Here is a 72,089-nt window from a genome sequence, read left to right as displayed (position 1 = left end):
GGGACTAAAGGTTTAGCATCCGTCTAAGGTTGAAGCTCCTTATATGTTTGCCGGTATGAATCCCACCCAAAGGCCGGAGAGGCCAGGGCCTGACATCTGTAAGTGTTGTGTCAGCAAAAAGTGCTTGCAAGTGTGTGGCTTTCCTCTCCTACTGTATTTTGTGGTACCTGAGCTCCAGCCTGTTCAGGGAGGGACTTCTTGCCTCTATTTGCTGGCCCACTTGTCTCTGGCAACAGTCTCACAGACACAACCAGGAAGGTGCTTCCCTCATTTCCTAGCTTCTCAGTTCAGTTGTGATGACAACCATGATTAACCAGTTCACCCCTGCAGCAAAGAATCCCAGTGTCTATATGGCCTCTAAACTGCTAAATCTCAAAACTGGTCTCCAGCCTCCTGCATCCTGTGCTTTCTGTTTCTTGAGGGCAAAAACCCTACAGTGCATTTTAGGTGGTACTTTACACCAGATATTTTATGTCTGCACATGCGCATTTGTGTGTGTGTGTGTTCATGTGTGTGCATATGCATATGGAGGGCAGAAGAAAACCCCAGCTGTCATTCCTCAGGTACCAATAGCTTTGAGGTCAATAGCAAGTAGGCCAGGCTGACTGACTAACAAGCCCTGCCTCTTTCCACCTCCTTGGCTTTAGGTGTACAAACATGCATCACCATGACTGGCCTTTTTTATGTAGGTTCCAGGACTCAAGCTCATGTTTGCAAGACAGGCACTTTACCCACTGAGCTACAACCCCAGCCTTGTTCCCACCATTTTTAAGTCAGAATGTTGATTGGCATATTTGCTACTAGATCCAATTCACCAAGGGTGAAATTTCTCCCACAAAGTGGATAAGTTGCTTTAATTTTCCCCCCCTCTTGATGACACTGGCTTCTTCCTGGATTCCAAGAGAATTTGGGTTTGAAAAACACAGATGTCTTTTTTTTTTTTTACAATGGCACTATGTCCATCACTTATAGAGAAGGCTTACTGACACACTTTATATAAACCCAAGTCCTCCTGTGCTCAGATTGGCCTATTTGCCTGCAGTACAAATCACCATGGGTGACTGACAGGTCTTACTCTGTTCTAGTGGCCTGACAGGAAGGGGAAAGGCCTCCTTTCCTCAAGACTTAAAATTACCCAGTGTGTTCCCTCTGGGGATGCACTATGCTTCCCGAGCTATAAATATTGGGTCCTACGGGAATTCTTCTCAGAGATGAAGGACAGCTAATGACGTTTTGGTCTTGTGCTGACTTTGACCTAGAAGAAATCAGTTTGAACTTTGAGGCCCATCAAAGTGAGAAGCGTTTCCCTGTCCTGATCATAATGAGGCAGGAGGACTCTCCAAGCAAATCTTCGTGAGTCAAATTTATAGAAGCACGAATAGCTGCTTATGATCACCACAGAAACCCCAAAAGTACCCACCTGTTGTGAGCACCAGAGGAGAGCCCTCCTGCCTTCTTACTCCAACTTCTCCAAAGAGGAGATGCCCTCGAAGCTGTCAGTTTTTATAACCCTGCCCCAGCACTCAAAAGCCATTTGTCCACAGTTTGCCCAACTGGGTTCCTTTGTCACCTCCACTATGGTCATGACCCATTTTCCAGTAATCCTGGTGGCTTCAATGAAGATTTACATTTCTTTTCTAACTCCAAGTCTTGAATGCCAGTTGCCCACTGTCCCCTGCCATAGTCTCAGTAAGCCCCACCCAGAAAGCTTGAAGCCCACAACTATAGTTTTTGCGGCACCTGGCAGACATAACTTCTCAAAGCCCCTCCCTCTCCAAGGCCACTTCTGTGTCTTAGAGCTTTGTTTAAATTTTTCAGATAAATTAAAGGGAAGGGTAGCTGGGTAAAGTGACATGGCTCGTGTCCTTTGGGCCATTGCCTCCTCGGCTTTAATGCCCTTAAAGGCTGCCCTAAAGCTTCATACTCTGCTCAGTCCTCGTGACTGTCTGTCACCATCACACTAATTGAAACAGAATTCCTTAAGGTCATATCTCAAGTGCTTTATCTAACCGCCCTGCCCACATTTTTCTAGAGCACTTGACACATTTGACAACTCCCTCCCACCCTCATGTCATACAGGAACAGTGCCCCCCCCATAACCATTCCCACACTTGTTTGAAATTCTCTCTTCCTGCTTTCTGTAGATCCCTCTGAAACTCTTCTACTACCCCTGTCTTATTCAGCCTAAAATACTCACAACTCTCCTCTTACATATTCTCCAAAGCATGTGCAGAACCACACTGTGGTCCTCCCTTCAGGCCCACCGCTCTGCTCCTTGACTCCCTCCACCACTTCTCATCGAACTAGACTAGGATGCAGGAATCTTTGATTCCTTCCTCTTCTCCACCCACATAGCCAACCAATCTTCAGGAGCCACTGGCCCTTGCTTCAAAATATCCCCCCAGAACTACACCATCACCTTGTGGCCACTCTGTTCTTTCCTTTTTTAGCCCCTTTGCCCATCACTGAAGAATGAACCTCCTTAGCGCACTCCTTGAGCCTCAACAACAGACTCCCACTTCCCAAGAGAAACTAAAGCTCTTGCTCTGTACTTTGAAACCCAAAACAATGCTGGTCCCATCAGCTAGATTTCATCCCATGGAGTGTGAGTTCTTTGCTGCAGTTAAATTCTGTCTGTCGTGTTTCTACCCTAATGGAAGTGAGTGTGTTTTGCACACCTTGACTACCTAAAGGCCGACATGGCTTCCTTCCTCCTTGGAAGCTGCACTCCAACTTCCCACATTCATCCCACAGGGCTCTCATCGAGTTTCCTTTCCTTCCTTGTGGCACTTAGTGACATTTGGCCACCCTTATTTTTCGCTCTAATTCTTCTTGCTTTCATTGCTGGTAGTTCCATCTTTAAACATAGTGCTAGTTATTTTATGTTGGGTATAACTATAAATGCAGTATATACAAAAGAGTTATTTTAACAATATAAGCAAGCTGAGGATTATGCATGCTGGAGTAGGTATTTGGAGACTGATTCTGATGGTCTGTATCAGTGGCAAGCTTGGTGGTAGGAAACAAGTTATAGTATGACAATTCCCCCCGACTACCCTCTGTACTTCTGTTTTGATTTTGTTTTGCATTGATTTTTTTTCTTCGAGACAACATCATACTATGTGGCCCAGATGACCCTCAAACTTGTCATCCTCTTGCCTTAGCCTCCTGCGTGCTGCAACTGTAAGTGTGGACCACAATATCTGGTTCATTCTCCATTCTTTAACATAAAGATTAATGAGATGTACTAATCTAAAGGAGCAGAACAGATAGAATGAACATATATTTATTTACATATTAAAAGTGGATCTATTAAAGTGGCTTAAAGGCTGTGGCTCAACTGAAAGGTAGTTGTTCAGTCCATGAGACTGGATGGCTTAGCAGTCACAATCTGGTGTTGGCATCCAAGAGGATTCCTAGAAAGCAGCTGGTCTCCCATCTACATTGGCATCTGAGAAAAATAGGTTCTAATACCAGTAAAGGAGTGCCTCAGCAACAGTGTAGATGAGCTCACTAGTGAGAACCAGGGTGGCAGGCAAAAAGCAAAGCTTTCCTTCTTCCACGTCCTTTTATATAGGTTGCCATCAGCACTTGTGGTTCAAATTTAGGGCGGGTCTTCCTGCCTCAAATGATATGATAAAAAATAATCCCTTACAGGTATGTCAAGCTGCTTGTGTTTTAGTTGATGCCAGTTGTATGTGTATGATGAATTAATTATTCTGTATATATTAATACAGAAAATTATTACCGCAACAGTTTTCTTTTACCCACTAGTTCGCCAATGATTGATACAGAGAGGCTATGGTTTATTATCAAGCTGTAGGCACTATGCTGGCCAGATTCTGAGCTATTCTAATCCTACTATCCTTAAAGACCATATAAAAGCCAATTGCTTACTTGCTAATCTGATGACTCACAGGTGGCTTCTGGTCCATCAGTTTGTCCTCATGGTGCACTTCCCTTGACCTTGTGCTCCCAGTCGATCCTGTCTGGTCACCAACTCCTGCTATATCTCCTGCCCCTCTCTCTCCTGCCTTTCGATTTCTCAACCCCAAGCCCATGAACCTAAGCCCCGCCTACCTCTCTTCTGCCAAGTCACAGGCTTCGGCATCTTTATTAACCAATCAGGGATAATTGGGGAACATTCTTTATATCATATGGGTACAGGAAATAGTTCAACATTCATAACAATGCCTGTGGCAGGCAGTAACAAATCTGGAACAAAAAGGTAAAATAAATTCATCTTGAAAACTCTCAGATAGATTTTCAATCAGCTCTTAGATCAGGCTTGTGAGAAAAAAAAAAAAAGCAAGCAAATTACAAACCATGTATTACTCAACAAAAACCATCATGAGATGAAACTAAGGTGGTACTCAGAAATCAATGGACAACAACACAAAAGTCTACCAACACACACACACACACACACACACACACACACACACACACAGAAGTTAAATAAGCTGAACTCTCAAATGAGAGAATAAAATAATCCAAATAAAGTAGAAAAAAGAAGTACCATTTTTACAAATAAATTATAATTAATAAAATAAAAGCCCATCCTTTGTGAAGAAGCACATTTGGCAAATTTCACTAAGGAAGAAATCAGCCGAACACATGGTTACTCAGAAAAGCAGACGGCTAAAATTTCAGAGCCTGAACTTCAGCTGCAAAGCAAGTAACTATATAGTCTTGGCAAGTTTCTTAAACTCTCTCAGCGCAGGCTTGCCATGTGCAAAATGCAGACAATGTCTCACAAGCTGCTCATGATACTCAAAGGATGCAGCACAGTGCCTGCCTCACAGAATAAATAATAAACAACTGCCATTGTAACATCACTTTAATGCCATGTGCTTAAGCAGGTCTACCTTCAGCCTGGTGTTTGCATTGGATTAAGTGTGGTGGTTTTAAGAATTCTTTTGGTTGACTGTTTTCATTCTAAGGGCCAGTCTGGATTTCCCATCAGAGAAGTCGGTTTTTGTAGATCTCTGAACTAAAGCATTAATGCAACCATGCTTTGCAGATGCATCTAAGTTTCATGTTATCTGACTCTGCAACTTCCCTACATTGTTTTTTGATGTGTGCCTACGCAAGGATTAAGGCTTTTCCAATGTCTCACACTGAAAAACTTTTCAACATTTTCTTTCCTTTTCCCTTTCTTATTTCTTAGTATTAGGAGTCCGTACTCAACAGTTAAAGGAATGAAAGATTTTAAGTTTCCGTGCCCCACGACAAGCAACAAGGAGCACTGCCCTTGGCATGGGACAAAGATGTGATGAGCACACTTTACTTAAGAGATGCCTTCAGGGGAAGGGGTGGGAATATGAGAAGTGACAGAACCAACAAACTATTTCAATAATGGGGTTGTGGAAACATGGAGCTCATGGCGCACTCGAGGGTGGAGGGTGGGGTGCAGAATATACCTCACAGTTGTGCTACTGACACATGAGGAGGCGAGGTCCTTCACCACAGCTCCCTTCCTGCCTGGGTTGAGGAGGACTCTTCAGAGAAAGTTCTCAGTCACACTTGCCTACAGCAGGGAGCTGTTGATATGTAGGCGACCAAGTGTGCCAGGAGGGTATGAATTCCACTGTAAAAGACAAGGGTGTCAACCTAGCACTCACACTTTGAGTCACGTGTCCGTGCTTCCAGGATTAAAATGAGTGAGCGGTGAAGTGTCATACTTGGAAAATTCTTTCTCTTATCTGTTCTATTGTAGATTGCTTTTTAATTATATATATAGTTAAATTCTATTATACATATAACTAAATATTATTCAATATATTTTGATCATAATTTCCCTCAACTACTCCCAGATCCTCCCCACTACCCTAACAACTCAAGTTCACGTTTTTTCTCTCCTGAAAAATAAAAAGTAAAAACAATAGTAACAACAAGACTCTGAAAGAAAACAAAAACAAAACAAAACAAAACAGACCAACTAAGCAAGAGAAAATCAATGAAATAAAAACCAAACACACAAAATCCAAAACCAAAAGTGTACCTCCCTACACAGAGATAGGTTCCATTTTGAGTTGGCCAAATCCTCTTCTTGGGGCATGGAGCCTACCCTGGAGTGTACTTGATTTACCCAGTGTCATCCCACTGAAGAAAACTGATTTTCTTCCCAGCAGGTATCAATTATAAATCTCTTCTTGATTGGGGATGGTAGTTTTTCATCAGTTCCCTTCTCAAAGCTGGGATTTTGTCTGTTTTGATCCTGAGCAGATCTTGTGTGTGCTGTCGCAGTCTCTGTGAGCTCCTATGCGCATCTGTCCTGCTGTGTCTGGAAGATATGGTTTCTTTGGGATCATTCACAACCTCTGGCTCTTAGGCTAATTCTTTGTAGATTTGAGCTGCAGGATAGGGGTTTGTTAAAAACACCCCATTTATCACTCTCTTCACATTGTTCAGTGCTTGTTCTGTGTGTTAATTCCCATCTAATGCAAGAAGAGGCTTGTCTGATTAGGTTGAATGATGTGCTAATCTATGGGCATGGCAATGCCGTTAGGAGTCACTTGACTGCTACGTTCCTTAAGCAGAATAATAGTAGTAGGTTTTCCCCTAGGCCTATGTTCTATCTAATCTTGGGTTCTTGGCTACTAAATGGTATCATAGGTGGCTTACCTCTCATAAAGTAGGTCTTGAATCTAATTTTTAAAAGTAGTGCCACTATTGCACTAATATATCTTATAGGCAGGTCTCTGTAGTAGGTCACAGGGTTTGTGGCTAGGTGAAATCGGTAATTAATTCCTCCTCTGGTTGTGTGCAAAGCATCTCCCAGCACTGTAAATGCTAGTTAGTAGGGATGAAGCTTCTAGTTGGACACCGATTCAACTTCTCCATGTTTGGTGATGTAAGTAACTTGTGTCTTCAGCAATAAGGCAGATTATGGAAAGTAAACAGCAGCCTGTGATACTTGGTCACTGACTCAAAAAGATACCACCCTAAGTGTGCTGGATCTCATCTAGGATGCTTTTAATTCAGAGACCTTAATCCTTATGAAGGTCTTGATAAAAAATGAAACTATTGGTGGTTTTAAGTAAAAGGAATTGAAATTTCATACAGTGCGTTTCATAGTATAGATTTTGCTAGTTGTCCCTTCTCTGGATTTCTCCATACCAAAACCTGCCTTTGCTTCTCTTGATGACCGGATGTATATGACTGGCGAGAGCCCAGACTCAGGATGCTATCACACATAACTGACACACTATAATGTAGAAATCCCGCTCTCTGAGGTCTTCAAAACCATTTGTTGCCTACTTAAATTATGATTTTTATACAACTGTGATGGCTATTCTTGGCTGCTCACTTAACTATATCTGTGACAAACTAAAGCCCAAATGGCTCGGCACACCTGTGAGGGATTTTTTTTTTCTTAATTCAACCATTTGAAGTGGAAAGACCAACTTCTAATTTGGATCTCTAAGATGGGAAGACACATCTTTAATACAGATCTTTTGAGGTGGGAAGATACACCTTTACTCTGAACCACACCTTCTACTGGCATCCTACACAAAGGGCATGGAAGAAGAAAGCTCTCCCCTCCTCCTGCCTTGCCCGCTTGACTGCTCTTGCTCTCATTAGCAAGTCTGTTCTTTCCCTTGCATTAGAGCTATTTCTTCAAAGATTCAGTGTATGCTGAAGTCCAGCTGAGACATCCAGCCTCGTGGACTGAATCTCTTGGACCTTCTATTGGTAGACAGCTATTGTTGAAGTACTTGGACCATGGCCTGTAAGTCATTCTAATAAATCTTCTTTAGATAGATGATAAATAGATGGTGGTGATGATTATGATGATGATGATGATGATGAAGAAGATAGATGATAAATAGATAGATGATTGATAGATGATAACAGATAGATAGGTGATAGATAGATAGATAGATAGATAGATAGATAGATAGATAGATAGATAGATAGAATGATGATTGCAGACAGGTAGATGACAGATAGAGAGATGATAGATGATACATAGATAAATTTATTCTATAAGTTCTGTTCTTCTAGAGAATCTTAACTAACACAACTTCTAACAACAGAAATAACACAGAATTATCTCATCAACTTCATTCTATAGTTTCTTGGCAAGAGAAACAAAATATAGATGCCATCATTTTCAGATTCAAACACTGATGTATAGAGAAGGAAAATAAAACATAAGAGGTGGCAAAAGTGCTCTTCATAATCACCCCCCAATGTGATCAGACTACCGTTTCCCTTGATTAACAGTAGAGTGTAGGTCAGACTACAATGTCAAACCCCACAGTTCACAAAAGGGACAGGAGACTTTCTAATCATCACTCAAGAGATTCAAGATTATTATCATTATTATTATTATTATTATTATTATTATTATTATTATTATTATTATTTAAATAAAGGCACAAAAACTTCCATTTCCCAATGAGATTTTCCATCATCTCAAACTGGAAGTTTTTATTTGTTTAACCCACTCACCATGAGACATGCCTTCATGGTCAGAATGAAAGCTGTTCGTCACGTAGTGAACATTCATCTTGCAAAGAGCACGAACAAGTTCATCATGAAGCAACAGTGTGAATGAATGTCTCAGCTGTGCTCATGGTGTGTATGTGTGTGTGCATGTGTGCGCATGTGCCAGCGTGTGCTTGCATGCATGTATGCACGCGTGAGTACACTCACATGCATCTGTGTGTGCAGCTTCACGCACATGTGCGTGCAGGCAAAAAGATAACCTCAAATGTTGTGCCTCGGGTGTCACAGAGCTTGTTTTATAGACAGGGTATCTTCACTGGCATGGAGCTAGGCTGAATAAGCCAGGCTGCCTGGCCAAGAATCTCAAGAATCTGCCTGTTTCTAGTTCTTCAGCTCTGGGATTACAAGTGTATGCCACCACACCCACATTTTTTTACACAAGTTCCAGGGATCAAATTCAGATTCTCCCTGAACAAAGAGCTCTCAAAAAAAAAAAAAAGTGAGGGAGGGCAAGAAATATCTCAAAAATGTTCATCATCCGGAACAATTAGAGAAACGCAAATCAAAACAACCTTAAGATTTTTCTCTTGCCTGGGTGGAATGGCAGAGACCAACACAACAACCAATACAAACGCTGGGAGGGATTTGGGGGAAGGAATTTCTCATTCACCGTCGGTAGGATTGCAAACTGATCCACCCACTGTGGAGAATTCTCAAAAGAGCAAACATAAATCTACTATATGATTCAGCTGCACAGCTCCTTTGCACTCTGCAGATACTTGGGCAACCATATTCACTGCTATTCTGTTCACAAAGGCTAAGAAACGGAAACAACTTAATGTCCTTCAGCTGACTGACGGATAATGAAACTGCAGTACGTAGACACGTATGGAATGCTATTCGGCCGTAAAGAAAAATGAAGTCATGAAATTTGCATGTAAATGGATGGAACTAGAAAAGATCAAAGGCAAACACTGAATTTTTCTCTCTCATCTTAGGTTCCTCGCTCCAAATCTCCAGATATCCTGAAATAAGCGCTGAAACCGGCAAAGTGAAAAATGGAATATTGCTGACATTGGGGGAGCAACACATAGGGGAGTAACAGGGTACAAGTGATCTAATGGGGAAACAGGAAAGTTGGGGAATGCTAATTATGGAGGGCGAGGGAGTTTTTTTTTAAAGGAGGGAGGAGGGTAAAATAACAGTAAGGATGTCTGAAAAATGTCACAAGAAACAGTACTATTAACTTTCTGCAGAAAGATAACTATAATTCACATAAGTGGCTGTATAAATATACACATACAGTCTAAATGAAAACTTCCCAACTGGGTTCACAATGCTCCCTCCAAGGTTCACCTAACAATAACCCCAGCACCAGAGGAGAAGCCCTCTTCTGAGCTATTGGTCAAGATTGTCTAAGAGACTCCCAAAATATTACACTGATCACCTATAGCTCTTCATGGATGGGTGGAGCCTCATCAACCTTTCCTCACCCATGTTACCCTGTCACCTGTTGGTGTCACTATGCAGGTCCTGTTTGGGTAGCTGTATTGCTGTGATTTTATAGATGCAGCTTGCTTGTCACATGTACAAGAAACTATCTATAGATGTGCCCATTAGGGATGGGCAATGCACACTTTTTCTCTGAAGTTTAAACAATTGTGTATATCTATAATGGTCGCTGTCTGCTGAAAAAAAAAGCTTCTTTGATGAGAGGTGAAAGCTATGTTTATCTGTGGGTGTAATGATTATTATATAGAATTCAGTTGGAACTTGTAATGGTTTAGGAAATTGGCAGTAGTAGATTCTCCTTTAAGGTCTATGGCCTCTCTCTAGCAACATGTATTTGGCTGGGTTTACAGTACCAGGCACAAATGCCCTCCCACTGACAACATGCAGTTGGCTGGGTTTACACTACCAGGTGTGAACTCATTCCCATTGATAATATGTAGTTGGCTGGATTTACAGTACCAGCTATGAATTCCCTCCCATTGACAACAGGCAGTTGGCTGGGTTTACACTACCAGGCATGAATTCTCTCCTATTGATAATATGTAGTTGGCTGGATTTACAGTACCAAGATTGAATTCCCTCCCGCTGAGTGGAGCTTACGTAAATTTAGGCAGCTGGTAGTTACTCCCAAGATGCCACAATTGCACTGCTGGGCATATCCTCTGAGGCTGGTTGTTTTGTGGTTCATGAGCATTACAGCCGGGTAGGACTGCTGACTACTTTTATTTCTTGGCGGCTTGTATAGAACCTTTGGATGGAAGCTAGTCTTCATGAAGAAGGCTGCCAGTTCACTTCCAGCTCAGTTCTCCTAAGCCAGCAGCTCTGAACCTATGGGTCATGGCCCCTTTGGGGTTCACATGACCCTTCCACAGGGGTTGCCTAAGACCATCAGAAAGCACAAATATTTGCATAACAATTCATAACAGTAGCAAACATGGTAAACAGTTATGAAACAGTAACGAAAATAATTTCATGGAATGGGGGGGCGGGCTCACCACAACATGAGGAGCTGTATTAAAGGGTCGCAGATTTAGGGAGGTTGAGAACCATGGTTCTAAGGCATGCATCTGAAGTGCTAGGGTCTTATCTCCAAGTTCCAGGAAGCAACTAAGGCCAATGGTGCTGTCTTATATTCTCTTCGGAGCCTCTTGGACTCCCTGGACAAACAGAGCTTCCCCATGCATAACACTGGGCTTTTGTTAGATAATTTACAGCTTTTGGGCAAAGCATTACCACCCCATGTGATGTGTGATGTAACTCGTGTGTGTGTGTGTGTGTGTGTGTGTGTGTGTGTGTGTGTGTAAATTTATATGTATATGAGTTATAAAATAATATGTTTCCTGTGGCTGTTTCAAACATCCTTAGTGTTGTTTATCTCCCCTGCCTCCCCTTTCCTCTGTATTACCCTCCCCACTAGACCTTCCTCGAGTTTTCCTCCTTCTCACTTTGCAGCCCCTGTGTCCTACCCCTCCACTACAGGCTCCCATCCTACCCTTCTATCCACGGTTCTGGCTTCTGTGGCCACTGAAGGTTATATGTTCAAATCTACAGATCCGGATCTAGGACCCACAAATGAGAGAGCTTGAGCATGCTGCGTCAGTGTATTTGGGTCTGGTTTGCTCACGCAGTATAATATTTTCAAGTTTCATCCACTTACCTGCACATTTAGTTGTTTCACTTTCTATTGCAGTTAAGGAGAATTTATTATGTATGCATGCCATATTTTCATAAACCCGTTCCTCGGTTGAGGGACATTTGGATTGTTTCTGTTTCCTAGCTATTGTGCATATGGCTGAGCAAGTGTCAGTGGTGCTATAGCCGGTTTGTATGCAAGATTCACACTCAGCTCTTCTCCCCATTGATGGCCATAGAGGCTGCACCACTTTGCAATCCCAATAGTGAAGGAGGGCTCCCCTTTCCCCACATCCATACTGGTATTTGCTGCCAGCTGTTTTCTTGAACTTAGCCATTCTGACTGGGGAAAGATAAAAATCCCAATGTAGTTTTAATTTGCACTTCTCTAATTATTAAGAGTTCTGAGCACATTCTAAGATAGCCGTTTTGTTTCTTTTTTTATTCTAAATTTTAACTTTTTTGTGTACATATCTGATCATTATTCTTTCTCCTCCCCTAGTCCTCTCCCAGATCCTCTTCACCTTCCCCCACCAAAGTTCTCTCTGTCTCTGTCTGTCTGTCTGTCTGTCTCTGTTTGTCTGTCTGTCTGTCTCTGTTTGTCTGTCTGTCTGTCTGTATGTCTGTCTCTCTCTCTCTCTCTCTCTCTCTCTCTCTCTCTCTCTCTCTCTCTCTCTCTCACACACACACACACACACACACAAACACATACGTACATACACACACACTCTCTCTCTTTTGCTCTCTCTCTCTCCAGGATTGGATCAGCAACCCTGGATTTGCCTGTGACCAGCAAGTTGAGGTTGGTCGGAGAGGATAAGTGACTGAGACACTGTCATTCCACTGGCCAGGCAGAGCCAGGACTCCTAATCCAATCTCAGTCCCTTCCTACATAACTGATGCCCCTCCCCACCTCTGTGACCTACATGCTCCACTGGTCTGGGCAGGAAAGGGCTAACCAGTAGCCACCTTTGAAACAGCCAGCCTGTGCTCCCCTTCCAGAAGGACTCCTGCTCTTGGGTTCATGAACAAGCCAACCCCAGTTCTTCCACTTGGATCAAGCAATTTGGGACGTGTGACCTTTGATTGAACAAAGGTGTGGTCCACAGGACCTGCAGCAGCATCAGAGCCCAACACTGATGCTCATGACCTCCTCATCATCTGAGAGCAAGCTGGCAGTGTGGGAGTCAGCAGGCAGACAAGAAAATGGAGCAGGGTAGGGAGGAGAGGGGAGAAGGCATTAATAGTTTCTATTTTTTACTATGAAAAGAGATTTTTTTGACACATTAAGTAAAAGAATTTTAATACATTAGCACACACGGGGAGAGGGGAACACAGCTTTCCTAAAGTTACTCTTCACTGCTCCAAGGTGCTTTTCAGTAAGATAAATGGTTCAGTCTTCATCCTGGCTTTTCGCCCCCTGAGCATCTCAAAAGCAGATTTCTTTTTTTCTATCCAAACAACTGAAATGTGGCTCAAGGGGATTTCAAGCTACACAATGAATGTAGATGTACACCACACACACACACACACACACACACACACACACACACACACACACACAACTACATATCCCTACCCACAATGCTGTCCAGAATGCACTGCTTTTGACACTTTGGAGCACACTGAAAACAAACATATCTTCTCTGCCACTGTGTAAGTATACAAAATAAGATGTTTTACCACCTTTTGTCATGTGAAAACTGGATCTGGACCTAAACGATATGTATGTATGTATGTATGTATGTATGTATTTATTTATTTATTTATTCATTCATTCATTCATTCATTCATTCCTCTCTTATATATAGTACATCCAGATCACAGTTTCCTCTCGATTTTCTCCTCCTCTCTCTCTCTCTCTCTCTCTCTCTTCTCTCTCTCTCTCTCTCTCTCTCTCTCTCTCTCTCTCTCACATACACACACACACATTCACACACACACACACTTTCCCTCTCCCCAAGATTCACTCTCTTTCACTTCCCTTCAGAAAAGAGCAGGCCTTCCAGGGACATCAACCAAACACAGCATAACAAGTTAAGGTAAAACAAGGCACAAACCACAATATCAAAGCTGGACAAGAAGGATGAAAAGAGTCCCAAGAGCAAGCAAAAAAGCCAAAGACACCCAGCTGAGTGGTGGTGGCTCATGCCCTTAAATCCCAGCACTTGAGAGGCAGGGGCAGGTGGATCTCCGACTCAGAGGCCACCCTAGTCTACAGAGAGAGTTCTGAAAGTCTTTTTTAAAGAACTGATTGGATCAAACCTTTAGAAATTTATTAACTACTTAAATTCTTCTTCCCATCTCATCTTTGTCTTGTGTGCATCCACTTATAAAAATCAACCTGAATAAACTTAAAAGCAGCGGGAATGATTACCTTGAAGAAAAATGCTGTGACCTTTCTGATCAAAGCTATCACTCTACTTTATAAAGCTGTGTTAGCTTTCACCAAGTAATTCTACTCCATGAATAGACTTTCAGGAACTAGTCATTTAAGTGTGCAAATGCTTAAATACAGGGAACTTATAGTAGCAAAACAAAAACAAGCAGAAAAAGATGTAATAACAAGTAGTTATTGGTATAGTTTTCTGAGCAATGATACTTCTATAAAAAGTTAATATGAAGCCAGTGAAAGTGATGACGTTAACATAGAAGAAGGTCAAGTGACAACTAGCTGCTGTGTGAGAGAGACACACGTATCATAGAATGCATATGTCAGCATCTGGAAAAGTCTATCAAGGTACATGAAAATATCCACAGTGGGTTATTGCTCACTCATGGTAATATATGTGACATAAATTCCAGTTGCTTTATCTGTCTTATCTAAATATTTTCCATTAACCAAATTATTGGTGCCTCAAAAATCACGAAAAAATATTTATAAAACTAAACTTACTTTTCCATCCTTAGATCACTTGGACCATTGTTCTGCCCCCTCCCTGCTATGGCAGAGCCACTCACTGGCAAATCAGCTGCTTCTGCATTAGGAAGAGCTGCTTGAATGGGAAGGCAGCGTGCTGTTCCCACTAGAGATGCCTACTGCGGGGCCTAAGCTCCCACAACCCTTGGTATGAACGTTTACATTTGCTGGCATGGTTATTGGACCTATTTCACTCTACTGTTCCACCTTTCCTGGGTAATGAAAGAGGAAGATAAGAGCCCTAGAAGAAGAGTCGTTTTTTTTGTTTTGCGCGCGTGTGTGTGTGTGTGTGTGTGTGTGTGTGTGTGTGTAAATTTCTAGAAGCATAGGCGTAGAAAGAACAAAGAATAATTTTTGGTCAGCACGTCACCTGATGCACCAGTTCTTTGAGAGTGTCCAAGAGCAGCTTCAGCCCCAGTAAACCGGACAACAGCAGGCCAGAAAGTATGACTTACCAGCCAGGAGGCTCAGACCTGGGGCTCCCCCTCAGCAAAGGCTGAGTGGTGCTCTTTGAGAAAGGTTGCAAGACTCATCCGTTTGATCAGAAAGCTCCCCCGGGGGATGGTCGGAGTTTGCTGTGGATCATTCCCGCCTCTCAAATCGATCCCTAAGTATTGACTGAATGCTGACTGTTTGCTGGGCTTCGTGCTGGGCATTTTGGGAGATGTGCAATGAACATTCTGTCCTCCTCAATTACTGCCACGAGAACCGTGGGTAGCAAAGTGAGAGCCTTCTGCACGTAACTATGCAAGGTAAAGAAATGTAGAGGCAGGACATCCTGAGTGCAGTGAGGCCAGGAAGGCTTCAGAAATGAGTTAGACATAAAGCAGAATCAAGAACAGAAAATATTGCTCCATGAGAAACCAGGAGCGTTCTAGGAGATACACCCACAAACGCCAGCACCTCTATATCGTAGGTGTGTTTCCAGCTGACAAGCACTACTTCTGGGGGTTGTGGTCCCCTCTTCATGCAGTTGTTTAGGGTCACTGCTGCCAAGGGTTCCACTATCTCTCATATATCTTCTTCAAGGGCACCTGGGGCCTCAACGTAAAGCCAGCAAATAGAGGAATGGTGGCCTAGGATCTTAGAAGAATGTTCATGTCATCCAAGCATGGCGGCAGCTCACATCCCTTTTCACACATGCTGTTGGCCTAAAGTGAGCACATGGCCCCTCCTGGATAAATAAGAGAGCCAATGGTACCCAACAAACCAGTCATTTTCCTATAACAGTTCTTTTCATGTGGCTTTTAAGGTTGCTGGAAGGCCAGCCTTAGTAAACAAAGGCCTATCCATGGTAGGATGCAAAGCTACAGGAAGACGAATGACCAGAGTCCAATACAGACGAAAAAAGATTCAGATTGGGGCAGAGGGAAAGGGGTATGAACACCAAGTGTGAGAGGAACAAGGCTCCAACCAAGCTTCTAATCCTTCACACGCAACACAAGGCCTGCTTTGGGGCCTGGGATCCCCCATGGACAATCATTCACTGTATCTGCTGTAAGACCTCACACCAATCCATGTTGTAAGCTTCATCAAGAAGTTCAAAGAGTGTGTGACCCCTCCCTAGCATCACTCGGACCTTAGAGGATCTTCATGCGCTTCATACAAATCAAGAAAAGAGTGAGAGGAGCCAGTTATAACAGAGGCTCCAGGGGAGCCCTCTATGGGCTTTCATCTTTTAAAAACCTACTTGATTTGGGATTCTCTAATGCCTCTACCTCCCTTCCAAGCCACATACCCTAGAGAGGAGAGAAAGGAGGTGAACAGGGATGGGAGAGATAGACCTTCTTACACTTGGGCCGATTCCCCTCTTCATCCTCAGGATTCGAGCAGACCTGTGAAACAACCGTAACCCAGCAAAAGCGACAGCAATGGCAGCAGCAGGAGCTTCAAAGGGTTCTCTGGAGTGTTTCTCTCTAGGAGCATCTCAAAGTGGACCGATGAGCCCGCCAAGTGATGCAAAAAAGCGAATGATCTTTGATTTTATGCCCCGGCATGAGAGAGTTCCCTTTCTAGTGGGCAAGCATCACACCCCCTCTCACAAGTCTGTTTCCAGTGGACGAGCATCACCCGCCCTCACACGAGGCAGTTTCACATCCCACACTTGGGATCAAAACAAAAACATGTTTGCACCCACCTTGTGAGAGCCCACAGAAAGAATTCTAGGGATGCATGGAGCTTCCTTCTCTGAGGCCGTGGGAGCTGCCTGCTGATACTAACTCCAAGTCTCACTGTACCCTAAAGCAAGAGCTCTAATGGGGTGCTCTCTTATAGGTTTCTCTAGAGAGGGGTTTATCTTTTGATTCGTGTCTCTGTTTTACAGTACAGGAGATAGAACCCAAGGGCCTCACGCATTGTTTTATGCTGGTAGCACATGAGCATAGCCCTTGGCAAGTCCCTGGAGCATCCAGGCTTCTGCTTCCTATAAACCAAGTCCACTTAACACCACGGTCCCCAAGCCCCTTTCCAGATGTGGCATCTTGTGAGGATGCATTCTTTCCCTTCAGGATGTTTACATATTGTTTAACAGGATCACAGCAACTTTTATGATTCAAAAGCAGAAATGAAACAAGAAGAACAAGAGGAGTAAAAGACCTTAGACACGGTGATGCTAATACTTCCCAAAGTGTGTTTCAGGAAATCAGTTCTATAGTCTCTTAATCGGTCATGTGTATGTGTCTGAATCTGTATGTGTGCATGCCTGGGCGTGTGTAATAAATCTCATCACTATATATTACTATTTATTGCTTTGGGAACTGACATCCACATGGTATGCCAATAGGTGATGATGTCAGCCTTTATGTACTGTATACAATAAAAATCGATATTTGTACAATATGTCAGTATGCTAACCTCTGCGTAAAGACCTGTCTGTGCTTTGTCTCTTTATCTTCCCCATGCCCATTTCACGCCTGAGGAAACTGATGCTTAAAGAGTCTGGGCACCTGCCCGTGGACACACTGACTGTGGACGGAAGTGAAGATGAGCCCAGCTAGGCCTGACAAAGCTCTACTTTTAGCCTCCATAGCCCCCAGCTTCCCGAGGGCCCTTTGCTCACAATTGTAGGCTCAATTTTTTTAACCAATATATTTTATTACAACTTATTAACCAAGCATATGTCACTTATAACCCAAACAATAGGAAAAGAGGATTAAAGAACACTATAACAAAACCATAAGGATATCAGTTCTGAGGAACGATTTTCCTGGTGTAATCAACAGGATTTCTTCTGCTGGAACCTGGAGTAACCAGGACCCGGAACCTCAGCACGAGCCTGGAGCCCCAAAGCCTTCTCTCCAGCGGTTCTCTCTAGGAGCATCTCGAAGTGCTGCGATGAACAGCCAAAACTATCTGACGAAGTCTCCAAAAGCCCCACCTACAGTTCTGGGCTTATTTATATATCTCCTCCCAGAGTCTGTTCGCTGGATCTTTCCAGCTGGCAACAATCAAGGTGGTTGGTCTTCTAGTGGATTAACCTCACCTGTTCTCTCACAAGACGTTCAGATCCCACACTTGAGATCACAAAAAAACAGGTTTATCTCTCCTTCACACAGTGGCTTGGGAATAGCTGGTTGTTTGATGCAAAACTCCCCAGAGCCCAGCATCCCTACCACATATATGCAAACAGAATGGCCCAATGATCAAGAGCTCAGGTTCTGATGCAAGGTTGCCAGGCCTTAAACCTCAGCTTCTTTTCTCACTAGCTGAGTAGTCTTGGGCCCATCACTTCACCTCTTAAAAAAAAAAAAAAAAAAATATATATATATATATATATATATATATATATATATATATATATTTCCTTTTGCTATCTGATACCAGAACAGACAGCTCTGCCAACTAGATAGACCCGGAGTCACAAATTGATGGCACATCCTTCCCACTTAATGATGAGAAAGCATGCGCTGCACTGCAGCCCCACATTGCCTCCACACAGGCTGCTAATGAGAAAGCCAGCCCAGCTGGAAGTCAAGGCCCAAGACACCTAGCTTGTGCCAACCCACGGGTCTACCTCGCCTTTCTCTACAGACTCAAACATTCTTCCGAAAATCTAGTTGCAGAATTCTAAATTATGAAAAGTCTCACAACTGTAGATATCTCCCCCCCCCCTTAAACAACCATTCAGTGCTCAATACATGGATTTGGGTTTCACCAGAAGCAAAGAAACTGGGTTGAAAAATGTCGGCAATGCCCTTGTCTTCCCAGAGGGGAATCCGTCTAACAACCCTTTGAACTGCTTTCAGCAAAGGGACATTGTTGGTTGACCAGGCATGCTGGGCACTTACAGCCAGGAGATACTGGCAACCTAGAGCTGAGGCGATCACCTCTATCCTCACAAATCTAGGAGCTGTAGAAAACTAGACAACTAGACAAAAAAAAAAATCATCCATCTTGGGATCCTGGGCAGTGGTGCTTCAGAAAACAAGATAAAATGTGACAAAACCCTTGCACATTAAGGGCAAAACTAGGGAGGGAGATAACTCAGTCTTCTCAAGCCTGAAGACCTGTGTGATTCCCAGAACCCATAGAAAGATGCTGGGTGTAGCAGTGTGCACTAGTAATCTCAGCAGAAAGAGATGGATCTCCAGAGCTCACTGGCCAGCTACTCCAGCCTAATTTATAAGCTCTACACACACACACACACACACACACACACACAATTAGCAAAGACTTGGTGAAAGTGAGCCTTTTAGGATGCTGTTACTGTAATCTGTATGATTTGTTCTGCATATCTTACTGCTCAGGTTTGCATAATAGGAAGTGAGGATAGAAGAGTCTGGAGGCAAGAAGAACTCCACAGAACCCTCAGACCACGACTGTGACTCTTTTTTGGGCCAAGGTGTTGTCTTACCACTCCAAATAGTCTTATGCCTGTCTGTACGGAAATACTCACTGCAGCCCCCTACTTGCAACCCTCTTTTCATCCTGACTATACAAGAGAGACCTCACTTCAGATAGCAGCCTTCATGTTGTGCTGAAGCTGTGATAAGCCTTCAACCACAGGCCTTTGGTTACTAGTTATTGGTATCCAAGTGCTACATATCCTGAGTATCTTCCTGGAGCAAAGGCTCAAATGGGCACCATTTCTTCTGCAAGGCAGAAGATTCTGTGTGCTCATTAACTGCCAATGAACACAGGAATGGTCTGGAGACACTGTTATTTTGTTTTGTTTTTAGGAAAACAAAATCCCAGTAAGTGGACTTAATGAAGTCAGCTAGACTGCTTTAGCTGTTCAGCTGTTCTTTCCATCCTGGATAGGACACACACTTGGTAGAAGTATGCCAATATATATATATATTTGCATCCAATGGCAATCACTTAACTAGTATGACTAGCTAAGCATTGGCTGGGACCCATCTCTGGAATCTAAATAAAGTAGTCTTATTTATTAAGCAAGAAGAGACACTAGGTATGCATATTCTATTACTGCTTTTCCCTTTTCCCGTATACTAAGGAGCCTGAATTAAGTGATTTTACTGTGATCTATCTTCTTATTATCTTATGCTATAAATAGATTCAGGCAAAGTATATATATACAAGGTCTAGGAATAAAATACTTGAAAAAGTATCCAGAACCCTCTGGCTTTCTCAGGGCAACTCAGTCCATTTATGATTCTTCTTATTCCTCATTGCTCTCAGAGAGATGGTTGAGGAGCAACAGCACCTATCTCACAGGGAGTCATAGAGAAACTAGTTGAGGGTGCCCATTACTCATTAAGTATTCATCAAGTACTTAGTACACATTAGACACTGAAGACCCAGCTGTGGGGAATATAGCCCAGTCTATGCTTCTGAGATTGTCCACCAAAGGTCTCCTTTGACTCTTTTAGTCATGGATACTGATACCCAGAGAGGGGATATGTGGCCAGCAGCCACCTCACCCTACTGAAATATAGACCTGCTAGCAACAGGCTAGGCTTATACCATGGCATGCTGCTCTCCAGCTCCCCTCTCTGGGCTTTTCCTGCAGCTATGGCATTGGCTAGCTCCTAACAATGGAGACACAGGGATGCTCACATTGGAGAACTGTGATGCTCCTGCAGCAAAGCTGTGGCTTTGCTTGCTGTGTGCACATGCAAAGAAGATCTCCAAATACTTTTGGGCTTTCAGTGACTCATAGGAATATTCAGAGGCAACAGTGATCTCCAAATGTTTATAGAAATTGCTTAAGAAAAATCCTTTTTCTAACATAAGACTATATTCTAACATAAGAATATATAATTAAGTATAGATTTATATCATAGCTAGCCTACAAAAAAATCTGAGAAGGAAGCAGATCAAGCAACCCCTGACTTGTATCATAGAGAACGAATGAATACAATAGAGGCCAGAAGCTTCACCTGGACAAAATAAAGGTTTTACTAACAATTCATTTATAAGCAATGATAAAAGTTTTTCTTCTTGCCAACATAGGTTGCAAATAAGCCCCATAGGAATTAAAACAATCAGCTAGTGATGGCTACTACTTAAATGAATTATGGTCTCACTTCTAAAGGTGGTGTTGTTTCTTAAGATTTTATTTTTTAAAATAATGTTTTTAATTTTTGAAATTGTAATACAATTACATTATTCCTCCTTCTCTTTCCTCCCTCCAACTCCTTTCGTGCAGCATTCTTTGCTGTCTTTCAAACTTAGTTCCTATTTTTCTTTAGTTGTTGTTAATATAGATAGATTATTCATATATATAAAAGCCCCCAGGGATGGCCACTTTGTATTAGATAACCAATAGGCAAGGGAACTTCTCTGAGGAAGTTCACTGCTTTGTCTACAGTTGAGGCACCAGAAGCTTTCTCTCCTCCCTGTTAGCAAGTCCGCTGATATCATCATTATCCGAGCCTTGCTTAGTTAGCCATGTGGGTGAGCCTTCATGGGAGTAGCCTCTCTGACTTTTCTACAGTCTCACGGCAAATGCCCAGTTCCTCTGGATCTTACCATCCAGTCCCCTCCTCCCCTTACAGAATGATCACTGAGGCTTAAGTGCAAGATTTGTGTTTATGGCACTCAGAGGAAGAATAGCAGGCTACCAAGAAGAGACTTAACACCCTATGAGCATATACAGGGGGAGGAGGTCCCCCTCAGTCACAGTCATAGCGGAGGGGAGTAAGGGGAAATCAGGGGGAAGGGAGGAATGGGAGGATACAAGGGATGGGATAACAATTGAGATGTAATATGAATAAATTAATTAAAAAAGAAAAAAACAAAAAAAAAGAATTGTGTTTATGTATCAGCTGAGATTGAGTAACATGACCTCTTGTCTTCTGCATTTTGACTAGTTGTGGTTTCCTAACAGTCTCCATCTGCTGCAAAGAGAAGTTTCCTTGATAAAGGGCAAGAGCAACACTTATCTGTGAATATAGTAACAAATATTTAGCATGTTGTTAGTAGTTGTGATGGTTTAGTGAAGTGGAAGTTGTAGGTTTTCCTCCAAGATCCATGATTTCACCATCAACTAGTTAGCTAGGTCTCCAGAACCAGGCATGGGTTCTAGCTTATTGAGCTGACCCTAAGACCAATCAGAGAGGTTGGTTATGGCCAAGGTGTCTATGCCACTACTACACTTGCTGGTTGTTGTGGTGGTTCCTTGGCGTCACATCTGGGTAGGATTGCTGTTTGTCTCCCTTCTTTGGAAGTGTGTACGGTACTATAAAAATCAGTATTTATCAGTTCCAGGTTTCTGGGATCTGTACCTGAAGTGCATGGTGTCTTAAGCAATAGGGACATAACTTCCCCAGCTGAGTAGTAATAACAGCAGGTCATATATTTGAGGAATGGCTTGGACAACCCTAACAAACAACTCAAAAGAGGGCTTCTCATGCCTGATGCTGGGGTTTTTGTTAGACAGCCTATGACTTTTGGGGGGACAATTGTCAGCCCAGCTAGGAAGATTTCATTTAAATTGTATATGTATGTACAGGCTTATATGGATTATGTGTAGTCTTAGATAGAAAGAAAACAATATACTTCTTTACGGCTTTTTCTGACGTCATTACTGCTATTCTACCCTCCTTCGGTGTTTATTACCTTTCCTTCCCTATTTTTCCATTTCCCCTTTCAAATCACTTGCCACTCCCCTCTTTGCTGATCCCTATATGGCACACTTACACTGCCTCTCAGATTTTTCTAGACTTCCAGTTTTAGATTCCAAGGATCTTGCAGAGGAGTGAGGGATGAATTAACCTGAGGTGAGGGCTAGGGGATAGCTCTTAGCGGAGAAACTGCTCCAAGTCAATTGTTAGCCTCTAGACACTCATAATTTTTTGAAATTGAGACTTAGAAGATAGAAAACCAGAGGCAGGTGTCGTGCACATGCCTGTAACTCCAGCACTCCATGGGCCAATACAAGTGGATTCCAAGTACTAGGCCATCCTGAGCTTTAGAATAAGACCCCATAATTTAAAAAAAAAAAAAAAAAGGAAAGAAGATTTAAAAGCAAGCAAACAGTAGAGAACAAACTAAGTAAACCACATGTAAAGAATAAGCAATGACACTGGCCAGTGTCTGTTATTCCCTTCCTCCCTAGAGATCCGGTGCATCCACATGGCAGTAAACCCATTACCAGCCTATGCGTGGGCGTTATCACCTCCCTTTGCAAGTTACTCAGTCAGTGAGTGGCATTTGGCTCCACACCAAAGTCCATCTGATGCTAATGAGCTTTGCTTGTCCAGCATATAGCAATAAATGACAGAGTGTTTCTGGAACGCAGTGATGGGAATAAAGAAGGGGCCAAGGTTGAAGCGAGGGGAAAGAAGAAGGATGGGTGGAAATAAACCAATGTTTTATGAGCATGAGCCACACATGAGGCATCCTGGCAGGTGTCTGCTATGAGGACGCCCAGCGCATTCATTCTCCTGGCACCCCTGAGCAGGATGTGGGTTCAGCAGTTACAAGGAACTGGCACAACCTATTTCTTGTCCCTCTCCTTTCATTGCCAGTGACTCCCGCGTGTTTTGTCCTGCATGCCGTCTGATGATAGTCAGCTGTCTACTTCATACATGCCTACATACATACATTTATATACTGTGTCTAAATCATTTAGTATGGCTCCTGATACATAGCAAATTATCAGCCATTGATAGCTGTCATTATAGATCTGCTTTGCCAGAACATTGAAGTGAAAGTGAAATTGTCAGTGGAGTCTTCAAAGAATTAAATCGAATAGTGGTGGGTTTGTGACCAGCTGGTCTACTATCTTGCCCCACCTACTGTGCGATTTCAGGTTTCTGCATTTTTTCATGCCAAATTCCATTATCTTCTGTATCCAAGTTTATAGGTACTTACTTCAAGAGCTAAATTTAACAAGTTTTCTTGGATTATATCTCATGATAGAACAAGACTATACAGTAGAAATATAATATGATCCATATATGTAATTTTAGATATTTTCACTCCACTATATTCCAAACATTATCATCCCAGCATGTAATTGATATAAAATTAATAATGGTGTGCTTTGTTTTCATTTGTCCCACCAAACCTTTAATATCTGGTGGTTTTTATTGTACACTCACAGTCCACCTGAATTTGGATTACCTGTAATTTTAGTAATACAAACAGCCACATGAGGCCAGTGGCCAGTGTTTTAGACATTTCACCTTTAAAATAAGCTGATACTACTCCTTTAAAAAGCAAAACATCCCTGAAATTAATTGTGGAGGGAGGGGTGGATCATTAGAGTGGCAGGTGGTCCCATGGTCTCTTTGCCCCCAGGGAGTCTGGGAAGAAAGAGTCTGTTTCTGCCCAAAGAGGAACCCATCTAAGGCTGCGCTGATAATACATTCATAGAGTTTCACACCCCAGCACACAAACAGGCTCTGGATAAACAGGTTTTAGAGAAAATATCTTCAAGGTCTGTAGTCACCCACCACCACCACCCACATCCTGTTCACAGTTCACAAACTCAGTCACATCCCCGCACTCCCTTGTAAATGAGCAACAAAGCACACGCTTCCCCTGGTAATGACATCGATCTGAAATAATTTATTCATTTTTTTTTTCAAGTTTCATGAACATCCACCAGGTTCTAAGATAAAGGGTGACTCCTGGCCATCTTCAAGGAGGGCCTAGAAGTATTAGACAAGACTTTTACTGGTCCTTTCTGGGATTTGAATCGGAATCATCACGAATATCTTCCATAATGGGAATACTGGCAACTACCCATGTCAGGAACTGCCTTTGTGCCTATTTTGGTTGCATTTGTTGACTTTATGTACATCCTCTCCCTGTTCAGGTACCCATTAGTAACCTGCATCCCCACAGAGGCCAAGGCGAGGGAAACACGTGTGACAATCACACAACTGCTTATCAGTCAATCAAGGGCAAGCTATGTGATCACAGCCTGGTTTCTTTCCAAGGCAAGACAAAGAAGGGAAGGGTTGCTGTTGCCATATTTGAGTCATCTTCTTTTATGAGGCCATGAGGAAGGAAGCCCTCCACCTCACTTTACTTAGTGACAGAATTTTATCATTGTACCATATACTGCAAGGACCAAGTATAGATTTTTGCAGGGAAACACACACACACACACACACACACACACACACACACACACACACACACCATGGTTATTAGAGACTGAAGGAAAACTAGTGAAATAATTAAATTGTCTTCCTTCACCCAACAACACTTCCAGATGCTCACCAGATGAGGAGTGGCCTCAAACTTGCTGTACCACATCATACCACCAAGAAGACATGGCCTGTGGGGAGGGACACAGAGAGCTCACACAAGTAGAACAGCATGTTGAGGGACATATTGGGCAATAGCATGCTGTGGTGGTGTGAACAAGAGTGGCCCTCATAGACTTATGTGTTTGAATGCTTGTCCCATAGGGAGTGGCACTGTGTTAGGAGGTGGGGCCTCGTTGGAGTAGGCGTGGCCTTGCTGTATCACTGTGGAGGCAGGCTTTGAAGTCTTATATGTTCAAGCTAGCTCTAGTGTGCTAGCAGGCTCCTGCTGCCGCCTTTGGATCATGATGTAGAACTCTCAGCTCCCTCTCCAGCACCATTTCGGCTTGCGTACCGCCATGCTTCCCATCATGATGATAATGGACTAAACCTCTGAGACTGTAAGCCAGCCCCAATGAAATGTTTTTCTTTACAAGAGTGGCCTTGCTCATGGTGCCTCTTCATGGCAATAAAACCTTAACTAAGACACACTCTTACTACAGTCTGGGCACTTTCTACTCCCCATAGCCCTTTGGCACGACCATTACCACCTTCCTTTTATAGTTAAGTAACAAGGTAGAGAGCAAACCTGATTCCTAACCTGGGAAGAGAAGGGGAGCTTAGTCACTTGCTTCTTGTCACAAATGGCAGATTGAGGACCCTTCTGTTCTATTTATATGAAAATCACAAATAAGCAAGGAACCACTCCCTTGTACCAGAGGGTTGCCAGCCGGGCTTATGAACCCAGAGGCCAATGGCCCCAGGTGCTGCATTCGTTCTCAGCCCTTTGTCGCTTGCCTCTACCCCCTCTCTGAAATAGCTCAGCTACTTTCTTACATCTGCTGGGTAGATATGGAGCTAAAATCCCCAGGAGCTCTTCTGATCTTTGTTCAACCAGATCATCCCATTCGATCCATGATAAGGACCACAAGCAGGCAATGCACACTCATACACACACAAATACTTCTGAGAAATATGTACTTGAGCTTGATGTTCCAAGACCAGGGCGTAGTATCCAATTCGCTCAACAGGAGTAAGAAGTTACCCTGTCGGCAGAACTACAAAGGGAGCAGGACTTGCTTGGACTCCTGCTGCAATGCTACCAGTTGCATATAGACTTTTGAACACATGGTGCCCATTTCCACTATTCATAAGCCTTACATATGCAAAAACCATAAGCCTTGTTTGCACCAATCACCGGTCTTTGCTTAGTCACTGGGCAAAAAATGGATAATGCCTCAAGGCAGTAATTGCCAAGGGGTAAGAAGGGAACCCTGTATTGATCTGCAGGCATTCTAAGGGTGTGGCTGGGGCAGGAGTTACTGAAAGAGAGAAGAGATCAGTTTAGAAAGTGGGAACAGAGAGTCTGTGTGTCTCTTTTGAGATAGCCAGTAGTAAAGGAAATGAGAAATGCAATAGCTTGCTGCCCATGAGGCAAAGGAAAACTTATTCAAATGCCCAAGTCCTGAGGAGGAGCACAGAAGTAAAAAATAAGTGAGAACAGAGCATGCAAACCCTTCCTCAGGGAGTTGGGCCAGAGTTCAGTACTGAAGAGAACGTTGATTTCACAGATAGGAATGGCTGCAGTGGTCAGGGCCACCTAGAGTTCCTCAGAGCTCAACATGGCTGTCTTCTAAAGACAGTGCTAAGGAGCTGGAGGGGTCGTAATTGGAGTGAGGACTCTGACGAGGTCATGGCTTCAGCAGCATCCAAGTTGTGACCTATCCCAAGTCCTGGCAACTGGAATTTTGTAAGGGTGATGGTGGAGGGTTCAAAACAGCCGAGCTGTGGGTCAGACCTTCTAGCCCCTTGCCAGGTACTTCCAATAAGGGTTCATCATGGTGGCGAATGGCTCAATGTCTGAACTAATGTCCTCTCACTACATAAAGCTCGTCCCTTGAGACATCAGCCATAGCACTGTCACCCTGCATGGCAGTCACTCTCCTGCAGCCTGAGACATGAGCAGCCATCTCCACTGACTCCTGTGTTTCTATCTGAACTTGCCCTTGCCCTGGAGTCTTGGGGAAGCTCTTGGGTACAGACCCAAACTCCAGAGTTGATAGGGGTTTTTTTTAAGTCCTACTTCTAGTTTTTGGTTAATCTACCTGTATTCTTGAGACCTCTGGATATCTTTCCTTTCTTTTTTCCCTTTATATGGAAAGGTTATTCTACTATTTTGCAAGCAAGTTGGGCTGATTCCAGAAACGCAAATGCAGTTTCTTTCTAAAAGAAATAAAATCTGCTTAATTATCCACATTTGCAAAATAAAAGACACATAATCTGTGTGATTCGGTAGGAAGTGAACATGGTTGATACATTGCAGCATAAATGGTCTAAGGCTGCCGTGTGCTGTATTGTAGACCACTTACCTAGTATGGGCAAGATCCTGGGCTCCATGACTTTCAATAAGAACAACAAAAAGAATTAAAAATCTTAGCAACCTAAACACGGAAGAAAACCACTAACCTGGCATGAAGGTTGGCTTATCACAGGAAAAGACTGGCAGGGCCTGTGCTCCAGTGACTGCCATGAGATCTAGTCCTCTCTTAAGTCAGTTGTGTGCCTAGACTGATAGGCTTGGTGTCCTGGCTCACAGCCTGTTGCTGGGTCAGAGCTGGGCCCATGGTTATCAGACCTTCCCCAGGTAGCCCCATCCTGGTATGCTGTCACATGACTCTGGTAAGAGTGAGAAGGATGACCCTTTATTCCTAGAGCTTAAATAGCTCAAGGGTCTTATGTATGCAAATGTGTCACCTCAAGAAAAGAATCCATAAGTTATCCTGACCTCTAACCACGCAATCTAATCTAACATCCCAAGTTAACTCTTCACCCTTTTGCCCACTCCTCTCAAGAATGGGAGCCAGGATAGGCAACCAAGTCCAAGACATCCAAAACCTGGACAGTGATGTCTCAGGCCAGGTGAGACACTGGAATCTCAGCGCTGAGCTTCTGGAATAAGAAAGGCTGGACATCTATATTGTTTCTGTTTTATTATTCCTTGTATTTTTTTTTGAGATTATAACATCATCCCATCATTTCTCACTTCCCTTCCCTCCCTCTAAACCCTCCCGTATGTCCCTCCTTTATCTCTTTCACATCTATGGCCTCTTTTTTCATATGTATTCCTAAATACACAAATACAACCTGCTCAGTCTGTATAATGTTACTTATGTGTGTGTTTTAAGGGCTGGCCTTTTGCTATTGGTTAACAAGTCTTCCCTCTTCAGGGGATGCTACCTTATAGCTGGGATGGCAATCCCCTAGTTTGGGACACAAGGAGTTTGGTGAGAGGGAGAAATATTCAAGAAAGAAAGAATACAAAGCAAAAGAAGACACGGGAAGTAAAGAGAGAAAAAAACCTTTCCCCACACAAAGGGTTTGCCAGTATTGGCCCTGTTGTGAGCCCCCTTAAGAGGCACTAAATCTTTTCCCTTCATATTCCCACTTCCCTCCCCCAAGTTCAAAGCAGCCTACTAGAAAGGAAGAAACAGTAGTCTAAACCAATTTTCCTTGTTAAAAGTGCTCTATAAGGATTGTTTTATTGCTTTATTTGGAGTTTGATTTTTTTTTTCAGCACACCAAGCAGAAATGAGCATTAGCATTCCACACACCCGCAGAGGTGACCTTTGGTATTCTAGGAAAATAGCATAACAGACTGCTCACATTGGCATTGTGTTTGATGCTATTTCTCTCCCTAATAACGATTCCATAATTCAGATCATTACATGGAAGCATTAGAAGGTTCTTCCTTCAAGGCCATCCATCCAGCCCGGCACCCCATGAGAGATCAACAGGGCTTCATCCAAGGAACACAAGCTTGCCACCCCATGAACCTAAGTCTCTCCCTGTACATATAACATACATAGCCCCTTTCTAACAATTGTCCTTATTCTACCCGTCCTTACGATGGAAACCTCCATAGTATCACAGAATTGAGAAGGATACGTGGATCAACAATAAATAGCACTTCTCTTTATTAGAGTTTAAAATCCTATATGTTGACATTTGGTTTTTAAGACATTACTACACACAAAGGCGTTTTATGCTTCACCACTAATAACTGACATGTTCTTTGGCATCCGTTTCATTTGGAGACAGACTCAGGGGCCACCTTGGCAGGAGTTCTCATGTGTCAAAATATTTTCTCCTAGCAGTTTGCCAGAGTGCCGGGAAGTCATTATTGATATCCATTAAGGAGAAAGCAGTATGATAAATTGGAAGGGGACCTGTGCTGGCTACTTTTATGTCAACTTGACCCAAGCTAGAGTCATTTTGCAAAAGCGAACCTCAATTGGAGAAAAAGTGCCCCCAATAGATTGGCATGCGGGCAAGCCCGAGGTGCATTTTCTTGATTGGTAATCAGTGTGAAAGAGCCCAGCTTCCTGTAGATGGTGCCACCCATCAGCAGGTGGTCTTGGGTACTATAAAAAAAAAAAAGCAGTCTGAGCAAGCCATGAGAAGCGAGGCAATAATCAGCCTTCTTCGGTGGCCTCTGCATCAGTTTCTGCAGCCAGGTTCCCATCGTGAATTCTTGCAATAAACCCTTTCCTCCCCGGGTTCTTTCTGTCGTGGTGTTTTATCACAGCAATAAAAACTGTAATTAAGACAGAAATTGATGCCAAGTGCTGGGGTATTGCTGGGACACGTACAGCCATATGTTTTGGAGATGAATATGGAGGTGTTTGGGACTCGGGGGTTGGAAAAAAGAGCTCAGTGGGCTTTTCTATGAGAGCTTGGAAAATAAGCGCACTGAGAGCCATGTAGGTGATGGGTGACTGGCTTGGAGGGTTTCAGAGAGAATATTTGGAAGTTTCCTAAAGACTCTCTGAGGGCCGCTGATATGTTTAATTACGAATCACCAAAGTGAAAACTCTGCTTTTCTGGAACAATGGCTGCTAATCAACTGTGGCTGAAGAATCGGTTGTAACCAAAAAGAAAGCAGCGTCACTGAGGCAAAGTCTTCTGGGAAGTATCTCCTCGGCATCGTCACTCAGAAACTGTAGTCCTGAGTGGGGCGGGGCTGCATCTCATGCCAGCAGCCAAACTTGGTAAGGTAAGAGTCACTCAAGCGGTACTGGTTTTGAAGGCATCAAGGGGTCATGGAAAGCAGCCGAAGCTTAGCACTATGTGGCAGAACTATTGTCCCCTAAGAGAGGCCAATTGAGGCCATTGCTGAAGGCACAGCCTCAGTTGCAGTAGAAGGCCTAGGAGTAAAGGGGGCATGGACAGAAGCTGAGGCTTAGCATCATGTGGCAAGGTTAGTGATCCTGAAGAGAGCCCTGGAGTGGCTATTGTTATAAGTGCAACACAACTGTAGTAAGAGGTCCGGTGTTTCAGAGGTGCCAAGACTATGGGAAGACCAGTAAGGACAGCAACACTGAAATGGAGCCATCCTGAGCCTACGAGGCAAGCTGCGTGCTGCTGAGGGCAAACTGGAGAAATAGAACCAGCTGTTCAGGCCTTTGAATACTGGAAGATCATGAGTAGGTACCAGATATCAAACACTGAACTTGCTGTGCTGTTGAATTTTTATTTTGTTATTGCCTGATTATGACTATGCCCTGGTTCTTCCCTCTTGGAATAAGAAAGTGTGTAACTTATTCTTTTGTTTTACTGGAGTTGACAGTTGAGAGAATTTGGAGTTTCAGAGAGTCTTTGCAATTTTAGAGAGACTTTGGATATTTTAAAGAGATGTTAAACATTTGAACTGTTAAAGACTGCAGAACTTTGGAATATGTTTTATATTTTGATATTGATATTAATATGGCATATTGGGGAAACAAGAAAGGAAAAGTTATGGATGAACAGGATGTGTTTGTATGTCAAATCGACAAGGAGTCAATTGTGCTAGTTTTATGTCAACTTGACACAAGCTAGAGTCGTTTTACAAGAGGGAATCTCAATTGAGAGGAGGCTTCCACTAGACTGGCCTTCGCACAAGCCTGTGATGCATTTTCCTGATTGATAATTGATGTGGGAGGGCCTAGCCTACTGTAGGCAGTGCCACACCTGGGCTGGTGGCTCTGGGCGCTATAAGAAAACCGACTGGGCAAGCCATGAGAAGTAATCCAGTAAGACTTGTCCTCCCATTGCCTCTGCTTCAGCCTCTGCCTTCAGGTTCCTGCCTTGTATTCCTGTCCTGAGTTCCCTTTCATGATGGACTGTGATTAGGACATGTGAGATGAAATAAACCCTCCCTTCTCCAGGTTGCTTTTGGTGCTCATCACAGCAACAGGATAACAGTCATTCTGTCTACATAGGTATTCCAAGAGTCAAATGAAATTGCCTACGGTTGGAGTTCTTAATTAGCCACTGTGCTCTACACAAACACTTGGCAATGCCTGGAGCTACCTTTTAGCATGTTGTAAATACATACCTTCGTGTTTGCAATGTGTGTGTACACACTCCTGTGTATGTATGCCTGTTGTGGATCCAGGCACATGAGTCGTGACAATAGGACAACCTTGGGTGTCAGTCCTGACCTCTCACCTTGTTTAAGGCACTGTTCTTGTTGCCCACCACTGTGTGAGACAGACTAGCAGGCCCATGGACTTCTGAGGACTATACTAGCTCTACTTCCCACCTCACCATAGATGTTCTGGGATTGCAGACGCACGCTACCACATCTGGTTTTTAGATCATTTCTGGGTATCTGAACTCTGGTCCTTAGTTTGTGCAGGAAGTGTTTATATCCCGTGAGCTGTCCTCTTAGCCCCAAAGATACTTTTGATAGTCACAATGAATATGTAAAAGAAAGAAATACTGTCAAATAGTATACAAAGCACAAAACAGCCTCCCACATCAAAGAATTATTTCACCTGAAGTATCAGTAGTCCCACAATTAAGAGAGGGATTGCAACCTGGAAGGGCTCCAACATCATTCCTAAAATACAGGTCGTTGAGAAAAGGGCACCAGGGTGTTTCAGATGCATTGCCATCTTTCTTCCAATGGTTTCTCAGTCCTTCTCCCAACATGACAGGGAAGCACACAGCTCTCCAAAGCCTTGATAGAGGAAAACTCACAGAACAAGGTGGTTAGCCACCATGGTCTCCCACAGCCACTGAGTACTTGGAAGATACTCCCCAAAGAGAAAAGGTTAATAAGCATACAGAAATTGCCCAAGCATCTCCAGCCCAACCTGACTAGCTGGGATTGATGCTACCATGCCCCTGATTTCGCCCTCACTGTAGTTTCCAGGTTAAGTTGATTTGTTTCCATTAACACCTGCTCTTCCTGCAGATTGCCGATCCCACTATGCAGTCATTGCTTTCTTGGGAAATTACTTTCTGGCCTCTTTAACTAGCTGGTTCCATTTTCTTATTTGTTCATTTTGTCCTCGATTCTTCACAGCACCTCCCACACTAGTTGTTTCCCTTAAAAAAACAAAAAACCGAACAAACAACAACAATAACAGCAAAACACTCAGGACAAAATTCATCTCCTGCATTTACGATGCCATCCCATCTGATTTGATGCTCACCGTTATATTCATCACATAAAGCACAGTACTTGGCACGTATAGAACTTGACAGGTGACTGCTGAATGGTGAATATGGTGCCCAAAGGTAAGTTAAAATGCACCATTAAAGCAAACAAGCAAGAGCAAAGCAAAGAAGTCAGAGGTAGATGGAGAAGGACGAAAGCTTCCTACTACATTGGGAGCCTTCTCTGTGCCAAGACTAGATTTGGTGCAGTGGTATCTTTCTGGTGCAACGCCTGACTGCTTCCCTGCTCCTCTGAACATGCACCAGTGTCTGTTGCAATGAGAGATTATCAGGGGATCTGTTCACCAGAACCAAGGCCAACTTCCTCAAGTTTGGCCCCACGGCTACTGATAATGCCACTGGTAACATTTCTCTAATTTAGAGCACACCTCCCCCTCTTTCTGCCCCCAGACCTCAAGAGGGCAGCTTCAGGCTACAGCAACCCTCCATCACAGCTGCCAGGTTTGTCAAGGTAGCACACCTCTTGTCAAGGAACTCTTGAAAATTACAGGGCCGAACTCAGCTTTCACGGGCTGTGAAATCCGTATCCAGCAATGTGACAGGGCCGGGCTTTGCTTCTCAGGTCGGGTGAAGCTGACCTGCAGATAAGGAAGTGAACCCCCTGCTTTCCTCTGCCATGTGCACTGGACTCCTGGGAGGCCCTGAGGGGAGTACAGGGTTTCTTGGCATCATACTACAGTGACGACTTCTGGGACATGGCAACCTCAAGTAATATTTTGTTGTTGTTGTTGTTTTCTAGAAAAATTCTGAGCTTTCATTCAAATGAGATTCAAGCCTACTTGAAAGGTGAAACATGCTGTTCTTTCTTTCTTTCCCTAAAGTCATGTCTGTCACAGCCTGTGAAAACAGGTTTCCATATACTGTAATATCGACTTTTATTTTGAAGTGGGGGGTGGGAGGCATTGAGCGGAGGACAAGAGGGGAGAAGGAAACACAGGAAGCAAAAAGAAGAGGCTGAGAAAGAGGAACAGTGAGGAGAAAGGGTGCTCATTTGGAGCATTTATTATTATTATTATTATTATTATTATTATTATTATTATTATTATTATTATTAAGTTCCAACACCAGGAAGCTCTGTGTACCCGGCTGCCCATCCTCTCTTGCTGAAGCCTGAAAGCAAACCGAGATGCTGTGTCAATTACAAAGAAAAAATCAATGAAGATGCTGTTTGCAGGTCCTTTTCACCATTCTGCACGGATGGCGTCCTTCACTCTCTCGTACTGATTCATTTACTTTCATCCTCTCCAGAGGCGGCTGACATATTGCTGCTGTGAGGAATCTGAGGTGAAACCACCTTTGTTTCTTACCTTGACTTATTCCTCTGAGCTTTGCTAAAGGAACATCACATGACCTGGTTGGGACCATAGGTCAGAAGGGTGGGAGCTTACTAGGCCAGCCTCAGGCACTTCCTTCTGCCAGCCTGGCCTCTGCCTACCCTAGGTACCCCGGCACATGAGGCCTTTAGAGCAGAGAATCTCCATGAATTTCCACACTTGCTCTTCTCCACCTTGTATCCATCCAACCCTAGACTAGTGCCTGTTCCAGGCCTAGTCTCTTCCTAACTCAATGTCTTTAAGAACAAAACTTTCCAACAAGATAAACCCAGCTCCTACACAGGCCCTGCCATGCCAAAACTCAAGGAAAATGAATGCAAAAGGAGACAGTTAATACCCACTCAGCAGCAGGAAGACGAAATTACACACAACTGAAATAATGTGAATAACAGGGGGGGGAAATGATTTCTGTACTCGTTCCCCAAGACCATGAAATAAATAATGTTTGTTAAAGATACTACAAGATCACTGAATTAAAGACTGAAGCCACCTGCTTGTGTGGCTGGAACTCTTCCACTGTGAATTTTAAATATGAAATATAAAATATGAAAAGTGCACACACAATAGATATGGAGAAGTTTATTATATGACCATGGGGGGAGAAGGAAGGGGAGGTACCATAGAGAGAGGGAGGGAGAGAGACTGAAAGACAGAGGAAGAGAGAGAGAGAGACAAGTAAGAGAGCAAGAGAAGAGAGAAACGAGAGAGAGAGAGAGAGAGAGAGAGAGAGAGAGAGAGAGAGAGAGAGAGAGAGAGAGAGAGGGTTGTCCTTTTTTAATCCTGGGTAGGGCTACTCCTAGTGGCAGGTAGGTAATGACATCATCAGTTGCTAGGCAGATTGGGGCAGATGCTAACAATGAAGCTGTGTATTTGAATAAGTGATGGCCTTCTCCTTTGGTCCCATGTACAAATGCAAGTATTTCTAAGAAGGTAAAACCTTCAGCCCCGGGGCTAGTTTCTAATCAGCAAATTGGCAATTTGACGCTCTTGTAGTTCCAGGGAGTCAGACGTCTAGATGGGTCAACAGGACTGAATTATTTCTAGTATCTTTGTAAAGGGATCTTTTTCTAGATGGGTCAAGAGGACTGAATTCTTTCTAGTATTTTTGTAAAGGGATCTTTTTCCTTGCTTTTTCTCTTTCTAGGAGCTGCCAGCATCTTCTGTTTTGAAGACGCACAGGACAACTCCTGGCCCCATCTTCACCCATCCTTCTCAACTCTCCCTTTGATTTTCGGACCCTTTCTTCTGTCTCATCCCCCATCTCCGCCCCTGACCCCACCCCTCTCCCCACTCAACCCCTCATGAGGAGCTGACAGTTGCACTGGGCTCCCCTGGTCTCCCTACTTCCAAAGACTTCAACTACACCTGTAAACTCATCCTTTTTGCATCTAAGGAAACAGCGCCACTGGTTGAAAGGTTCAGGACCTGGATACACAGGAGAAGGCATTTTCTTGTCCATCACATTCCTTAGCTTTGTAGTAACATGAGTGACATAATCAGATTTTTCCTGGCTATATGGCTGGAAGAAAAGTGGGAAACTATTAAAAACTGGGTAAGAGGAAATTATGGTGTGAAACGGATAAAAATGTGGAGCTGAAAGGCAGAACGGACAAGGTGTTGATTCCTAAGACTTACTCCCTGACCTCCTGAGAAACCTGGCAAGGTTTTAGTTATGACAGTGCTTTGAAGATTCCTACCACCCCCTGACTTCCATAATTTCTACGGTTTTGCCAGGGCCTCTGCCGAGAAGCTCAGATATGAGAAAGCCGGATGAAGTAGGCTTAGCTCAACAAATGCCCCCTAAGCTCAGGGGTTTGTCCTGAGATATGACTAATGATACTGTGGTCTGCCAAGTTCAGATAGGTTTTCCTTCAGGCAAACTACCAGAAAGAGCATGCGTTGTGGTTGCTATTAAACCACTACCACATTCTGGAGGGTAAAAGAAGCCATTTTACTTTGATCTTTGATTCAGCAACTTAGGCATTCAGATAGACATTTGCAAGGATGTGAGGACCTCAGCCTGGAGCAGCTCACTGGCTATATCAACCTCACTGCTTCTTCATTCACACATCTGAAGACTCATACTGCCTACACTGGAAAATGGGTTCGATTAGTTCAATGTATATTTCTACACTGAAACACTACTCAACTTTAAAGAAGGAATTTACTACTAGTACATGTAATAAAATAAATTTATCTCAAAAACATTTTTGAGTAAAGGAGATAAGACAAAGTATATCTGGAATAGTCCTGCTTATAGGGCGCTGAAGAACTAGGGGACGGCCATGGGAAAAAAATAGGAAGAATTATCTGTGTGGAAAAGGCGTGGCCTTTTCTTAATAGAAACAGAGGAAGAGTCTATGGGGTGTGGTGGAGGGGAGGTGGGAGGGCGACTGGGAGGAGAAAGGAGAAACTACAGTCACGATGTTTAAAAAAATAATTAAATAACTAAGAAAAAAACCTTATGTGCACATGTAGTCAGATTTCTCAACTAAGGGAACTGATGGGAAAGCAATACTCAAAGAGAAAATGGCTAAGAATTGATGAGAGATGACAAGTTCTGCTAGAAAGCATGCACCAAGTGCCAAGAAGAATAAACAAAGATGAATCTCCATTTAGACATTACATAGTGACACTGCAAAATATTACAGATAAAATCATAAAAGCTATGAGAGGGACAGAGAAAAAAATTGCCCACAAAGAAATTTTCACTATACTAGGCTCAATCTTTCCATCAGCAAAATCGTATATTCATGGATGCCACAAGACAATTGAACAATATCTTCAAATTGTTGAAAGAAAAGTTAATAATATGTATAAATATTATGCATATATGTGTATACACACATATCTTGGTAACTGATTTCTCAAGAATAAGGACCACATAAAACATTTTAAATATATTTTACAAAAATCACCTGTTTGTATACTTTTCCACAGATTCTCCACCTATGCACAGAAAAGCAAAAAGGCCACACTACCCACAGGGAGTGAGTGCTCCAATAAACCCAGAAACTAGGGGACAGCTTAGTAATTTTTCTAGCTAGTAGCTATAGTCAGCCAAAAAGAACTTTCATTTTGCTTTAAAAGATAAAATAGCATTGGATCTGAGGAGACAGTTCAGTTGATCAAGTATTTACTGGACAAAAATAAGGACCTGAGTCTAATCTCCAGTATTCAGATAAAAATGCTGTGCGTAGAAGTGTACGCCTGTATTCCTAGCACTAGAGAACCTTGTGGGGGGGCTTGCTGACCAGGCAAGCCCAGCCAAATCAGTGAGTTCCAGGTTTAGTAAGAGACCCTGTCTGTAAATTAAATAAATAAATAAATAAATAAATAAATAAATAAATAAGGTGTAGACTGATTGATAAAGACGCCCTATAGTGACCTCTGGATTCCTCACCAGCTCCTTCTCTCTCTCTCTCTCTCTCTCTCTCTCTCTCTCTCTCTCTCTCTCTCTCTCTCTCTCTCTCTCAAAGGAATATAGGCTGAATAGTCCTAATTCTAAAGCTCAAATTCCAAAATGCTTCAAAGTCAGAAACTTTTGGAGTACAGATATGAACTTGTCAGGAATCCTCGTTGCTAAAGTAGCAGCCCACCATGACCAGAAAGCCTTGAGCTCGATGCAAAATGGAGGACTTCCTGGGTCAGCAAGGCTTCCTCTTCTCTGCCCTGGGAGCTCAGATTCCCACACCTTCTACCTGAGGAATGTCAAGATAGTCCTTAGGGAAATTACAGGTCCAACTCCACCTGCTCAGCAGCCAGGGCATGGTGGTGCACACCTGTAATTCCAGCACTTAGGGAGGCAGAGGCAGGTGGATAGCTGTGAGTTCGACAGCCTGGTCTACAAAGCAAGTCCAGAACAGCCAAGGCTACACAGAGAAACCTTGTCTCCTTAAAAAAAAAAAAAAAAAAACCAAAACCAAACAAACAAGTAACACATGTCCAGCAAGCACCTAGGATTGCTAGATCACCTCTCCATGCAAATAAGGCCCCAGCCAATGATCTATACCCACCCCTGATATCCCTACTCCTTCCCCAAAGTTCTACATAACCCTTGTTGACCCCAATAAAATTGAACTGCCTCGCTGAAGACGGTCCCGGAAGTCTGTCATTTCTGTTTGTGCTCATGGACCATCTGAATGCCCAGCTCATCTCTTCTGCTCCCTTTGCTCTGGTCAACCCAATATTGGCTGATGATCCCTGGGAAGGGAGGGTCACAGAAGCTACAAATGAAAATTTCTACATCTGACCTCACATGATAGATTATAATCAAAACACAGTCACATTTAAAAATTGTATAAAATTCCAATCAAGTTATGTGTATTAGGAATATGTGAAAGACAAATAAAATTTGCATTTAGACTAGGGTCTCCTTCCATATATGATATATATGATGTGTGTGTGTGTGTGTGTGTGTGTGTGTGTGTGTGTGTGTGCAATGTTCCAAAACTGAAAAAATACAAAATCTAAAACACTTAAGGTTCAGAGCATTTTGATAAGAGGTATTTAATGAATATAATGACTGATCAGGGTAGACAACTTGAAAATCACAGAAACCAATAAAGGAAATATTGAGACTGTTCAGAACTGAGCACCCACAGATCACACTGCTGTCTCCACTGACTCTGTATCCATCATGGCTACCCCATATGGTTGCATATTTCTTTCTAGATGAAATTATATGCAATTTTTGTATGGATATAGCCCAGCTCTACTTTTTGAGCCCTTTCTGCATTTACTACTTTCCATAAATTTGTTATAAATATCTTTGTGCATTCTTCTTTGTAAGAGTCATGATTTTGTTGAGGCAGACCTTTGCAAGTGCTAGACTCAGGTCGTCAGAGTCTATTCCTGGCAGCCCGAATGACAGAGTCCAGAGTCGATGCAAAAGCAAAGGAATTTTATTAAGCCGATGCGCCGAGGTCCACCAAGCTCCAAGGAGATGGGATACCCTGTTCTGTAAAAGCGGAGGGTTTAAATACCCTTTACAGAAGCAGAACTCAGTAGCATGTTTAGTTACCAAGTGATAGGCTATCAACAGGTGACCTCTTAGGTGAATGGGGGCCTGAGGTAGTAATTTTCAAGTAGGGTGGGATGGGAGCAGTAAATTCCAAGGGCAGGGTGGAGATGGAGGCAAGGGGAAATTTTTTAATTTCAGCCTGCAATTCTTAACTTGCTTAACAATGCTATTTTTATATTATTATTATTATTATTATTATTATTATTATTATTATATTAATTTATTCATATTACATCTCAATTGTTATCCCATCCCTTGTATCCTCCCATTTCTCCCTCCCTCCCATTTTCCTCTTACTCCCCTCACCTAAGACTGTGACTGAGGGGTACCTCCTCCCCCTGTATGTGCTCATAGGGTATCAAGTCTCTTCTTGGTAGCCTGCTATCCTTCCTCTGAGTGCCACCAGGCCTCCCTATCCAGGGGATGTGGTCAAATATGGGGCACCAAAGTTCGTGTGAAATTCAGACCCCACTCTCCACTTGATTGTGAAGAACGTCCTATCCATTGGCTAGATCTGTGTAGGGGTTCGAAGTGTACTGCGTGTAAACAATGCTATTTTTATGATGACTAAGCCAAGACACCTGGAATCTCACGTTGCTTAGCTAACAATGTTACTGTTATAGTGGCTGAGTTCAGGCCACCTGGAATCTTACAGAACATTTGGATCATTGTCACAAAATCTGACCCTTTGGGCCAGATGGACCATTACAATACCCTTGAGACATCTAAGGAGTGCAAATAGTACTGAGTTGGAAGGCTAAGATGGTATCTAACTGATGCTAGCCCACTTACATCATATACAGCCTCCGGACCTATCCTGAGTGGCACATCCTGGGCTCCAATTCAGGTAAGTTCACCTGATCTTATCCCACCTGTACCCTCCCACATCCTGGAAAATAGCCCAGTCTAGTGAACTCTGACTATGCCAGTCCCAACCTCCAGGCCTGGCACTAGTCAAATGTCCTGGGTACCAGCCCAGTCTGCTGAACTGGCTTGACCCAAGCACACCTTCAACTCATATCCAAACTCAAAGTCTAACCTGGGGCCACACACCCTATGTGGCTCAGTCTGGTGAATCCACGTATACTAGTCTGCCTTGCCACCCCCAACCACTAGGCTTGCCCTAGATGTTCTGCCACTCAGCTTAGTCTGTCTGGCCTTTGCCCACCCATACCATATTCAACTTCCATGCTTAGCTCAGGTTGCACACCTTGTGTTCTGGTCCAGACTGTTAAATCCCAGAACCCTTGTTCTCCTGCACTGCATCCAATCTCCAGACTTAAGCTGATATGTACATTTGCATCTTGGACCAGCCTGGTGAGTCCCTGGAACCTCTCCTGACCCTATCACCCTTAGTTGAACTACCTGTATGACATCTTAGCTGTCTGAGTGCCCATAATGCTAGCCCACATGTGCCATCCTCATATTTGCAAGAATTGCTTGCATGGTACAATTTGTATGCAAGCCTATGCAGATCCACCCACTACCCCAATTGCATGCTTTCTTGCTTACTGCTGAATTGGATTTACCACTATTCCTCCAATGATAAGTCAACACCAAGCCTCTAAAGGTACACTCCAGCAACTCCTGATACCTGATCTCCAATCAAACAAGCTTAGACAACAACAAAACAAAATTCATACTCAAAAAGGCATCTTTGAATCTTACATCAGATACAGGACTAATAAAAGAAGTCCACATGCCCAGGTATTATCATAAATACACAAAATATGAAAGGCCAAGACAGTAAGTATGCCTTACCAAATTCTACTAGCCCTATAGAAATGTTTTGCAATGACAATTACCTAGATGAATACCAGGCCACAGAACTTTAAAAACAAAAATGTAAACTTCATCAAAGTGCTCAAATAGCTTAAAGAAGACACCAAAAAAACAGCTCAAGGAACTTAAAGAGAATCACAGCAAATGACTGAATGAGTCCCAAGAAAGCACATAATATATTTGAATGAAAATATAAAGAATGGTTAAAAATTTAAAAACAAAATTCAATAAAGAGACAGAAATATTGAAGTGCTCTTAAGCTGCAAATAAAGTTACAATTGAAAAAAATGCATTAATCCAACTAGAAAACTCAGGAGAAAGCATTACCAATAGAATGGATCATGTAGAAAATAGAATGTTAAGTATTTAAGATAAAACAGAAGAATTGGGCCACACATCAAATAATATGGAAAAAATATAAATGGAGAGTTTGGGAACTGTAGGATACCATGAAAGACCAATTCTGTGTATTATAGGCATGGATAGAGAAGACTGCCCCCAAGTCAATGGCACAGAGCAGATCTTCAAGAGGATCCTTGAAGAAAATGTCCCCAAACAAAGAAAAGACATCAGTACATATATTAGAAGCACACAGAACACTAAATAGACAAAACCAAAGGAGAAACTCCCCATGGCGTATTACAGTTAATACATGAGCTTTATTTCATTTCCTGGGATTTTCATTTCAAGTTTTATTTCAGTTTGGTTTTTCCTTAGGGATTCTATTTATTTCTTAAATTATATTTTCATGTGGTAATTTATTTTCTTTATTTCTTTCAACCTTTTATTTGTATATTCACAGACTTTACTACAGAATTTTTGCATACCTTTTTTTGAGTTCCTTGAACATATATATATATAACTGTTATTTTGAAATCATTGTCCTGTGTATCAACTGCGTTGTTTCCCTCAGAGAAAATTACCATAGGTACGTACTAGTTTCTGGGACATATTGTCTTGTTACTCATGTTGTGTTTTTTGCAGTGTAACCTAGGAAGCAGGGGTTAGTGTTTTGGTGTGGATAACAGCCTCACCTATGATGAGAGGGTGTTAGGATCTTTGTTTTCTGTTATCTCAACTTTTCAGGCTATGGTCCTGCTGAATATCACTTGGGGTTCAGTCTTGGGACAATGGTATGCTTATATTCAGAGGTGGTCTCAGCCCTGCTAGGGATAGATACAAAATCTGAGCTCAGGAGCAACACTTTTGTAGCTAGAATGTTCTCACTGCTGATTTTCAGAAGTCTGTGGAGAGCTCATCAACTTCTATAGGTGGCCCTTGAATGGCAAGGGTTGAGGTTACAATGAGAGTGGTTGGTGATTCTTGGAGATGTGGGGCTCAGGATGCTACACCATCTTCCTGTAAGAGGTTCATATTTTGGAAGCCAATCAGAGGGTGTCTACCTAGGGTGGTGAAGTGAAGGTGTGGGGCACTATAAAACCCTATGAGCATATACAAGGGGAGGTAATCCCCCTCAGGAACAGTCATAGGGGAGGGGAATAAGGGGAAAATTGGAGGGAGAGAAGAATGGGAGGATACAAGAGATGGGATAACCATTGAGATGTAACAAGAATAAATTAATAAAAAAAGGAAAAAATTATATGATGAAAATTAAAAAAAAAAATCCACCGTGTCCTGGTGGGTGGGGTGGTAGATGGGCAGACAGGTAGGAAGACTGGCTTTGCAGGTCCCTACCAGGGGGGTAGGGGCTCACAGGATGTCATGTTGTTTGCAGGAAGGAGTGCAGTGGGTAGACTGGAGCTTTTTGTCTGTCTGTGTATCTGTCTGTTTGTCTGTTTTAATGGTTGTATTTTGGGAATGTTACGATTCAGAAACCCTGTCCTTCCTGAATTAACTATATCTCCAAGTAACTTAATGATTTGGTGAAAGACTGTAACACATAAAAAGGAATATTCCAGATAAGAAAATAAGAAATATTACCATCTTGTAACACTTGGAGCAATCAAGGGACCAGGGCCATGGTTAGCAATGGCTGCTCCATCACAGCCAAAAAAAAAAAAAAAAAAATTACCAGAGGGCTCCAGACACAATGCCAACTATGAAGTGCTCCTGACAACCATAAAAAACAAACAAGCAAACAAAAACAAGAGTGACAATGAAGAAGCCCTAAGGCTTCTACAACTCTTCTGCAAAGTCTAGTTTGCAAGAACCAAAGAAAGGTGCATCACAAAGAGATGGACGCTCTCCGATGCTAGAACTACAGGCATGAATGGCTTTGTGTGTGGTTCTGGAAATTAAAGCTTAGGTCCTCACTGTTGCAGAACAAGTGTTTTTGCACACTAAGCCATCACTGTAGCCCAAGAGTACCCGACGTTTTTGAGAAGTTCTGCTATAAAGGGAACAAAAAAGCAGACTGGCAATTTGAGGAACATACAGAGCCAAAAAGAATTTCTCTTTTTCTTTCTTTCTTTTTTATTAATATTTTTATTATATATACATTTATATTATTACACATTTATAAGATAAACTACATACAGCAAGAAGAACCACAAAACAACCAGGAATTATTTTAATGCTACATTCATAGTGTTTTGGCTATTTGTATTTATGAACCTTGAAGAAAACATTTTCCTATCTTGGTGAGTCTAAAATTCTGAATGTAAATCAATATCTATCTTATCTCATCATTAAAAACTTAAAACATCTATCTAGACCTAAACACATCTTAACCACTAAACAACTAAGCTTAATTGTGAAACTAAACTATCTGGCCTTCAATCCCATCAGAAGCTTGAGAAGGAATGAAATTAATTATCTGAGTAAACAGGAAGTGCAGGTTAGCAGCTTCCAAAATGAAAAAAAAAAATGACAAAGACAGTTTTCTGCCTGAACAGTCACCTAAAACTCTATACCATTGGAGCATCATCTTCACCCTTCTGGCTCAGTATATCTGACATACATATTTGTGAGGCGGGAACTATTGAGGGCTTGTTTACCCTGTCTTGGCAGAGGTTGGTCGTCAACTCTGCCTGCATCCAAGCTTGCCTATTTTTAGGCAGAATTCTGTCGGTGGCTGAAGTGAGGACATTTTGCCCAGTGGCTTGTTTGCCACATTTGACGCCATCTCCTTAAGGAGGTTCTTCGATGTTCATCATCTTCTTTAAGGTTGGCTGCTAGAACGTGCAGAGAGCAATGATACAACACTGTAGGGCGGAAGGACTATTCAAGCAAGACGTCAGAGAGCAAGAGTAGGCGGAGTTTCTGCACAAATACGGAGCCGACAACATCCCTGGCTCCAGAAGAGACAGTAGCTGGAATCATGCTGACACATGCATCATGTGACGAAACATTGGTGGCCATGGACAAGCCACTCAACACGCTTCTGGTTTTTTTTTTTCCTGTGGAGTCATAAACTGGGAACAGGAATCAGGTACAACAGCCCAGAAGATAAGATAAGAGTACGCAAGTCATCCACATGAGTGGAACAAGAAGTGGGTGTAACGTTAAGTGGAGCCTGGGGACTGACTTTCACACCATCTCTGGTGCCCCATATTTGGTCATGTCCCCTTGTTGGGGAGGCCCAATGGCACTCGGAGGAAGGATAGCAGACTACCAAGAAGAGACTTGATACCCTAGCATCATATTCAGAGGGAGGAGGTCTGCCCCAGTCACAGTCATAAGGAAGGGAAATGGGGTGAAAGTGGGAGGGAGGGAGGAATGGGAGGATGCATGGGATGGGATAGCAAATGAGATGTAATATGAATTATTTTATTTTTTATTAAAAAATGTGTTTAAAAAAATAAATATCGACCCATTAAAAAAAAAGTAGCTGTAACAAAAGAACACAAGTGGGATCTCGGGGTCATGTCTCTCCACCTCCTTTTTTAATGTTGCAATAAGTATTCGGGCTGGTAACACCTAGAAAGCACTTAAGTGAGTGCTCGATAAAATGAGGGCACAACGAACATATATTTGGATGCCTTTCACTTTCTTAAACTCCATTAATCTCCAAGCATTGTGGCTTATTCTACCATCACAACTTTGAGTGACTCCCTTACATGCCTCCTGAAATGAAGCCCAGGAAACAACTCCTTTATTTCACAACCATCAGAGACTTCACCTGCCAAGACCATCTTGCACACACCCTGGGAAGAGCCATCCGTGGCAAGCATCCTCTGCTGGCAGCAGGCCTGAGCCCGACAGGAGGACGCCGTGTCCTGTTGAAAGGGGAGCCCTCTTAAATAGGTAGCTTTTTGTTACAACCGCCTGGGGATTTTTCATCAGGGCCTGCTTTGGACATCGAGAACCCACTTCTGAACGTTTTACAGTGGGAGTGCATGTGCTACGAAGAAGAGATAGATAACAAGCTGCCACCTGTGTGTAGATTCAGGGAACTCTGTGCAGGCCTCCCTTATGATGAAGTGTTGGCTGTGACGGTGAAGGCGGGACTTGAGATGTAGCTCAGTGGCTAGAAGGTTTGTCTAGTATGCATGATGCTCTGAGTCCAGTGCTGTATAAACTAGACGTGGAGGTTTCTATAATCTAGGCATTTGGGAGGTGGAGGTAGGAGGTTCAAAGTTCAAGATTATTCTCGGCTACCTATGGAATTTGAGATCAGCCTGGAATACACGAGGACCCTGTCTGAAAAAAATAAAGAGCAAGATAAAGATGAATCACACGTACAGATGAGAAATCGGACGGCTGGGGAGGTATTGGGGATACTAGTGCAAAGTGCTGAGAGGTGCCTAATGTGATTCTTGTTCTCCCACAATGCACCAAGGGACCCTGAACTTCTTAGATGCCTTTTGTGTACATGAGTATAGTGAAAACGATGCTGGCAATGCTGATGATGTTGATGCTGATGGTCGGGGGAGGGAGTGAGGGCTGGAGAGTTGTCTCAGTGGTTAGGAACACTGGCTGCTCTTTCAGAGAACCCAGGTTTGGTTCTTAGAACCTACATGGCAGCTCACACTTTTCTGTGACCCCAGTCACAGAGGATCTGGTGAGCATAATGTCTCAGGGCAAGAACCTGGGCTTTAGCATCGCAGACCTCCATTTAAGCTCCTCTCCTTTTCCTAGAGTTCACGGGAGGGTGTTTATGCTGCTCACAGAGGCCCCTGAGGATCCAGATCTCATAGGCAAAGCATAGCATCTTGTCTGTGCTCTGTGGGACTAGGGAGTTTGGGGAAGAACCACATCAATTTAAGGCAGGGACCCTTGCAGGTCTCCTGACACAAGCCTGGCCACCATTGCCTCACTGGATGGTAGTCTATACTCAGTGAACTTTGCTCTTTCTTTATCAGCCCTTACCTTACCTACAACTCTCACTTCCTAGGTGTGAAGCCTCATTTCCTTCTCTCTGTCTCTGTCTCTGTCCCTGTCTGTCTCTCTGTCCCTGTCTGTCTCTCTGTCTCTGTCTCTGTCTCTGTCTCTGTCTCTGTCTCTGTCTCTGTCCCTGTCTGTCTCTCTGTCTATCTCTCTGTCTCTGTCTCTCTCTGTCTCTGTCCCTGTCTGTCTCTCTGTCTCTGTCTCTGTCTCTGCCTCTGCCTCTGTCTCTGTCTCTGTCTCTGTCTCTCTCTCTCTCTCTCTCTCTCTCTCTCTCTCTCTCTCTCTCTCCTTCTCTAGAGAGCTTTAGTGTACTGATCTCTAAAATGTTGAAAGCGGTAGAGAAACAGGGTAGGATGGTGAAGAACTGATCCCACTGCCCCCCGCTATCACTCTTAGAAAAGTCTCTCCTCAAGACATCCCCAAAAGATGGACCTTTCCCTCCCTGTGTTACTTTTGGCCATGGTGTTTCATCACAGCAGTGGTGAAAAGCTAACAAGAAAAAACAATCTATAGATTCAGTGTAATTTCTATCCCAGAACTTGAAAAATAATCATAAATTTCATATGGAAAAAAAACCAGATAAATTGGCCAAAATAATCGTTAATAGCAACGCAAAACAAAGAAAACTCCTACAGATTTCAAGTTACACCACGGAACTATAGTAGTGAAAACAGCATGGTACTGGCACATAGAATTAACCAATCATGTGGAGAAAATGCCCCTACTAGATACTACAGGTTACCAAATAAAAACACCAGTGCCAGGAATGGAACACTTCTTTTGGAGTCATAAGCAAATAATGTCACGCAGACACGCCCCCCCCAAACATTATAAGCTACTGACAATGCACTTGGTTGCCCTTCACAGTTTAGCTGAAGACACCACATGCTTGAGTCATAGAATGTGGCAATAGCATGTGGGTACTCCCCTTAAATCTTCATCCCAACTGGATAGCTTTCATAGATCTGGAAGGTGTTATGCAAGCTACTAGAGTAGAGAAATAATCACAGTTCCTACTCAGCTGCGAGCCCTGAGAGCTATAGCAATGACTGGCCTGGCAAGACATGTCCAATGGTACAATAGTGCCATGAATGTTATGGGAGTAACCAAACACATTCTGGTTTGTTTTAAGACTTGCACCACATGATGGAAGCAATACCTGGCACTTTTATTGGGACCAACATCCTACAGCTAGACAGGCCATAGGGAAGAGCCTATTACCATTAGTCTTCTACATGGAAGTAGTATTAAACCAGCTTCTAATGACTTATAGCTATAACCATAAAGTAATGCATCTCTCTACCTTCATTAGAGAAGTTTCTATTTGCAGTGGATGATGATTGACACAGAGACCCACACTGCCCAAGATGCAAAAATGGAGACTGTGGAATGTCCAGCCCTAAATGAAGCATGGACACACCCGCCTTCCAAGGCATCAGCTCAGAAAAGAGAATGGAGAGAGTTTTAAGGCAAAGGTAGTGGCTGACTACAAGGAAAGAGCATCTTCTGGGCACATCAGGGCAGCTGCATATAGGAACTCACAGATGTGACACATGCACAATGCTTGTGCAAGCCCACGTCAGACCAAATCAGCACAAAGAGGCAAGATAGGCAGGAAGTCCCACCCCTACCTGAGGAATTACTGGCTAAGAGAGAAAGAGTCAGTTTTCTCTAAGAGTAAAGCCCCTTGTAAATCAACCATGCTCACATATCTTAAATATTTGGGCAGCACAAATTTGTCTTGATGGATTTAATCTTTTTAAGGGACACAAATTTTAGTGGGCAGACAAGGGAGTGGACCAGAAAATAGTAGAGGGGGTAGATATTATCAAAATACATTGTACAAAATTCTCAGAGATCTGATAAAATATTTTTAAATAATATGGAATTATCATAGTGGGGCCAATGTGTTAAAAGTTGCTGGAGGAGGAGATGCGTGTTATAGGGAGTCTGCCAACAGTGCCTATCATGGGTGCCAGTCAGGAGCACTGGTCTGTTCTAAGGTATTAGCTGCAAGTTTAAAAAGGATCTAGACAACCAAATTTCAATATAATGATACAGTTGTGTAGTGGATGTAAACATTGTTTTTGTTTTGATCCCAAGTGTGGCATGTGAAACAGACTTGTGTAAGGGTGTGCAGTGTTTGTCTGCTGGAAACAGACTTGTGAGAGAACAAGTGATGTTTGTCTACTAGAAGAGGGAGCCACCTCTTTTGGGGGCATAGTCTCTGCCCAATGATAAACATCCTAGTACGGACTCTGAGAAGATATATATATATATGTATATTAACCCAAAGCAAGAAGCTTAGCTTTTTGGACTTGGCATTACTTCCTATCATTTGGCTGTTCGTCACTCCATTTTCAGATGCACCTAGAGAGAAATGTTCATGAGAACGCTTCAAGGTTCTGGCTGCTGCTCCAGATTCTGGCTGCTGTGGTTGCAGTCACCTTTGCTGAGTTGCTGGTTTGCTGTTTAACGGGTCTGCTGTAACCCTAACAACAAAGAGTGGAATCGCTCCCAGAAACTGAGACTAAAAAGGTCTGCTTCTCCTGTTCCCATTAACCTCTTTTCTTTTATATCTAGGGCAGGTGGGTTGGAAGGGAGATGTAAGTATTTTTTTAAAAACCCCAAATAAAGTAGGTTTGAAAAAGTTCAAAGCCTACACAGCTGTGGAACTTATAACGCAACAGTGCTTAACCTTAAGTCATAAGTATTGGGAAGGTACACAAGTGATGGAGACAGAGAGGGCAGTGGATATCGGGAGCAGAGGGAGGTAGTTGCTTAGAGATAGCAGTAATGAAATGTGGATCAAAATGAGCACTTAAACACGCACAGTGGTGAGCATTTTGCAGACATTCGCCCACTAAATCTGTTCAGTTACCTTTGAGAGTTACTGCTACTTCTCTTGTAAAGCTGAAGAGGCAGGCATGGAAAGGTCAGGGAGGTTTTTCTACTTAGTCATCACTGTGGTCACTCACTGGGCCTCAGTAAAATTGACCCCAGACACAACTTGATAATTTAATCTATGTGCCATTCTTAATCTTAAAGAAAAAAATTTCAAAAAGACAGACCAAGGTTCCCTGTGTTAAACGTATAGGAAATTCAAACAGAAAAGGCAACAAATAAGATGGAGCTTAAGGGGGATAAGAATAATCAAATACATATGCTAGAAAGTCACTACATGATTTTAGCCTTGTCACTAGGAATCTGGTTAGATGGTACAATAAAAAAAGGAGGAAACACTGGGTGTAATGGCATATGCTTTAATCAGGAGGCAGATGCAGTTGGATCTGTGAGTTAGAGGTCAGCCTGGTCAGGACAGCCATGACTACACAGAGATCCTGTCTCAAAAAGGGGAAGGAGGAGGAAGAGAAAAGATGGAAGCCAGGCATGTTAGTGCACAGTAAAGCAGGAGAGTTACCAGGTCAAGGCCAAACTGGACTAGAGAGATCCCCTATCTCAACAGGAAGAGGGAGGGCGTATGGGGACAGTCACAGAGAAAGAAGCAGATGAAAATAATATTTTTAAGACAGGAAATATCAGCACTATTAACATTGATATGAGTATGGATAGACAGGATCTCATGTCCAAGACATTAGGAAAAATTTAGTTTCTCTAAAGGATTTACAGGGCCTGAAAGTATGATTCTAGTGCCAAAACAAGCTAGTTCAGCAGATCGTGCTATATAGCTACCAACTAATACTCTCCTAGACTTCCCTCCATGTTTCAAAGTGATGTGAAAGCTTAAAGCAACAACTGGCCAATAGGTGTGTGAACACACCCTGACCTAGCCACTGCCCATAATACAGCCTACCACTGTGTCAGGGGTCCCATGCATTGCAGGGTTGGGTAAGTGGAAAGGTCCCAATTTAAAAAGGAGCATAGAAAAGGAGCATTAACCCCGATAAAGCTGAGGTTCACAGAGGTAGATACTTGGATGCCAACATGTGAAAGAGCTCTGTGGGACTGGAGACATTGGCTCAGTGTTTAAGAGTGTTGCCAGATCTTCCAGAGGACTGAGGTTCAGCTCCCAGCACTCTCATGGCAGCTCACAACCCTCTGCAACTCCAATCCTAGAAGATTCGATACCCTCTTCTGATTTCCATGGGCACTGCACACACGTGGTACACAGACATACATGCAGACAAAACACTCATATACATCAAATTAACTTAAAATAATTTAGAAATAAAAGAATTATTCTGTAGGTGGAAAGAAACTGGTGTGATCAGTTTTAAGTGGCCTGGGTTTAAGATGATGTCTAACCAGAAGATGGTGTTGGGCAGGAATATTTGAAATACAGGTCATGACAAAAGTGAGAGTCACTGAAATGCCACCATCCACATATTGAACATGTTCCTGTTACAGTGTGTCTTAGTTAGGGTTTCCATTACTGTAAAGAGACAGTATGACCATACCTTATAAAGAAAAACATTTCATTAGGGCTGGATTATAGTTCAGAGGTTTAGTCCATTGCCATCATGGCAAGAAGCATGGAAGCATCTAGGCAGACACGGTGCTGAAGAAGTTGCTGAGAGTTCTACATCAGAGTCCAAAAGAAACAAGAGGAGAGAGTCACACTAGGCCTGACTTGAGCTTCTGAGACCTCAAAGCCCACACTCCAGTGACACACTTCCTCCAACAAGGCCACACCCCAAATCATGCCAGTCCCTATGAGACTACTGGGACCATTTTCACTCAAACCACCACACTGTGACAGCCCCTGGGGATGTAGCCTATGCTCGGCACAGCTTACACTCCACAGCCCAAGCCCTTGGAATTAAATGAGCCCTTTCACAACCACCTCACTAACACCCTCTTCTTTGTGTGACTGTTTAATGCAAAAAGCAAGGGTGAAAGGCTGGGGATGTAGCTTGTTCAGTAGAGCATTTGCCTACTAGAGGGTCAGCTTCAGCATAGAATAATACTGGGAACTTGGTGCTTACTTGTAATCCTAGCGCTCAGGAAGTAGAGCCAGGAGGTTCAGGTCTGCCAGGCCATCCTTGGCTACAAAGTGAATCTGAAGCCAAACTGGAAGACATAAGACCCTGCCTCAAAAACATTAAAACCAATTAAAACATAATGAACAAAGAATAAGGATGAGTTGGGCGGAAAATAAACCAAGAAGCCACCTGTGGTGGTGCATGCCTTTAATCCCAGGAAGAGGCAGGAGGATCTCTGTAAGTTTGAGGCTAGCCTGATCTACATAGCAAGCTCCAGGACAGCCAGGACTACATAAAAAGATTCTGTCTGAGAAAAAAAAACTCAAGAGGTAAACAAGAAGATAAGACAGGAAAATGTCATCAGATAATCAGCTGCTTGATTTCCTAGAAGCCAAAAGAAGAGAAATTTTAACAAAGCTTTAATGTCAAATCACTCTAGGCTATTACCTGAGGAAAAGTCATTGACTTTACCATTAGGCCTTCCATCGCTGAGCTTCTAACAGGGTTTCTATCTCCGCTGAGCACTTGAATCACCAAAAGCACAAGATACCTAGGAAATGCCCCCATCATCCGACACCATTGACTTGGTGCTGAGATATAAGCGTAGGGACTATTTTTCCCTGTCCCAGGTTCTGTGCAGGTGGAGTTAAGGTACTTTAAAGAAAAATGAATGAAACATCTGTTTGGTAGACCAGTTAGCTATTCCACGGTGTGTGCAAATTTCAAAATATCATGGCATACAGAATAAATGCGTGCCAGCTTTATTCATCAACACAAAAATCAATCAAAGGAAGTTTAACATATTTGTTAAAAGCCAGCAATTCTGAAAGAATAGTAGAGAATAGAGAAGAAACAGGGGAGTGCTTTTCAGAAGAGACACTAGCAGGTTTAACATCAGGCATGGCTGTTTAGCCTGTCTCCTGTCTTACTGTGTGATTTAACCTTTGTGTGTCTTATCTGTGAAATCAGGATGAAAATACGTGCTGTGTCCAACTCACAGTTTCCTTAGGAGGTCAAGATGGGATAATAGATGTGAGAGCACTTTGAAAAAAAAAGGATTGGAGTGCTATAAAAATGTAAGATTTATATGTCTGTCAGTTTCTTTTCCCCATAGATAGCCCTAAAGATAGTGATTATCAACTGTAAAGACCTGTGAGGAACCAGCATCCCCTTCCACACTGAGCTCACAAAGACAGTATCCTTTGATAAGTGCTCACTGCTACTATTTGAAGGTCTAATGCTGTTTGCAACTCTTGCTTTTTCACAGCTAGCCTTGCACCCAATCTATAATAGATGCGGTTTCCAAAGTCCTGCAAATTCTGCTTAAAATTGCTAAGTAGACCAACCACCTAACATGAAACTAAAAAGAGCAAAGATGTTACTTCTGTAAAAGTTTAAAAGCCAAGTTTAATGTTATGTGGTTCCCACTTAGTTGTCAATGCTGTGCTGATAGGGAATGGAGAAGGCTGAGGACTGAGACACAGCGGTGAGAGCAGGCAACGCTACAAGTCATAGAGTCTGATTCCCAGGCAGAAAATAAAGGAGTCTCCCAGATCTGAGCCAAAAGCACCATCAGAATTCAATAATTGCCTTGAGGTCTCTCTGAGTACCCAGGTATGCCCACCCCCATAACAGATGCCACGTTGGATCTAAAATAACCAGAACAGAGGCCCTCTCAGTTACCTGCTCCGAGTGAACAGTAACACCTTCTGTGGTGGTTGCTGAGGCCCCGCGGAGAGCTTTTCTTTAATGATAGATGACTATAGATGTTCGGAGTTGGATTACATCTTACTGTGGGTTTCATGTTGTCCTCAGAGTATTTATATATAAATATGCAAATATATTTTATATATGCAAACAGAGTTCTTTATCAAAGATACAGCATACCTAATACTTGAATTTGGGGTTTTTTTCCCCACTAATCTGAATTCAGAAATTAAAGCAAGATGGTGGATTAAGTCTCTACTAGGAGTTAAGACAGGTGTCTGGTAACCAGTGTGAGCATCTGAGGGAAGATCAGTTACCCACCCACACCTGGCTGCTAATGCTGGCTGCATCTGCCCTACTCTGATTACTATCCTGGATCTGCCCACACTTTCCCTGCCTTTCTCAAAGAGAAGTACAGAGCCCCGGAGCCAGCCACTCCTTCCTCCTATACCACCTCCACAAGACTGTAAAGCAATAGAATTTTGAAACAAAGCTATAGTAAATACTTCTCAGATTTTCATGGGCATTCTCATTCACACAGGGATCACTTGTCCTGTTCATGGATCCTTGGGGAGAGTTTGCTATGAAGAAAGTGGCCAGAGTTGTCTCTAGGCACTCCATCCTCGGCTCCCTAACCTAATGAAAAACGTCCACACTGAAGAAGCACCTTTCACATCCCAGTATATGCAGTTCCAGCTTCTCGTGTGGGAGTTAACCAAGATTGGTGCAAAAGGAGTAATTTCTGTAGTCTCTCTAGCACTTAGGAGGTAGAGGAAGGAGGCTAAGATGTTCAAGGTCATCCTTAGCTATATAGAGACTTCATGACTACATGAGATTCCGTCTCAAAAATGAGTACAAAATAGTTGAATAGCTTCTGGAACCATGGGCAATCTAGCTAACTACCATGGTCTTTCCCCATCGATGGAAAGAAATAAAAATAGTACCTTTTTTGGTAAAGCATCACTAGAATTGGAATGGCAAGTCCACCAAATAGAAGATGGCATAGTTTATCTGTCTGGCTGGCTATTACTGAGACTGCATGTGTCAGTATAAGGGAGTGCAGTGGATTCTGGTCTCTATTGGCAGAAAACAAGATGTGTCAGCCATAGGTCTGTGCTTCTTCTCTTGGTGACCCAAGCCCAAGGAAGGGGAGGCTCAGCAGTTCATCTCCAACAATCCCTATTGTCTCCTCAAAGGCAAGAGCACTCATCGATAAACCAGCAAGCAGCAGTGCAGTTTTCAAAATTACATGGAAATTTTACCGCTTTTATACTGCTATAATAACAGGCAAACAAAATGGGGTGTTTCTTTTTCCTCTTCTCAAAGACATGCTGCTGACAATTATAGTTTCAGAAGCACAACGTAAAAAATACTACCCCAACACTCAAGATGAAAGGTAAAATTAGATTTCTTTTTAAACCCCACCCTCTTCCAGTCTCTCTGTGATTTTCTATGCCCATATTCACTGTGATAAAGATGCATAAGAACTCAATAGCTCAAGACTTAACTGTGAGATTATTTTTCAAGTAGTTTCTCCAACTGTAACTTTGCTTCCAAAAAAAAAAAGTAATCACTGCAAATATTTGAAAAGTCGAAACTCTATGCAAGGGTCTGGGAGATTAACACAATTGAACATAACAGGCCTCCCTCCAAAGCATTTCCCAGGAACTACAAAGGAAAAAATCTTTCAGCCTTAAAACAGTATTCCAAATATATGTTATTTATTCAAGCGAAGTTCTTGTATTCCTTTCACAGAGACCCTTCTGAGTTTTGAGGGAAGCATTTGTCTAGAGGCACAAAATGAGTAATTCTCCGCTCCCAGAAAACATAATTACTGAAAGCATCTGAAATGTTAAAAGCAATGCAAAAGGTCTTTGTAGAAATACAGACAAAAAAAAAGGAAAGAAAGAAAGGCCTTGAAACAAGAATAGTTTTAAGTGGATCTCAGCAATTACCTGTGTAAAGTAGACACATGCCACATGCCTAGGATGGGTTGTGTAAAGCATGTCTAGATGACCAGTGGCTGCCTATCCCCAAGGAGATCACTGGGACCATGAGAGTGGGAAGGAGCTCTCTTGTTCACTGGCCATTCCCTCCTTCTATGTTGCATACATGTGCATGTACCAATGTTAACCTAATTTAGTGTAGTTACTTAATTTCATTACTCTTTTGTTTCTTCTGCAATTCAGACAGCCCCTGCATTGCAGAGGACTGGCATCTGCAATCAGTCCAGGAGATTCATTCTCCCTGGCCGTGGGCCTCAGGCATGCAGTTAGGCAGAGGGCTCCCAGGTCCTTTCCATACTGAGCTCTGAGCCTGGGGAGTTGTGTTGGCACCGACTGCGTGAATGAATAGAAGATATTATTTCCAGCCAACATCACAGGAGAATTAGACCATGCTCCGGCCCCGCTTTGCCTTCTCCTAGCCCCAGAGCAGGCTGCAGTGGGATCATTTTGTTCTTCGCCTGACTGCCTTCACCTTCCCAGAGCTGCTACTGTATATAGCTTCCCTCAAAAGCCTGAAGATGCCATAAATAAAGCAGTTTATTCTCCTCTTGGCCCTGGGATCCCAGTGTAACACACAAGAAACATATCCCTTCTGGAGCCAACTAACTAGCAAGTTCCTCTACCCTCTGAGCTTTGGGTCTTCCTTCTTAAAATGTTGAAAGTCATTACAGAAACTCCTGGCTTATAATAGAATTACATTCCTATAAACTCTTATAAAATGAGTTAAATGTATTCAAAGTGTTCATGTGCCTAACTGGCCAAGCATCATAGCCTAGTCTAGGATACCTGACAAGCACTCAGAGCACCACCATTAGCCTCTATTTAGGCAAAATCAACCAGCATGAAGCTTATTTGAGAATAAAGTGTTGACTGTGTCTTGTCATTCATTGAATGTCTCACCTATTCACCCTATGGCTGTGTGTCTGTCTAGGAGCTATGACTCTCACTCAACACAAAGGAAGGCTTTCCTCTGAAGCAAATAAGAACTTAATATGCATTCGTACTTGAATCCATGTCACCGCGATGCCACTGTGAAGTTGAAATTTATAAGCTGAACTATAGTCAATCAGGGGCCTTCTGTGTGTCTTCAAAAAAAATGAACAGAGATTGAATAAGGTCAGTAATAGGAATGCCTAGTACCATATACAACACGTGAGACAGACAGAAATGCTAGGTGAATCACCAGCCCCATTCTCCTCTTCATCATCATGAAGAAAGAACTGCTCCCTGCTTCCAGCTTCCTTGGACTGCCCAAACTTCTAATGCCCCATCCATCCTAGGACTTACTTACAAACTGTATGGCCAGGCAGAAAAGGTAGGCTTATATCCGGAAGGGTTTACCTTGAGAAAATCGCTAACCTCTGGTCTTGTCTGTGCTGGCTTAGCATCTTACTTCATAGCTCAAGCTGCCTTCAAGGCCATGGTACTCCAGCCTGAGCCTCTTCGGTGCAGAGATGCTGAGAGTGCACCACCACACTCAGCTCTTCTTTCAAGATATACGGTTTTTCACCCATGTGGGAAAGACAGTTATAGCGTCCTCAGCATTTGGACACAATGAACAAAAAGTGGTTGGTGCTTGAGTGTTTTGTATATCTTGGCTGTTTCCAGTTCACGCCAAAGAGATGCATCTGCTCCTTTGGCCCCAATAAGCCTTTGTTTTCCTGGATACACACGTTAGTTTAGCCCAGCTGTTCATGCCGGATCTGCCCTCTCCATGCCCATCTCTGCCAACCTCATGCATCTTCCCGAGCTCTATTTATGAGAGCTTTTGTGACACTTTCTCTGACCTCAATAACTTTTCCTACCAATGAATTCATACAGGGATTATCTTCTATGTTGGGAAAATAAGAGATTAAAAACTCAGAGGACCGCTAGAACCTTCCTCCATGACCACTGCTAGACTTGTTAGAAACCACAATGCTGGTCAATAACATGAAGAAAGAGTTCCAGTCATGTGTTATAGAGAGCAGTTTTCCAGTAGGCTCGCCCTGGGTCTCCTGCATCATGATCTCTGTGACATCTGGGGAGGCTCATTAGCCATCCTGGAAACCAACTCCTCCATGCTTATTCAGCAGTAGTTCATAACAGAAATGTGTTCTTTCACTGTTGAGTCCTGTTTACAGTGTAAAACCCAACCCAAGGGGCTCAAGAGATGGTTCATTAATTAAAGGCACAGGCTGTTCTTCCAGAGGTCTAGGGTTTGACTCCCAGCACCCATATGACATTTGACAACTAGCTATAACACCAGTCCCAGGGAATCTGATGCCTGCTTCTGGCCTCCATGGTCACTGCATGTACTTGGCACACATAGTATGTCTATACATCCAGGCAAATAAATTATTACGTTAAAAAAATTCACCTATTTCGTGCAACATGGATCAGTGCTCCATTCTCTCATGATTTGATTATTGTCTGGCTTTTCATACTGCACTTCCTGAAGCCCCATCTTTCCCCACAACACATTCAGCATCATGAGGTCATGCTGCCTGGCATCACCATGAATAATCAATGCATTTCATTTAGTGAGCTGAGGAAAGAAAAAGAAATGAGTGAATGAATGAATGAATGAATGTTGTTATTTATAATAAAAAGCATAATCCTTTCAAGGCTTTCCAATGACTTGGTGCCTGGAATTCACTGTTGGTGAAGAGACACAGAGTAATAAAATCATGTCTGCAAAATGTGGGCAAGAGGAAGTAAATATTCTGACCAAAGTAACAACTCCCTGGAAAAGTTTCATTTTCAATCATTTACAGTTTTAGTTTGAAGACAGGCTCTCTCACCAAACCCATTGACTAAAATCACTGGCCAGTGACCTACAGGGATCCACCTGCCTCCTTGTTTCCCTCCAATTTAGCAGAGCAGTGCCTAATTTTCACGTGAACGCTAAAGATCTAAACTCAGTCCCTCCTGCTTGTGTGGTGAGTACTTTACCAACTGAGCCATCTTCCAGGCCCCTGAATCTCTTTAAGTAACAAAAACAGAACAAAAAACAACAAAAATCTCCATAAGAAGATAGCTGTCTTTTCTTGACCCATGTCCCTGTATTTTAGTATAAGCATCTTTAGAGGGAACTAGGTGATCCCCTTTGTCATTGATCACAGAAGTATCCTGTGTGTTCCTGATCATAGGAACACAGATGCATAGTTGATGAGAGAGCTTGCCTGATCTTCAGACATTTAGCTAGTATTCTCTCAAGATGAGACTGCACTAGAGGAGACATGAACCTTGCTCTGCAGGAGCTCACGGTCCATTTGGTGAATTTACAGTCCCTAAAGCAAAGCATACCATTAGGCACTTCCACCTTCAGAAAGGCAAGACATCTCTGGGAGAAATCTCAACTTGTTTTATGGGAAAAAGCTCTCAAAGGCCATCTTCTGACCTCGACCTTCTTTCAATAGTCTTATTGACCGGTATCGGCATGAGCAAACAATGGGTAAAGACAGAGAGGAAGAGAGGCCATCATCTAACTGTAAAGAGCAAAGCTAAAAAGAAACAAGTGTGCTGTTGCAAATAAGGATGCTATGAACATGGTTGAGCATATGTCCTTGTTGTGTGGTGGAGCATCTTCTGGATATATTCCAAGGAGTGGAATAGCTGGGTCTTGAGGAAGCACTATTCCCAGTTTTCTGAGAAAGCGCCAGATTGATTTCCAAAGTGGTTGCACAAGTTTGCACTCCCACCAGCAATGAAGGAGTGTTCCCCTTTCTCCACATCCTCACCAGCATGTGCTGTCACTTGAGTTTTTGATATTGGCCATTCTGATGGGTGTAAGATCTCAGAGTCATTTTGATTTGCATGTCTCTGATGACTAAGGACATTGAGCATTTCTTTAAGTATTTCTCAGCCATTTGATAGTCCTCTGCTGAGAATTCTCTGTTTAATTCTGAGCCCCATTTCTTGATTGGATTATTTGGTTTGGTGGTGTTTAATTTCTTGAGCTCTTTATATATTTTGGATATTAGACCTTTGTCAGATGTAGGGTTGGTGAAGATCTTTTCCCAGTCTGTAGGCTGTTGCTTTGTTCTGTGGACAGTGTCTTCTGCCTTACAGAAGTTTTTCATGAAGTCTCATTTATAAATTGTTGACCTTAAGGCCTGGGCTGTTGAAGTTCTGTTCAGGAAGTTGTCTCCTGTGCCAATGAGTTCCAGGCTCTTCCCTACTTTTTCTTCTAACAGATTTAATGTCTCTGGTTTTATGTCATCTTTAAGAATTGATCATACTGAGTGAGCTAACCCAGACTCAGAAAGACTCACATAGTATATACTCACTTATAATTGAACACTAGCACAAAAAGGATGTCCCATGAAAGTCTTCACTTACCAGGAGATTAGGGTGGATGCGGGGACCTCCTATTGGGACTCTAGGTGAGAGAAGTATGAGAGAATAGGGAAATAGAAGGGTCCAGAGGGTCCTAGAAACCTACAAGAAGAATATCATGATGGGCGGATCTAGACCCTGAGGGATCTACTCAAGCTACTGTACCAATCAAAGACAAGACATGCAGTAAATATTGAACCCTTCTCAGATCTAGCCAATGAACAGGACATTATCCACAGTTGTGTGGAAAGCAGGGACTGACTCTGACATGAATTCTAGTGCCCCAAATTTGACCACTTTCCCTTGGTAGGGAGGTCTAGTGGCACTCAGAGAAAGAATAGACAGGCTACCAAGATGAGACTTGATAGGCTGTGACCATATAGTGGGGGAGGAAGTCCCCTTATGTCACAGACCTAGGGGAGGGGAATATGGTGAAAGAGGGAGGGAAGGAAGAATTGAAGAAGACAAGCAAGGGGATAACAATTGAGATGTAATCTGAATAAAATAATAATAATAATAATAATAATAATAATAATAATAATAATAATAATAATAAACAAATGTGTCTCCACTGACCATGACTGAAAGCAGGCAGACTTGGATTTCTAATGCATAGTTAAGACACGCAGCATGTACATGGGATGAGATGATATGGCCAAGTTTTTCTTACCTAAGTCTTGAGCTCCTACAAAAACATCTTGTGCTTTTATAGTGGGCCTGGATTCTGGGAACCTTAGGTCACGTATGGCAGCCAAAAAGCTGGCCTGAGGAGTGAGCAATAGAGTTATCAGTCAGATCTAACTGTTCCAAGCCAGATACTGGGAACACAGGCCAAGCACTGACAGAAGCATTGAGAGACACAGTCAAGGCTTCCCACACTTACGGATCACCTTATAGCTTTGCTAGGCAGTACCCACATGGTTTAAACTAGTCTCTAGGATGTTTGAAGTGTTCCCAAGGCAGGCTGGCCCAGATGCCATTTGGATCTTCCTTGCAGAGATGCTGCAGCAGGTGCAAGCCCATGGGACTCAAGGTGATGCCTGATGAAGATGAGAAAGCTTTTAAACGTTTGCCTTCCTAAAAATCATTCTCAGTGCAGCTCTGAGAAGTACCCAGCTGGTGTTTATCCTCCACAGTAGCAAATCAGGTTATTTATCGTCCTATTTCGTGATGTATTTTAGAAAGTAATGAATGGTTCATTAAACTAAGTTTGGGCATCTGTCTCCTGACAGCCACCTACTCGGCTGTACCCTTAGCGGGTCCTGGAGGCCATTGGAGTGGGCTCCAGCCTCGCAGCCTCCTACCCGCCTCCCACCCGCACCCCGCCACTTCTCCTTCTGCCCTTCCTCCCCTGCACTCCCCCCCCCCCCGGTTATTTAGGAGATTAGAGTTCATTAATTAAATCCTGTGCTTAGATCGAACTGTAACACTATTCCAATCACATTTATCTTGCAGGCGACGGTGGAGATGGCAACCTCGCTGGAAACGCGCGGGGGAGCCTGAGCCGGCAGCCGGAGACGCACTGCTTGGTGTGCTCCATCTCCCGCCACGCCGCCGCCGCCGCCGAGCAAACCCTCCATCTTTCTGCTCAGCTCCGGGCCAAGCTTGCCCCTGCCCCGGGGTGGGGGTGGAGGCGGCTCCCGCTTTTCCCGGGGCTCCGTGTCGTTCCCCATCCCCGGTCCTCCGAGACTCAATTGCCTGGGTCCCCCCTCCCCCGCCACACACACTCACACGCGCCCGCGAGCACACACGCACGCACACACTCACACGCCAGCAGGCTGCTGGCCGCTCAATGGACTGGTTTCCCTGGTTTCCCTGAACCCAGCTTAGCCCGGGATGAGAAATTGCAAAATGGCCCGAATCGCCAGTGTGCTAGGGCTGGTCATGCTCAGCGTGGCCCTGCTGATTTTATCGCTTATCAGCTACGTGTCCCTGAAAAAGGAGAACATCTTTACCACTCCCAAGTACGCCAGCCCGGGGGCGCCCCGAATGTACATGTTCCACGCGGGATTCCGGTGAGTGTGGGCCTCTGTTTGAGCGCCCTAGGGTATCTCGGGTCGATGGTGTGTTGGGGGACCGTCATAGAAGGGTGTTTGGGCATCTCGGTAACTGCGTGAACCTTTCACTCCCTTTTCTGCTTCTCCCTTCTTTCTCCACTTTTTATTTTATCCCAAAGTCCCTAAAAAGCCTTTGTCCTAATCAATGTGATTGAATTTCTTCTATTCTTCCTCTGTGTCCCCTCCCCCGTTTCAAAACTGGGGTGTTGGTGGTAGAGCGAGAGGCGGCGTTTGGAGAGGCAGTGTTTGGACGGCTGGAGGGGGCGTTGAACCCAGAGGTGGGCAAGGAGTGTGGTGGTCGCCCTGGCCAGGCACTGGCGGCGGACTCTGCAGGCCTGGCTGGGGAGATCTAATGGCGCAGGCGCCGACTGCTCTCGCATCCCTCCCCTCCTCCCCTTTCTCATCTAATGATGCGCAGGTTTATTCTCTTGAAGCCCCTAGGGGTTCTTCCTCGACCCTTCCCCCGCTGTCACACGCCTCCTCCTTTCGTGGATTTCTGCAATTCCTCAGCCCCTGCGGGAAGCAAGCCTTATGCTGAGGGCCGCCCACCCTTGCCGGGTCGAAGTCACCACGGGGCGCAGCTCTGCCCAGCTCAACTGGAGCCCCACCCCTACCTGTACCCGCAGGGAGCTCTCCCCGCACCGCCTCCTGATGGGCGGGTGACAAGCACAAGCTGCACCCTGTGAGGCAAGCCGGGCCGGCGATGTACAAATCTGAAAAAGCCAGGCCTGGACAGAAGAGCCAAGCTGCACGCAGCCTCTGGGGGGTCTCCAGCTAAAGGCCGAGGGTGAAATCAGACTCGTACTCGGGAAGGAAAAGGTTAAGGCTGGAGCCCCCTCCACCCCCACCCCTTTCGCCCGAGTCTCAAATTTCCCCTGCCCTTTTTCCGAAAAAATCAATTCTCGGGGCCCGGGGGGTGCAGGGTCGGCTGGCGGCGGCTGCTGTCCGCAGTGCTGACTCGTAGTCCCTGCCGAGCCGCGGACTGCAGCCCAGCTCTGGTCTCTTAGCCCTGAGCTGGGCTCCAACCCTTGCTGTCAGCGTGACCGCCATCTTTCTTATGGTCTCTCCTGCACCCGAGGGCTAGACATTGAGGAAGAGTTTCCCCTTTTCTTCCTTTCTGCCGGGTATGTGTAGGAGTAGAGAATGTGCCAAAGGAGAGGGGCTGCTGGGTGGGCTTGCCCGTGTGCCAGCTGCCCCCTCTGGTTACAGCTGGAGCTGTTGCTCAGCTCCCGGGTTCCCCTCCCTGAGGCCAGAGCCTGTCTGAACCCATGCTCCTCCTCAGGTCACAGTTTGCGCTGAAGTTTCTAGACCCGTCATTTGTGCCCATTACGAATTCTCTCACCCATGAACTCCAAGAGAAACCGCCTAAATGGACATTTAATCGGACAGCGTTTTTGCATCAAAGGTAGGATAGGAAGAGAGGTTTTGTTGTTGGTTTTGTTTTGTTTAAGTCTGAAACTCAATAAAACAAAGAGCACAAAACAAATCCAAAATCACTAACACACACACACACACACACACACACATACGCACTCACACACACAGTCACAACTCATCTCACTGCACCTGCAAGTGTAGGGGCTTCGTCCTCCTAGGGTAAATGCGAGAGGGGGTGATGATTAGCCATCCCTCTCAAACTACCCTCTAAAAAGAAAGAATCCAGGTGATCAGGACCCTTTGTAATTTGGCCTTACCAACACCATGATGGAAAGTCTGGCCGCACCAAAGTTGTCAATCAAAACAAAAAAAAAGTTTCGTTGCAGTCACAGGATCCCTTACTTTAAAACTTAATTATACAATCTTTGGGAAACACAGAAAATATGGTGCCGCCTAATCACATCTCTCACTAGTGGAGATGTGGGCCCAAATACATGTATACAAACAGGATTTTGTTTTGTTTATTCTTAGTAAGCCTTTGCAGCTTTCAGCGTACTATAAAACTAATTTCATTCTTGTTGATTGTAGTAGCCTGTTTTTATACATGAAGAAGGGTTGTCTTTATTGTTTGGTTTTGCTTTAGGTGGAGGGAGTAGAAGGAAATTGAGTTTCAGTGATTTTGGTTTCAGAACCAAAGACTTCTGCCTCGCAGTGGGACTGTTATGCCACTAAATGCAATGTGAGTCATCTAGTGTATTCATTAGGGCTGTGAGTACTTGCTTTACAGCCCAGTAAGGGAGCTGTGGTTTTGTCCCATCACTATTTTTTTTTTAAATTATAATCTAAAAACAGAATCAAAAGAAACTCATGTGTCAGAAAAATGCTGTGGCTTTTTTTTAAAAAATGGTATAATCATAGGATTATGGTGATGATTTTCAAGTATTTATGCTTAATTGTAAATTAGGTTTTGGCCATTAATTCTAAACCCTGGAGATGCTTTTCACCTTTAGCCTTTAGGAATTTCATCTAAATTTAATTTTGCAGATGGTACAGTTTTCAAGGTAAACTGTCTTATACCAGTTCCCCGACCACACAGGACACATACCTAACTTCATTACCATATTTCCCTGCACTGGGCCACGTATCCCTAGCGATCAAATCAAAGAATACTTCCTTCTCAAAACTTCCAGCCTTTCAGTCCCTTTCTTAGGGAATCTTTAGTTAATTTTAACAGCATCATTTTGTTGCCTTATGACAGCTCTAAGAGTTGTGCTGCTAACTCTGAAAACTGAAGTGACTGTGCCAGCCTACATTGTCCTAGAATTTGATATTTCTTTACACCCTGCTGTTGTTTAAACAGAAGGCAGGGTAGTTTCAGTTGGCTTTCCTGTCAGTGGGGAACCCACGGCAAAGTTGCATGTTGCTTCTTTTTTTTTTTTTTTTTTTTTAACTATTTTTAAGTGCCTGAGACATTAAAAGGAGACAATTTCACAGAAAGCTCAATGTGAAATCAAGCTGAAGTCAATGCTGAGTATCACTTTACTCTTACTTGCTCCACCCCCCACCCCCGCCTCAGATTTCAATGGCTCCTTTTTTTCCTGAAGGATTACCTATATATACTGCAAAATTGTGATTCCATATAATCAAGCAGGTGGAAGAAAAAAAACCCATGCTTTGTTATTCGGCCAGCCTTAATAAGATTATCAGCTCACTTCTATTAAGTATTTAGCCATGCCCATTTTCATATCTTAATAATAGATAATACCGTACTATGTATGGACCCATACCTATTTAGTTTTTATTTGGACACCTGTAGAGTTTGATATTCCTTGAGCACCACAGTCCAGTAGCAAACAAGTGGTCCCTGGTTGCAAACTCTAAGGCACCAATGGTTGTGCATTAATGTGAGCTCTCTGGGGCCTGTGTAAATTGTCTCCCTGTATTTCCTAACACAGTTTGGCATCTGTCTCCCCCCTAATCAAATATACTCTTTGACCAGAATACCAAAGAATAGTGGCTGAAACTGTACACTGGATTTACTAGCATCCAAAGGTTACACTCAGAACTTGGCTGAGATATGTAATGCCTGTACATTATAAACACGGCCTTCCCATTGGAGCCCACCAATATGAATGTATACTTTTATTTGAATCGAATGTGCTTAAGACTCTTGCTTGTCGGAGTTAAATGAAAGCATGAGATGCAAGGTTCTCTTTTTAATGGAACGTATTTAATGAATCTCTTTTTTATTTTAGGCAAGAAATTCTTCAGCATGTCGATGTAATAAAAAATTTTTCCTTGACCAAGAGTAGTGTTCGGATTGGACAGCTGATGCATTATGATTATTCCAGCCATAAATACGTCTTCTCTATTAGCAATAACTTCCGGTCCCTGCTCCCAGATGTGTCACCCATTATGAATAAGCGCTATAATATTTGTGCTGTGGTTGGAAACAGTGGGATCTTGACAGGGAGTCAGTGTGGACAAGAAATAGATAAATCAGATTTTGTTTTCCGATGCAATTTTGCCCCGACGGAGGCTTTCCAAAAAGATGTTGGAAGGAAAACCAACCTTACGACCTTCAACCCCAGCATCCTGGAAAAATATTACAACAATCTTTTAACCATCCAGGACCGTAACAACTTCTTCCTCAGTTTAAAAAAGCTCGATGGGGCCATTCTTTGGATCCCTGCGTTTTTCTTCCACACGTCAGCAACTGTAACCAGAACGCTAGTTGACTTTTTTGTTGAGCACAGAGGTCAGTTAAAGGTCCAGTTGGCTTGGCCTGGAAACATAATGCAACATGTCAACAGGTGTGTATGTTTTATTACCTTTAACTCATACCCCCCGCCACACCAGATGGCAAATCAGTACTGTAATCTCTCGGGCATGGGATCCGTCCAACGCACTAGTTGTTGTGGTTGGTTTAGTTCTTGAGGATAAACTCTTATCTTTTTAATGAATGGAAGAATCACTCTAGTTTAAAAAGTTCAGTTTATCCCTAACAGGTAACCAAGTGCTAAGTGAAAAGACTGTTCACCACTCATTCCTTTTTATTTCCCATTGCCTTCTTAGTGCACAGTCATGGAAGTCTCCACACCCCAAAATTTTCTTTGTACAAATAAAGATATTTCTGTAATGCAAGTGGCTAGATTAGACAAAGCAATTTTTAAAAGAAAATAATAATTTAAAAAAGAAAAAGAAAAATACTCTTTTTTGTTTGATGTTTAGATGTTTATAGATTTACAGGACTAGGAGCCCACCTGGATAAATCCTCAGTGGCATGATCTGCTTTTATAATTAAATGTTTGAGTATTTGGGGAGCTCATTCCTGCCCTTTATGGCTCGATAAGCAGTCTTCCTGGAGATACAACATTTTCATCTATCCGGTAACTTTCAGTTCTGGCTGTTTATAAGAATCAGTTTTAAAATACTATACTACTGCCTGGGCTGTTCTTGAAAGAGTCTAACATGATGAGGGAGGCGAGGACAAAGTTTCTGATGTTTTTAAGAACCCCTAGATGACTGTAATAAACAGCGGGAAGTGAGACAATTACCCAGGGCATTTTTAAAGAAAAGATTAATTGTAAAACTTATCTTTAACTCATCTGTGCACTGCCTCAACTCCCATGTCCCTTTTTGTAAGAAGCCAGTCATCACACCAGAGCACAGATCTTAGAAGTTCAAGTGGGTTCTGGAAGGCCTGGTAACCAGAGACCAGCAACCATTCCTGTTGCTCCCTATAAATCTTCCAAACTTAAGATCTGTTTAGTTGAACTTCCATTGAGATAGAACTAACAGTTTAGTAAATTTGTGTGTCTCCAAAAGGAAGGGTAATTGTACTGTTTACAGTCCAAACTGGGACTTTTTCTTTGAGAAAATGGGTGTGATGAATAATTACAGCAAGGTTAACATGCCGCTTCTGAGAATGTAAGAGAAACTAGACCCCAAAATTTAACAGCTGAATACGGACAGCAGAGTTCGTCCAAAATCCCTGCTGACAATGGACAGAACCAGCCGTTCCAACCCAGGTCATCTAGCAACCTATCCAAAACCTTTGCCTTCCTCATTTTGCTCCATTCTGCTCCATTTATCCAATTTTTAAAATGACATTTCAAGTCCCACCCAGAAGGGAACAGGCCAGTGTAATGGGGCTGGAAAGTGTATGTATCCATGAAATCTAAACAGTCTAGGAAAGTCTAGCTCCCAGCCCTGACTACTGACTTATCTGACCAAAACCTTCATACCAGGCCACTGAATCTACTTATTGCTCTCCAGGTACTGGAAAAACAAACACTTGTCACCCAAACGGCTGAGCACAGGTATCCTTATGTACACTCTGGCCTCTGCAATATGTGAAGAGATCCACTTGTACGGGTTCTGGCCTTTTGGATTTGACCCCAACACCAGGGAGGATCTTCCGTACCATTACTATGACAAGAAAGGAACCAAATTCACCACCAAGTGGCAGGAGTCTCACCAGCTGCCTGCCGAGTTCCAGCTGCTGTATCGAATGCATGGGGAAGGGCTCACCAAGCTCACTCTGTCACACTGTGCCTAAGAACTTCAGGTGGAAAGTGCCAAATGGCCATTTAAAAAGTGCCCCCCCCAAACCAAATTGAATAGTCCCCAGAACAGAACCCCAGAGACAATCTGGCAAAGCTTGACTGCCACCCACAAGGAAAGACGTGTTCTCTTCCTCTTTTGCACTGCTCTTTGGATGGTCTTAACAAACTTGGGACGGGTGCATTGAAGCCACATGATTCACACTTGATTGGTAAAGGTAATATTGCATTTGGAAGTATGCTGCACAGAGAAGGGTTTGAAATGGTTCCAAGTTTGTATTTTAATAATAAACTGACTCCCATGTGGGTGAGGACCATGGCTGTTGTCTCTTCAGCCCTGCTCGATACCAGTCCTCATAACCAGAGCACTCTGGCCAGCTTCAGTAGGATCTCTTTTGCCAGGGGATCAAACTCTTCAAACACAAAAACAAAAAACTGTTTTGCAGATTGCATCTTCTCTCTCTCTCTCTCTCTCTCTCTCTCTCTCTCTCTCTCTCTCTCTCCCCCCTTACACACACATACATACACAAACACACAAACACACACACACACACACACACACACACACACACTTCCTGACTTCCTGTCATCCTACTACCATTGAACTTAACCCTTTGTTAGGAGTAGTGCTGGATTAGCCTTGCTTGTATGTGTTTGCATCTGTACTTGGTGTGTTCAAGGCTCTGGGTAGCTTCGATGTTTTGTAACAATCTGAGCAAATTGTGATGACTTCCCTCCTGATGGATTCTACAGAAAATGCCTCTTATCCAATCGTCACTTGTCCATCTTGTTTTTCTACCACAGGGTGGTCTAACTGGGTAGAGTGGAATGTGCTACAGTGCCCCTTTTCCTGTCACAAAGAAAGCCCACAGTGTGGGTGGCACTGCATCTATTGGCATGAGTGCAACTGTGACAGATTCCACAAGGGCCTCCTGGTTTAGGCCTTCCATGGTCTCTGTTCCAGCACTAGGCTGGGCGCTTTCTCAGAACTCTGAGGCTTTTTTGAGTTCCTTTAAAAGCCTGGGGAATGTGAAGAAAGGGAAAGAAGAGTGTTTGCAAGTTATGTACCCTATAAAGTGTTGTGACCACTGTGAGCATTTGAGAAGCACAAGAGTTGGTGCGGAAGACAAGCTAGCACTTTGGTCAGGCTGGCCCCTGTGTGACTAACGTCAGCATTAGCTACGTCAGCTCCTTTCTGTGACATCGCCAACAACAACCACCTAGCCATGCTTGCTTTCTTTGAGACAGTTAGAGCGCTATTCTCTGTTTCCACTGGAACCAAGTCTGTACGCCTATACATTGAGCATTTCAGAAAGAAAAGCCATTATGCAGCGGCAAGACGTGCTCCCGAGTAACCCCGGGAATCTGAGATCAGTTGGCCATTGTCCTCATTGTTTCAGCTGTATCAGTAGAAATCGCAGCTCTCCCATCTCGGGCTTTTACCCTGAGCAGCACTTTGTTCTTCCAGTTCAACCCAAAGTCTGGCCAAGTTGATGTTAAATTTTAATAAGAGTTTCTTTCCTCTTTCCAAGTGCCTGTGGGGCACATTTGTTATGTGTTCCAGGGGGACGGCTCCTTCTTTTTCCAGAAGTCTCATCTAGATCTCTTACAGTGTTGTAAATACTTTTAGAAACCATTGCCACAGTTCAGTCATCGGGGCACTGGCCCTCTTTGGGAAGGAAACAGTCATGCCTAAAAGGAACCGCTGTAAAGGGACATACAGTCTTTGTGCTTGGGTACCACCTGGTCCTGATGCTGCACTGTTCTTTTTGAGAAGCCAGATCAGCCCCAAATACGATCTAGTGAAAGACCATTCAGATCCAAACACAGTACCAACTGTGGCACATCTTACACCCTGTGAATGTCAATCATTCAGAGAGATGAGAGGAAACAGGGGCTAACTATTTCAAAGTTAAGAACATTAACTATACATAGAATAAGAAAATTAAAGTTATAAGCTATTTTTAAAACACTTTAAAATCCAATGATAATTTCCTGGGCATGAAAACCATACCATAGCTGTGACCTGTCACTTTAAACCTCACCGTTGTTATGCTCTGTCACTTTAAACCACACCATGGATGTGCTCTGTTGCTTTAAACCACACCATGGATGTGCCCTGTCACTTTAAAGAGCAAAGGACACCGTGCTGCTACTCTCCAGCCATGATGGGTCTGGGTCATGGAGAGACCAATAACTGACAAAACTGCATCAGTTATTGTCATGATTGAAAGGCCTGGCTATCCCTGAGCACTTAGCTCCTCTGGTTGTAGCTAAAGGATATTAATGCCAAGATTATCCAGGACAGGTTCTGAGTTCAGAGCCTTAATCTCAATGTGCCCATTAGATTTTACTAAATATAAATTCAGGCTCTTTGCACTGGGCAAGACAAAGTACCCAAAGACCAGATGATCCCCAAAGCTAGTTAATTTTCCAAGATAGTCTATTTAAATTTGATCTCATCAGAATGTTGTGGTAGGTTGGTTTGTTTGTTTGTTTGTCTGTGGCTATTTTTTACCATCAGTTGTACCGTGAACATGCTGCTCCAATGGTTTGGAAATGCAGCCACCAGCTGGCCTGACCTTTTTTTTTCTGTTTTCTACAACTATTTCAAAGTATAAACCTATGTAACTGCTTTCATGATGGAAGGCATTCTTATTAGAAAGGCAGGCAGAGCTTGTTGATAGCCTCCAGGTGTGTAGACTCGAGTGCAGTGGACAGAGCTGAAGGACCATTGAGCTTCCTGTTTATGGCGCTACACATTCATGCCCTGGCCCTTCTATGTTGGCCTCACTTTGTTGGATCTGGTTAGTATAATCTTCTGTTAGAGCATTCTTATTTTCTGTCTACTGAGAACAGAGTACACCATCAGCTCTGTGAACAAATTTCACCATAACACTCCCAGGAATGCCTGACCATAACTAACTAAGTAGCAGAAGAGAAAAGAAAACCCACAGCCTGCTCATTACTAGACCTTTGGTTTCATCAGCTATTCTGAGGGTCATGTTGATCCTGGGAAGATGGAGTCAAAAGGCAGTTGCCATGACTTCCTCCCACACCAAGAAAATTGGAGTTTGTGTGTGAGTGCATGGAGCTGGGGATCCAACCCAGGACCTTGCACACGGTAGCCAAATTATCACTGATCTGCTTTCCCAGATGTGCTCTTGTGCTAAGTGACTTAAGCTTTATAAAACTGCAGAGTGTTTAGTAGTGTTGTATGTTTACATGCTGAATATGACCACTGCACCATCTGTCTCTGACCTGAATACCCAACATAGGCTACAGCGGGGATGTACAAAGGAAGACCCCACTCACTCATGCACCAAGGCTGTCAGTGCTGGTGAACTTGTGTGCACAGACAAAACTAACATTTCAGGGAATTCAGGGAAGATATGTATGTGCTTTCTAAGTTCGGGCACGGCGCCGGACTCTCAGACAGTCACTCAGGGGCCCCAGCAAAGCAGGAGCAATAGACATGGAGGATCTGTTGAGTTCTCTGCTCCTTCTTGACTTTAAAAATATGAAAATGATGAAACAGAGACACTAAGTGGTATTTTTCCAAAAAATTACATAGATGATTATTGGAGATGTTGCAATTTTACATCTTAATCTTAACAGTATCAAAGATAAGCTCAAAGGAAAACAATTTTGGTCTAGAATCTTTGGAGTAAAAACATAATGGAGAGAGGCCAGAAGGGAAGAAGATTACTAAATGAACTTGCCTGGGTACGCAGCAGTAGAGGAGACACTTGCCTGGTACACAGCAGTCTGCTGAGAACCACCCACTCTCCCTTAAAATGAGAAAGGCCTCTTGTTAAATCATTGTCTGATAAAGCCATGTTCAGTTATTGACGGTACATAGCTGACAGCTGAAATCGTACCGGATAATCTATTCATCCTATTAAAATCTTGTTTTAAAAATATGTTTGCATGATTTAGAAGTGGGAGGATGGAAGTAGCTATGTTCTTCTCCTTGTATGTAACTTTCATCAGGGGCCCCTTGAGTTAAGAAGTGTTTTCCCTGTTGCAAGTAATTTCAACAATAGCCCTTGAGTTATTGTATTAGTTCAATTCACTAAGATTGTACAAAGAGTAGTGAATAACTTCGGTGATTCTTCATTCCTTTCAAGTGACATTCTGAAAACTTTTTCTGTGTAGTTCTAGGTCCTTAAAGCTTTCCTTCTCATAACTGTTTGAATGCATCAGACAACACTTGCTTAGCATCTGCTGCTTCCCAAATGTCTATAGCTGACCTCTTGACCTGAGTTGATGCTGTGTATATGTGACCGAAGAGCTCTAATGGAACGCCATGGGTGCTTGGAATTGAAAGCATCTTGGCCAGCCTGTGCAATCAAGGCCACCGATACTGAGGACCAAAATGACTAATCCTGCCTCTCACACTCTGACTGCTTTGCCACATAAACATAACATTTCAAACGGGGAAATGCTTTAGAATGTTATTGTTTGTTATGTAATATGGCTGGATATTTATTTTTATTGTGGTGATTTGTTTAAAAAAATATGTGTGGTTGAATAGATGTTTTAATCCTCTATCGATGATGCTCACTCTTTTATCTCTAGTGGAATCAGTGAGGAGCCTGTGGCCATGTAACTGACTCTGGTTTCACATGACAGTGGGTTGTGGGATGAGAACGTGGGTGTCAATGATGCATCAGCAACAATGTACATTATGAGGAATATCTTAAGATAAAATTCCTGCTCCTCGATCCACATCTTTGGATCATCATATCCTGAGATAAGTCCACCCTAAAAAGATCCCTGATTGGGTCTGATGTGGCATATGGAAGCTAATAGCATATCTCACAGCCAACTATACCGCTTTGACCAGAGCATTTCTCCTGTACTTAGTATCAAATTATCCCTAAAGTAATTACAGCACATGACAATATAGGCACAGGATTAGGGACTCAACCTGTCAACTTCTGGCCAAAGCAACCATCTGCTAATTTTTAAGTGCATAGTAGTAATTTGCCA

At 43.2% G+C, this 72,089-nt stretch overlaps 1 protein-coding gene across 1 annotated transcript; it reads left to right on the top strand.

Moving 5' to 3' along the window:
- The first annotated feature begins 60,567 nt into the window (after positions 1-60,567).
- Positions 60,568-67,591, top strand: ST8SIA3 (ST8 alpha-N-acetyl-neuraminide alpha-2,8-sialyltransferase 3). Its single transcript, XM_084778019.1, has 4 exons — positions 60,568-61,110; positions 62,435-62,557; positions 64,785-65,342; positions 66,808-67,591. Exons 1-4 carry the CDS (start codon positions 60,932-60,934, stop codon positions 67,088-67,090), a joined length of 1,143 nt encoding a protein of 380 aa, XP_084634145.1. The 5' UTR covers positions 60,568-60,931; the 3' UTR covers positions 67,091-67,591.
- The last annotated feature ends 4,498 nt before the right edge of the window (positions 67,592-72,089 follow it).

Source organism: Acomys minous (assembly GCF_964271855.1).
Source record: "Acomys minous genome assembly, chromosome: 4".
NCBI classification, from domain to species: domain Eukaryota; kingdom Metazoa; phylum Chordata; class Mammalia; order Rodentia; family Muridae; genus Acomys; species Acomys minous.
This window is presented reverse-complemented; position numbering and strand designations above follow the sequence as displayed.

What these genes read in the sequence shown, in the direction of transcription:
- ST8SIA3 (XM_084778019.1), top strand. Translation starts at nt 60,932, where the DNA reads ATGAGAAATTGCAAAATGGCCCGAATCGCCAGTGTGCTAGGGCTGGTC. An exon ending in ATGTTCCACGCGGGATTCCG is followed by an intron (nt 61,111 to 62,434) that starts GTGAGTGTGGGC and finishes GCTCCTCCTCAG; the next exon opens with GTCACAGTTTGCGCTGAAGT. An exon ending in ACAGCGTTTTTGCATCAAAG is followed by an intron (nt 62,558 to 64,784) that starts GTAGGATAGGAA and finishes TTTTTATTTTAG; the next exon opens with GCAAGAAATTCTTCAGCATG.